Source organism: Lathyrus oleraceus, chromosome 7 (assembly GCF_024323335.1).
Source record: "Lathyrus oleraceus cultivar Zhongwan6 chromosome 7, CAAS_Psat_ZW6_1.0, whole genome shotgun sequence".
Lineage (NCBI taxonomy): Eukaryota > Viridiplantae > Streptophyta > Magnoliopsida > Fabales > Fabaceae > Lathyrus > Lathyrus oleraceus.
In genome coordinates this window covers 222847533-222919621 of record NC_066585.1, presented here as the reverse complement: position 1 = coordinate 222919621, position 72089 = coordinate 222847533, and the positions used below count along the sequence as shown (strand labels likewise).

At 34.6% G+C, this 72089-nt stretch overlaps 1 protein-coding gene across 3 annotated transcripts; it reads right to left on the bottom strand.

Moving 5' to 3' along the window:
• Positions 1 to 39674: 39674 nt before the first annotated feature.
• LOC127108144 (uncharacterized) lies at positions 39675 to 62155 on the bottom strand. Of its 3 annotated transcripts, XM_051045568.1 has the most exons (26): positions 61821 to 62154; positions 61161 to 61273; positions 60911 to 61037; positions 60370 to 60468; positions 60210 to 60278; positions 59978 to 60112; positions 59812 to 59880; positions 58877 to 58932; positions 58628 to 58787; positions 57180 to 57344; positions 48125 to 48209; positions 47610 to 47843; positions 47396 to 47490; positions 47233 to 47275; positions 46213 to 46364; positions 45193 to 45303; positions 44550 to 44618; positions 44294 to 44437; positions 43766 to 43840; positions 43504 to 43680; positions 43302 to 43387; positions 42980 to 43034; positions 42126 to 42251; positions 41896 to 42009; positions 40099 to 40215; positions 39675 to 40003 (listed from the first exon to the last, which is right to left on the bottom strand). In XM_051045568.1, exons 1-26 carry the CDS (start codon positions 61935 to 61937, stop codon positions 39938 to 39940), a joined length of 2859 nt encoding a protein of 952 aa, XP_050901525.1. In that variant the 5' UTR covers positions 61938 to 62154; the 3' UTR covers positions 39675 to 39937. The 3 variants fall into 3 exon arrangements, 2 of the variants coding, with proteins under 2 accessions (XP_050901525.1, XP_050901526.1); XM_051045569.1 differs by lacking the exons at positions 61161 to 61273; positions 61821 to 62154 and adding an exon at positions 60685 to 60804; XR_007795964.1 differs by lacking the exons at positions 39675 to 40003; positions 40099 to 40215 and having other exon boundaries at positions 42980 to 43045; positions 61821 to 62155.
• Positions 62156 to 72089: the final 9934 nt, after the last annotated feature.

Below are 72089 nucleotides of genomic sequence, written 5' to 3'. Positions count from 1 at the left end.
TGACTTCAGCATTGCTTACACTCAATTATAGATAAGATGGAGTGATTTCATGGGCCTGCACACGCCCATGCACTCATGCATCACACATTGCTAATTTTGGAAGTTCATTTCAAGTGTGCAAATATCAATTGAATTGGCTATAAATAGAGCTCTATATGCTCATAATTTCACACACATTCGCGCCAGCTTTGATCCCAAACCTCTAACCCTCTCATTCTAAATGATAATCCTGAGAATTTCACTTGAAATTGAGTTTTAATTCTCACTGTTTTGAGATTCAAAACTCCAGGGATCCAAGACCGTTTGAGCATTCAATTCTTCTTCTGCAAGCATTTGGAGTGAGATCAAGCACGAGCCAAGGCAAGAACAGCTGAATCCAGACCTACATTGAAGGTATTTTCCATAAATTTTAATCTCTTCGAACCTCTCTCAATCTTGCTCAATTCTCTTAATTCTTTGGTTGTATGAATTCCTACCAATGTAGACAAGAAGATTGAGTTGCTTTGAGGCCAAATCGAAGCAACCCGGTTCATGTACCTCAAATTTCAACTCCATGTATCTCTCAATATACTTGGAGTTAGGATAAATTGAGGTCAGATTCGTGCTCAGTGCCATTTTTACTTTGAAATCATGTCCTTTTTAATTTTGGTGATGGTTATGATTGAACCAGTCCGACGAGGCTCGTCTGAGGAGGAGACCGGAGTTGTAGCCCCGGTGGTGAGTTGGCGTGTTCAGAGCCACACAATCCATTTGAAATGAAATAATCTCGTGCGTTGGTTTGAATTACCTTTCCTGTGGCGCGCTGACTCAGGCGTATCGTGGATTGCGCGCTTGTGACCACTTGATATGCCACCTTAGTTAATGAGGGAGATCAAGTGGTCCACGTTTTTTCTAATCATTTAATTTTCATTTTAATCCTTTTATTTTCATTAATTCATATAATTTTAATATTGATTCAAAAAATATGGGAGTTTCACCAAAAAAAATTCAAATAATTTCCTCTTTCATATTCTGAATTAAAATTATTTTATAGATCATTATTAATATTTTTTATGATTTAATTTATTTTTCATTTGTTTTTAATTGTTTAAAAATACTTTTAAATGTCCAAAAATTATGAAATTTTTTCTCCATGGTCCTTTGACCTTGTTTGACCTATGATAAATTTCATGGCCATTTCTTTGGTGTTTTGATGAGGTTTTAGGAATTGGACAAACCATTTTTAATTTATATGCCTTATTTTAGTATTTTTAATTTGAATAAATGCCAAATAAATTTGTTGACCAATTGTGATTGACTTGTTGGTGTTTGATTATTGTTGTTGGGCCTTGGTCAAGGTTGATTTGACTTTGTCAAATTAATATCATTTGATTTAGGGGATTGATGGAATGTATATTCCATCTCCCAAAATGAATGAATGATATTAATGTGGTAAAAGTCCTCCTTTGACCAATTTGTGTTTCCACCTATTCCCCTCATACTTCATCTCATTCCCCTTCTTCATTCATTCATTCCATTTGGCCTATGATATCTTAAAATCCTAAGGCTAGTTGATTGAAAAATTAACATGAGTATGGATGAGATTAGGCCACACCTTTTGCATATTCTTTTTGTGTGTGGTATGTTTCATGAGCATAGTCTATCATACTATGTCTCTAACATGCATTAACACCAAAATTTTATTGCCCGACCTCAAATAGTTGTGACTTCTACATAAGTCTAATTACGATTGCTTAACATAGCGCTAAATTTGTGACATAAAATGCATAAGCATTCTAGTTAGTAAGATTGTAAGTCTCCCCTCTTTCATGGTATTGTGTGGAAACTTGGCCTTTTATCCTTCCTTTGGAAGATGTCTTGGTTCAAGGGTTCATGCTTGTGATAAGTGGGTTGAGTGTTCTCCAAAGAATGTCTTAAAATGAAAAGCAAAAGCAAAACAATACTAACTTCTAACCTATTAACTACTAAATTTTAATTTCAAGCTCTTTACTTTAATGCCATATAATTCTAGCTTTTATACATTTTCCATTTGTTCATATCATTCTAATTGTTTATGTTAATGTGATTTTCACTTTGTCCATTTGGACCATATTGTGTGATATACTTTGTTTTGTGTATACTTTGTTTGTTTGTGTGGTATTTGACCATTAATGTACATAATAATAACAAAAACCCTAAAAAACTTTTGTGTAGACTGTTGGCTTGATCTTGGACAAATGGACTTAGAATCTAGGCAACCTTCCTATGCTAAAGGACTTGGCCAATGCCAACTTATTGAGAAACCAAGTGCTTGCAAATTGAAACTTCATCTGATACATCATTCAAGATCCTTCTGAGTTCATCTACAACATGATCATTGTGAAGCTGTTATTTTGAACCTGTGACTTGTGAAATTCATCTGTTACATGGGTTATTTTGGAGAAGATCATGGAATGGATAAGCTTGGATGTGGCCATCTTTATTTGATGCCTTTGCTCTTCAAGATTAATATAATTGTGCATTTGTGTGTTGCTTGATTCTAAAAGTCCAAGAGAATTCTGGGTTTCTATTGACATTCTTGTCTATTGGATTGCTACCCATTTGGTCAGATTTTTTCAACTCTAAACTTTTAATTTTGTACATAGGATAGTCTCTTCATCTTCTCCCCACTTTCTTTAATTTAAAAATCTCTCCCTCACTTTTTTTCAAAATCTTCTTTGATTGAACTTATTTTGTTCTAAACTTTGACCACTTTGCAAAAAGATAAAAATTTTGGCCTTATGCCATTGCATTTTCAAACTTCTTTTCTTAACTAAAACTTGTGAATAAATGTAATTATACTTGACTTAAACTTTCAAAAAGCCAAAAAAGAACTAACTCATTCAAAACCATTTTAGGCCTTTGTGCCTTTCAAACTTAAATTTTGTTAAAAGCAATGCATCCACTTTGAAATTTGTATCACGAACTACGAGGTTTTGATCCCCCATTTTTATGTTGGTACGTAGGCACAAGACCGAAGGTCTTGTCAAACACAAAAATATAATTAATGAATTCTTTTCTCATCCCCCCATTCTATTTGTTTGTAAACATCACTTTATACCAAGTACATATGCATACAAAAAGGGCTCCCTAGGAGTACCTAAGACACTTTGGGTGCTAACACCTTCCCTCTGTGTAACCAACCCCCTTACCTGTAATCTCTGGCATTTTATTAGTTTTGATTTGAAAACTTCTTACTTTTGGGTTTTGTTCGTACTTTTTCCCTTTTCCCTTGGAAACAATAAAAGCGCGGTGGCGACTCTTGTTATTTGATCTCTAGCTTATCCATAGCTTGATGTTCATGAATTTACCGCTACAAACATTTGTATCAAGATCATGTGGCAGATGGACTCAAATGGATCTTCAACACTTATGTCAGATGAAAGCTCACTTCACATTAACTTGGTTTCAAAAATGTTGGCATTGGCCAAGTCCTTTTGCATAGGGAATGTGGCCTAATTCTAAGTCCAAAGCTCATGTCAAATCCAACAGTCCACACAAACATTTTTTAGGGGTTTTTGTTGTTCATTAAGTACTTTAAGGTCCTAAGACCACAAGCACAAACAAAATAATACAAACACAATATGTGGCTCAAGTGAGCAAAGGGAAAATGACATTAAAATAAACAAGTTAAATGATATGCATAATGGCAAATGGTAAATGGCATGAATTTAAAGTGCATAAAGTAAATGACTTGAAATTAAAAGTTAGCCAAATGTTAGTTGATTAGATGTTAGTGGAGTTTTGCTTTTCAACTTTTTAAGTCATTCTTTGGAGAACACTCAACCCTCTATTCATAAGCATGGATCCTTGAACCAAGACATCTTCCAAAGAAAGGAAAAAAGGTCAAGTTTCCACACAATACCATGAAAGGAGGGAGACTTACAATCTCACTTACTAGAATGCTATGTCTTTTGTGTCAAAATTTAGCGCTATGTTAAGCAATTGTAATTGGACTTATGTAGAAGTCACAACTATCTGAGGCCGGGCAATAAATTTTTTGGTGTTAATGCATGTTAGAGATATGGTATAATGAACCATACTCCTAAGACATACTGTAGCGGGGTATTCGTTACCTTTAGGTTTATTGACTAAACCAAAAGTAAGCATACAATTCGATTCGCCATCGCACTTTTATTTGTCCAAAAGAAAGGCTAAAAAGCGAACAAAAACCAAGTAAGAAGTTTTATTAAATCAAAAACTAATAAAAATATCAGAGATCTAGGTAAGGGGGTTGGTTAGGAAATGAGAAGGTTTTACGCATCCAAAATATCCTTAGTACTCTAAGGGAACCTCTTTTTGCAAATGTGTGTTGTAGGTTGATATTTGTGAAAATATGTGCAAAAGATTGGGGGGATGAGAAGAGCATAGATTATATTTACAATTTGTTGTTTGAATGGATGAACCCATTGCCTACGTACCATCACAAAGGTAGGATCAAAACCTTGTAGTTCGGGGTAAAAATCTCAAAAGATTGGTGAATTGATTTGATCAAAAGCCTTAAGGTCTTTTGTTATCAAAGGGAGAAAACTCAACCTAAACCAACAAGCAACCATGTGAGGAGAGCTTCAACATACTAGTGAGGGGTTAACCCTATAATAAGTATGGAAGGTTTATAATTCAATCACTAAGGATGAGGTGAGATTTACATCAACCACTATGATAACTCAAACTTATGACTAATGTTTATGAAAAGGTTTTAACAAGTGGCCCTTGGAACCACAAAAAACAACTTGAAGTGAGTTGTATTTACAAGTTAGATTTATTTACAAAATGAATTCAAAGTTGGATTAAGATTTATTCACAACGAGTATTAATGAAAAGATTTTTGAAAAGTCAAAGGTATAAGGCTTAGGTTTCTAATTTGAAACAAAGTCAAAGTTTGCACAAAAATAATTTGGCTTGGGTTAGAGTGGAGAGAAGAAGAGAAGGGCTAGTCCTAAAGCATACAAAGATAAGAGGAAGAAGATAAAACCCTTGGAGTTCCTTTTCTTGAAATCATAGAGATGATTCAAGATGCTCCATTCCTTTGGACTTAGCACACAATCAAGCAATCAAACAAATATATTCAAGCTCCTAGGATCTCCATTTGGCTTGTCTCTTTTAACTTGGCTACTCATGACAATGGTCATCCTTACTATCTCAAGATGGAATCCCTATCACACAAGAGCAAACATCAAAAAGTTCACAACACAATAAGAGGAATGGACAAAGAATGAGTTTGGAAAGGAAGTCTTTTGAAGTCAACTCTGAGATTTAGCATTCTAAAGGCATGAGGCCTAGTTGCTCTTTAACAAATTTAGCATTCTAAAGGCATGAGGCCTAGTTGCTCTTCAAAAAATTTATCATTCTAAAGGCATGAGGCCTAGTTGCTCTTGAACTCCTTTAAGCATGGGTATGTCCTAATTCTAAGTCCTTTCTCCTTTCTGCATTGGGTTCACACAAAAAAAAAGCAAAACCAATACAAAACAACAATATATTTATATACAATAATGAGCTCAAATGAGCAAAAAGAAAATGGCATAAACATAAAGTATGTGCTCAAGTGAGCAAATAGGAAAACAATATGAATAAATGAGGAAGAAGTAAATTGCATTAAAGTAAATTGCAAGAAATTAAATGCTCAAATTAAAGTTAGTAATTAGTGAAGTTATGATAGTTTGTCATAAGACAATTTAGCGCTATGTTAAGCAATGGTAAGTGGACCAATGTAGTAGTCACACCTATCTGAGGTCGGCCAATAAAACTGTAGGCAAATAAACACAAGTTAGAGATCATGACTAGTAAGTCAAGCTCCAAAAACTTGCCATGCCAAAAGAAAAGAGAAAGGCCTTGTATGGACTTTAGGTTTTTTGCTTGACCAAGAAGCAACCTATCTTGGACACAAAGCAACTCACTTGATCTTGGATCAAGTTGAGTTTGATTTGGATCAAAAAAGGTTAAACCTCTCATTTGTAGAGACCAACCATAAGACATTAACTCATTGGCCAAAAGATAAAAATAAAGAGATGAAGATGAAATGAATGGAAAGAGAATTCAAATGTCAAACACAATTGGTCAAAAGTGAATCAAATCATCATCAACCAATGCTAAACAGAAGAGAAATGAAGGTTACAAGTCAACAAGTCAAACATATTTTTTTGGTATTTTTTGAATTAAAAATAAATGCAAAATAAAATGGACAAAATATGGTCAAACCTCAAATTCAATTCAAATCAACTTCAACAAGTCCAATTAAATTCTCATAGGTCTAACATGGTCAAACAAACTTTGACAAATTTTCTCAATAATTTTTTAAATCAGAAACTATTTAAAAACAATTAAAAATGATGAAAAATAACACAATATGAGTTAAAATCTCAAATAAATCTCAAATCAAATAAGAAATTGATGAGACTATTTTTCATTGACTTATCATGATCCATATGTGTTAGGAAAATATTTTTGGATTTTTTCAAATATCAGAAAGTATTTTAAAATGAATTAAAACTATTAAAAACCAAATAATTCACAAAAAATATTAAATAAAGTCACAAAAATAATTAAAAATCAAAATATGAAACTAGATTTTTCAAGAAATTTTTTGGCATTGGTCTCATATTTTTGTGACTTCAAATAAAATATTTATGAATTTTTGAAGATAAAAGGAATTAAATGAAATTAAAACAAAAATAAAAAAAATAGAAAAAACCAGCGCCCTCAGATGTTTCATTAATTGATGTGGCAATGATCTTAGGGTTCAGAGGCGCGGATGCACGAAAGGCCTAAGTCAAGCGCGCTACTTCTGGATTTAAAATATGTCAACATCATGAAAGGCCAGGATTATAACGTTTCAGTGAGATCCAAGGGCCATGAAGCTCCCACGTGGGGATGGTGGTGGAAACCACCATCTTCTCCGGCGATCTAACCAGATTTGGCCACCACGCGCAGGAAATCAAATGTTAATGAAAATGAAAAAGGAAGGTATCAACATGAAGCTGAGGTGATGTACATCACCCATGTAACCATGGATCATCCTCATAGTTTCTATTTAGAGAGAAACATGAGCTTGAAGATCATGGTGTTTGATCTGAAATGCCACGATTTGCAAAATTGAGACCACCACTGGCCTGCCTTATGCTTGAGGACTTCAGAAAACAACAAAAACCAAAGGAATTCACATTATATTGCAAGATCTAGATCAAGAAAAATTGAGGTTCTACCTCTGAAATGCAGCTTTAAACAACACGAAATGTCCAAGCTCTTGATCCAATCTTGCTCTGGAAGTGTGATGGTGATGCAAGGTTAAGGAATTGAGCTGTGAAGATCAACTAATGATGTTGAAATTCAAGCTTGAAATTGAAAATGAAAACTGAAAATTGCTTTAGTGAGAGTTTGGTTTTCAATTCAGCAGCACTTCAGATCTCCTTGTGGTTACCATTTGAATGAGAATGAGCTTCTATTTATAGCTGGGATAGATGCAATGCAATGTTTGGCTCGTGTGCATGAAATTTGGATCCTCCATGCATGACCCTGTACAGGCGCATGTGAGGCCCAAGGGTGAAGGAAAATCCATGCTGAGATCAAATGTAAGTGAATTGGACGTGTAATTGGAGTTGCATATGCTTGCACATGAAGTTATAATGTGAATTGCAAAAATGAACATAAACATTAAGCTCTTCGAAACTCACTCATGGAAAGTCCAAAAAATTAATGTGAGTAATGGTTGGAAATCCCTTGAAATAAGGAACAAAATTTATGTTGGACAAAACTTCATTTGGAGTTTGGAAATTTATGAAAACTGGCTGTGAAGTTTTGGGTACAAAACATGTCTAAGTTCTCCTTTGAAAATTTTGTCAAAAACAAGCATCTTTAAGCCCTTATATTTCAATGATGCAATCCTCAAATGGAAAAACCTCCAACATAAACGATGTAGATCTCTTTAAGATGATCAGTTTAGACTTACATTTTGCATCATTTGGATTTTTCATGAGAAAGTTATGGGCACTTGAAGTTGGGCATTTTTCAAATTTAATGACCTTGGTCCAAAGTGACCTATAATGTTTTGTATTATCACATGTGTTTCTTTTAGGATTATGAAATTTTGTCCAACATAACATTTGAATTGCATATATTAAGCTTTCCAATGCAATTGGTCTCACCTCAAAATCATAAAAAATAAGGAAGTTAGGTCCTTGGGAAGTTGACCCAAAATTAGGGTTTAAGTCAAAATGACCTATAATGTTTTGAAATGAATGATGACCTTCCAAGTACCAAATGGATTTTTGATGAACATGAAAGTTTTGAATATTGTTCTTAAGAACATGTTTTCTCTTGGGGTAATCTTCATTTGACAAACACATCACAAGTTATGTATCAGTGATCCTCAGTTTAGTCAGATGACTTGACTGGTCAACTTCTCAAGGCCAAACTTCAAATATTGATGAATGAATGATTTAGGGGCCTCACATAGGCTCATATATGCATAAAATAAGGAACGAAAGAACTTCCCTTGATTAAATTTGATCATAGGTTGAGGTTACTTCATGAGCAAGGCACAGTCAATGCACAGTTGAATTAGGGTTTCCTTGAGAAACAATCCTCAATCCCTTTGGGTTATCTTGATCAAATTGGAAAATTGAGATACTTGGGAGACATATATGATGATTAAGAGCTTTGTGAACCATTGTCATGCTTGCTTTCATCCTCATCTAGCCACTTCATTGAGCTTATGAGCCTCCTAGGAGCATGGGAGCACATGATCACTTGAGCTTCAAAACAAAAGAGTTAGTGACATATTTTTGTACTTTTGCTTATTAATAAAAATAAGAAAAGTAATAATATAAAATACAAGCATGCTTGGTGGTCTCAAACCAACTCACACAAGTCCCACCCCTAGGGTTAAGGAGCCATACATGCTATAATCCTTGAGGCAATGCAATGAGCAATGATATGATGCCATGAGGGATCTTAGGGTCAAAATTAGGGTCTTACACATACCACACACAAAAATAAAATGATCAAAGGATGGACCTAATCTCATCCATACTTGTATTGGTTCATGAACCAATTAGCCTTAGGATATTGAGATGTCGCTGGCCAATGAGAGGAGTGGGATAGAAAGGGATTGAAGATGAACAAGGAGGAGAAGGGAGACAAACACAAATTGGTCATGGGAGAAATTTCATCAAATTAAAATTATTCATTCATTTTGGGAGATGAAATGTACATTTCATCAATCCCCTAAATCCAATGATTTTAATCCAACAAAAGTCAAATCAACCTTGACCAAGGCCCAAACACAATAGTCAAACTCCACAAGTCAATAAAAATGGCTCAACATAAGTTATTTCAACTAAAAATATGTTTAATCAAAAACCTAAAACCTCTTCAAAATACCAAATAAATGGCCAAGAGATTTATCATAGGTCAAACAAAGTCAAAGGACCTTGGAGAAAATTTTCACTATTTTTAAAAAGTCAGAAGTATTTTTAAACAATTTAAAATATGAATAAAAACAATTAAATCATGAAAAATATCAATATTGATCCAAAAAAATAATTTTAATTCAGAAAATGAAAGAGGAAAATATTTGAATTTTTTTGGTGAAAGTCCCATATTTTTGGATCAATAATAAAATTAATATGAATTAATAAAAATAAAGCAATTAAAATAAAAATTCAAAACTTCAAAAATACGTGGACTATCTGATCTCCCTCATTAATTGAGGTGGCAGATCAGATGGTCAAAAGTGCGCGTTTCATATGGTCTTTAGTCAACAGAGCGTTACACGTGGTAATCACAATCAACGCCTAAGATTAAAACAATTTAAATGGATCCTATGGTTGAGATGCTTCCAACACATCGTCGGAGCCATAACTCCGGTCTTCTTCTCTGGTGGACCTCACCGGATTGGTCCACCTTCAACCATCACCAAAATGAAAAAGCAAGACATAGATTTAAAGAAAAAATGCTCAGGAGCTTGAATCTGACCTCAATTTTGTCTAACTCCAAGTATATAAGAAGATACAGGGAGTTGAATTTTGAGGATCATGAACTGATTTGCTTCAATTTGACCTCAAAGCAACTCAATCTTCTTGCCTACATTGGTATGACTTCAGACAACATAAAATCAACAAGAATAATGAAGAAATAAGAGAGAATCAAAGAGTGGAAGTTTATGAAAATTCACCTTCGAGTTGATCCAATTTGACTTGATCTTGATCTGGATTTGATTGATTTCTCCTCCTCTTGCTTGCAAAAACCAAATGAACTGAAAATGGAAGTGAATTTCTGGAGTTTGAACTTCCAAATAGAAGGTGAAGTTCAAGCTCGATTTTAAGAGAAATCTCAGAAAATTCTATGGCAGTGAGGGTTTACAGAGGTCTAGCAAAGCTTTGGCAAGGTGTTCATCATGAATCTGAAGCCTTAAGCTTGTTTAAATAGGCAATGTGTTTGATATTTACACCACTTGAAAATTGGACAAAAGTAGTAATTCACTTGCATGGGTGCATGGGCAATCATTTGGGCCTCAAGAGTGATGCAATCCAACTCCAAATCGTGTACAAAGTCTGCTGAAACCATCATGTGCAAGCATGCAAATGGAAATGATCTTGTGAAGTTCAATCTTGCCAAAACACTTCCCATAATGAAACCATGCACAAGTCCTACAATTTTGGTCCAAATGAGATGATCTTGGATGTTTTGGAAAGGTGAGTTCAAGGGAAACAACTTTTTTGTTGAACACTTTTTCATTTGAAACTTGTTTAATGATGAATTTTAAGGTGGAAGTTTGGGAAATCAAACATATTTTAAAATTTTCTAAGTCACAAGTAAAATGTTCACTTCTTCCACCTTAAATAACTTTTTCTATGGACTTCAAATGAGAAACGTTCCTTCATCAAAGTTGTATCTATTTCAAACCTCTTAAATTTGGTCACAAATTTGACCTCATTTGAATTTGGCATGAAGGAGTTATGCAATTTAGAAGTTGAGGAAAATCACTTGTTCAATGGTAATTGTCCAAAATGACCTATAATGTTTCCTCTTGGCACATGCATTTTCAAGTTGAATTTGCATTTCCTCCAAACATAAAAGTTGAATTAGACATATTGAATTTGATCATTCAATTCGAATGGCTTTCATATCATAAAAAATGAGCAAGTTATGGCCTTGGGAAGTTGACCTCCAAGCTAGGGTTTAGACAAAATGACCTATAATCTTTCACCATAAAAAATGACTTTCCGAGAAAAATTAGTTGTAGACCTAAACATGAAAGTTGTTTGGAATGTCATTTAGAGTAACTTTTCTTTTGAAATAATTTTCATATGACAAAAATTGTAGGAGATAGGGTCTAAGGAACCCCAGTTTTGGCCAGTTGACTTTCTCTGGTCAACCACCTTGAACCAACTTGCAAACTTGAAGTTATCTTGATCTTTGGGACTAATGGAGGATCATATATGCATAATATGGTGTAATGTGAAGTATCCCTTGAAATATTTGATCAATTATAGAGGAAACTTGTTGAAGAAGTCACATAAGATACCCAGATGAATTAGGGTTTCCAAGGAAAATCAACTCCCAACTCTTGATGATCTCTTGATCAAAATAACATGTGAAGATCATGGGGATCCATATATGATACTTAGAGCCATCGTAAATCATTTCTTGATTTATCTCTTTGCGTTGAGGGTCTCAAATCCTAGATATGAGTTTGATAGAGTATAGGTGAACATGCACACTACCTACAAAAGAGTTAAACTATACAATGACATATTTTTGCTACTTTGGTTAGTAAATAATAAAAAAACAAAGTATGGTACAATCAAATTTGCTTGGTGATCTATCCCAATGCAAACCCAATGTATGATGGGTAGGGAGAATGCCAAGCTGTGATCCTAATGTTAATGCATGTGATGAGAATAGCATGAGGGATCTTAGGGTCAAAATGAGGGATCTCAGACATAACTTCGTACCCAAAGCCTTTTGAAAACTCTCCCAGAACTTCGACGTAAACCTCAAATCCCTGTCAGATGCAATACATAATGGAATCCCATGCAAATTGACAATCGTCTTAATATACAGCTCCATTAGCCTCTCCAATGGATAGTTAAGCTGAATCTGAATTAAGTGTGTTGATTTACTCAACCTTCCCACAATAACGTAAATGGCATCACAATTATTCACTGTCTTCAGAAATCTAGACACGAAGTCCATCGAATATTGTCCCACTTCCACTCAAGGATAGACAACTGCTACATCAAACCCAACGGCTTATGATGCACGATATTTGACTTCTAGAAACTCAAGCAAGCATACACGAACCCAACAATCTCCTTCTTCATTCATGGCCACCAAAACATCTTCTTCAAGTATTGATATATTTCAGTAGCACCAGGATGAATACTCAAGCCACTCATGTGACCTTCCTCAAGAATGCTCTTCTTAAGTTCAAGCACATATGGTACACAACCTCTATCTCTGAATGTTATCACACCATTTTGGTCTATTCTAAAATCACCTTCTTGACCTTGGTTAATCGACACCAACCTGTCAACCAACCCTAAGTCGATCTTCCGACCTTCCATAACCTCTTCCAGAACACCGGTGGTCAGATTTAACATATCCAACTTCACATTGTTACAAGTCCTTTCACATAGTAAAGTTAAATCTCGGAATTGTTCAATCAAATCTAACTCTCAAACCATAAGCATCGACATATGCAACGACTTCCTACACAAAGTATCAGCTACGACAATGGCCTTTACCAGGATGGTAATTCAAACCAAAATCATAGTCTTTCAAAAATTTGATCCACCTCCTCTGCCTCATATTCAACTCCTTCTAATCAAATAAGTAATTCAAACTCTTGTGATCACTGAACACTCCAAATCTGGAACCAAACAAGTAATGCCTTTAAATCTTAAGTACTAACACAATGGAAGCTAATTCCAGATCATGCATAGGATAATTTCACTCATGAATCTTCAAATATCTATAAGTGTAAGCCACAAATTGTGTATTCTATATTAGCACACCACCCATACCCATCATCGAAGCATCACAATACACAATAAAAGACTCGCTCAGATTCGGAAACATCAATACAGGAGCAGACATCAATTTCTTCTTAAATTCTATAAAACTCTCTTCACATAAGGCATCCCACACATACGCTTGACCCTTTTCGAGTCAACTGAGTTAAAGGCATCGCCAATTTCAAAAATCCTTAAATAAACCTCTGCTAGTAACCAGCCAAACCTACAAAACTTCTTATCTTAGTAACAGATTTTTGAGTTTCCCATTGTAACACATCATCAACCTTCGATGTATCAACAATAATACCTCCACTAGAAATCACATGGCCTAAGAAACTCACTTCCTTCATCCAGCACTCACACTTTGATAACTTTGCATACAACTTCTTACCCTTCAAGGTCTGCAACATAATTCTCATATGCTCTTCATGATCTTCATCTGACTTCAAATATATCAAAATATCATTGATGAATACAATCATAAATTGATCTAGATACACATGGAATGTTCAACTTATGTACTCCATCAACACTCGAGGCGCGTTAGATACATCAAATGACATCACATAATACTCGTAATGACCATACCTCATTCTGAATATAGTCTTCGGAATATCCCCTGGTTTCACTCGAATTTGATGATAACCCGACCTCAAATCAATCTTGCTGAAAACACAAGCGCCAACCAACTGATCCATCAAATCATCAATCCTCATAAGTGTATACTTGTTCTTGATATTCAATTTATTCATTTGCCGATAATCAACACACAACCTCATAAGGAGCTCCCCACGACATCCATCCTTTTTCTTAACAGTAAGACCCCAATTTTGACCCTAAGATCCCTCATGCTATCTCATCATATGCATTAGCTTTGGGATCACACCTTGGCATCCTCCTTACCCCTCATTCATTGGGTTTGCATTTGGATAGATCACCAAACAAATTTGATTGTATCATACTTTTTTTTCCATTATTTTACTAACCAAAATACCAAAAATATCTCCATGTATAGCTTTACTTCTTTTGTAGGTAGTGTGTGCATCCATCAATGCCTCATCAAGCTCATATCTAGGGTTTAAGACCCTCAATGTAAGGAGATCAATCAAGATATGGTTCACATTTATTCTAGACATCATATATGGGTCCCCATGATCTTCATCTATCATTTTGATCAAGAATTCATCAAGAGTTTGAAGCATGTTTGCCTTGGAAGCCCTAATTCATCTAGGTATCTTGTGTGACTTCCTCAGTAAGTTTCTTCATCATTTGATCAAATATATCAAGGTATACTTCATTATACATTATCTTATACATATATTATCATCCATGAGTCCAAGAGATCAAGATAACTTCAAGCTTGCAAGTTGGTTCAAGGTGGTTGACCAGAGAAAGTCAAATGGCCAAAATTGGGGTTCCCTAGACCCTATCTCCTAGAATTTTTGTTATATGAAAATGATTCCAAAAGAAAGGTTACTCCTAATGACATTCCAAACAACTTTAATGTTGAGGTCAAGATCTATTTTTTCTTGGAAAGTCATTTTTATGGTGAAAGATTATAGGTCATTTTGTCTGAACCCTAGTTAGGAGGTCAACTTCCAAGGACCATAACATCCTCAATTTTTATAATATAAATACCATCCAAGTTTCATGATCAATTTAAATATATCCTCTCCAACTTGTATTATTTGGGAAATGTCAAAATTAACTTGCAAGGGCATGTGCCAAGAGGAAACATTATAGGTCATTTTGGCCCATTACCATTAAACAATCAATTTTCCTCAACTTCTAAAATGCATAACTCCTTCATTACAAAGCCAAATGAGGTCAAACTTGTGACAAAATTGAAGAGGTTTGAAAGATATAAAACTTTGATGAAGGAACGTTTTCCATTTGAAGCCCATAACAAAAGCTATTCAAGGTGGAAGAAGTGAACATTTGACTTGGTACTTAGAAAATTTTCATTTATGTTTGATTTTCCAAACTTACACCTCAAAATCCATCATGATACAAGCTTCAAATGGAAAAGTGTTCAACATGAAAGTTGTTCCCCTTGATCCCACCTTTCCAAAAAGTCCAAGATCACCTCATTTGGTCAAGGATTGAATGACTTGCGCATGGATTTTCTTCAAGGTTCCATTTGGATGAATCTCATGACCACTTTTCATTTCCAATTGCATGACTCCATGACACACTTTCAGCATTTCTCATGATCAATTTTGGACCTTTTGACATCATTTGATGGGCCTATCACACACCCATGCATCCATGCAAGTGAGAATTACTATTTTTGGCATTTTGATGGAATGTGTGGAAATCAATTGCATTGCCTATAAATATAACCCCCCATGCTCAGAATTGAGGACACCTTGCCCAAGCTTTGATCCTGCAACCATACCCCTCACATTAGAGGATAAACTTGAAGGTTTTCAATTGAAAATCGAGTTTCAATTTCACTTCTATTTTGATTTTCTGCAATTCACTTCCTGCAAGCTTCTGAAGTCAAGCTAAGACCAATTGGAAGCAAGATCAAGCAAGATTCAAACTCCCTCAAAGGTGATTTTTCAGAAACTTCATCTCTTTGATTCTCTCTCAATTCTTCACCATTCTCTTTGATTTTTGGTTGGCTGAAGTCCTACCAATGTATGCAACAAGATTGAGTTGCTTTGAGGTCAAATCGAAGCAACTCAGTTCTTGATCCTCAAAATTCAAATCCATGTATCTTTTGATATACTTGGAATTGGAGAAAATTGATGCCAGATTCGAGCTCCTGAGCATTTTTTTCTTTGATATAATGTCCTTATTTTTCATTTTTCATTGAGATGAAGGTGGATCAGTCTGGTGAGGTTCACCGGAGAAGATGACCGGAGCCCTAGCTCCGGTGGTGTGTTGGCACGCCTCTTGGCCATCTGATCATGTTTGAATGTTTTAATCTGAGTCATTCTTTTAAATTACCACGCGTACATTGCTTTGACTTGAGTCCGCCATGGATAGCACGCACGTGGCCATCAGATCTGCCACCTCAATTAATGAGGGAGATCTGATGGCCCTTGTTTTTTCTAATTTCTTTTTAATTTCTGATTTTTTTTATTTAATCTATTTATTTTGTTTAATTCATAGAAATTTCACTTTTAATCCAAAAAATATGTGACTTTCACCAAAAACTTTAAATATTTTTATCTTTCATATTCTGAATTAAAATTATTTTTTGGATTAATTTTGATATTTTTCATGAATTAAATACTTTTGTGCATATTTTTAATTGTTTAAAAATACTTCGGACTTTTTAAAAATCATGAAATTTGTTGTTTAAGGTCCTTTGACCTTGTTTAACATAGGATAAATCTCTTGGCCATTTATTTGGTGTTTTGAAGGGATATTAGGTTTTGTCCAAATTAAAATGTATTTTAATTCATTTTTAATGTGATTTTTAATTGATTAAATGTTTAAAAAAATTGTTGAGCCATTTTTATGGGCTTGTGATGTTTGACTTTCTGTTTGGGCCTCGGTCAAGGTTGATTTGACTTTTGTTGGATCAAAACCATTGGATTTAGGGGATTGATGAAATTTACATTTTATCTCCCAAAATGAATGAATGGTTTTCATTTGATGAAATTCCTCCCATGACCAATTTGTTTTTCTATCTTCCCCTCCCTCTTCATCTCCATCTATATTCTTCCCTCATTCTATTTTTTGACCAATGAAATCTCTAATGTTTAAAGGCTAATTGATTCATCAATGACCTTGTGTCAGATGAATCAATACAAGTATGACTGAGATAGGTCCCTCCTTCTTGATCTTTTCTTTTAGTGTGTGGTATGTTTTAGGAGTTTGGTTATTCATACCAAATCTCTAACATGCATTAACAACTAAATTTTTACTGCCCGACCTCAGATAGTTGTGACTTCTTCATAAGTCCAATTACGATTGCTTAACATAGAGCTAAATTTGACCCTCAAGGCATATCATTCTAGTAAGTGAGATTGTAAGTCTCTCATTCTTCATGGCATTGTGTGGAGACTTGACCTTTTTTCCTTTTATGGGAGCTAGTGGCATACTTGTTGAATTATCCAAGTTGGAGCTCTTCTCATGGGAGATGTCTTGGTTTAAGGATTCATACTTGTGAATGAATGGTTGAGTGTTCTCCAAAGAATGACTTAATTAACTAAAAAACACTACTAACATTACTAACACTTGACTAACATTTGACTAACTCTGGTTAAGTATTTCTTTACTTTCAAGTCATTTACTTTATGCAATTTTAATTCCAGTCATTTATCATTCATTGTCATTTACATTTCATTTAACTTGTTTATGTTTATGTCATTTTCACTTTGCTCATTTGAGCCATATCTTGTGATTGTATATATTTGTTTGTGTATTTTGATTTTGTTCATGGTCTTAGGACCCCTAAAACACTTAATAACAACAAAAAACACTACACAAAAACATATGGTAGACTGTTGATCTTGATCTGAGCTCTTGGACTTAGAATTAGGCAACATTCCCTGTGCAAAAAGGACTTGGCCAATGTCAACATTTTGAGACCAAGCTATTACGAACTAAGTCTTCATCTGGTGCAAGCCTTTGGATTTGTTTGAATTCATCTATTACTCTGTCTTTGTACTTAATTGTTATTTTGGTCTTGTGTCTAATGCTTCGCTATGAGTTGATCAAGGGATATTTCATCTGATACATGAGAAGACAAAGAAGACTGCTAACTATGGGATTTGCTTGCTTGGATGTGGCTATCTTTATTTGAAGCCTTGGTCTTCATGATATCTGAATATTGTTCGTTGCTAATTGATCTTTTCTTGATTAAAGTCCAAAGAAAAATGGGTTTCTATATGACATTCTTGTCTGTTGGATTGCATCCCATTAGTCAGATCTTTTCAACTATTAACTTTTAATTTTATGCTTATGATTAGTCTCTTCATCTCCTCTCATTTTCTTAAATTTCAAAATCTCTCCCCCTTTTCAAAACCTTTCTTTTCTTGTGATTTCAAACTTAGACTCTTTTGCAAATTAGAAATTTTGGCCTTATGCCATTGCATTTTTAAACTCTTTCTTAAATTAAATTTGTAAATAAATTTAATCATATTGACTTAAAATTTCAAAAAGACAAAAAGAAATAACAACTTCATTCAAACTTTTGGCCCTTTGTGCCTTTCTTATTAAACTTTTGTTAAAAGTAATTCACCAACTTTGAAATTTTTACCACGAACTACGAGGTTTTGATCCCTCATTTTATGTTGGTACATAGGCACAAGACCGAAGGTCGTGTCAAACACAATAATATAATCAATGAATTATTTTCTCATCCCCACACTCTATTTTTTCTCAAATATCATTTATACCAAAAACACATATACACATAAAGAAGGGCTCCCTATGAGTACCTAGGAAACTTTGGGTGCTAACACTTTCCCTCTGTGTAACCAACCTCCTTACCAGTAATCTTTGGCATTTTATTAGTTTTGATTTGAAAACTTCTTATCTTTGGGTTTTGTTCGTACTTTTCCCGTTTCCTTTGGAAACAATAAAAGCGTGGTGTCGACTCTGGTTTTATTGACGTCAAGTTTATCCATAGCTTGATGGTCATTAATTTACCGCTACATTAGCCAATAACACCAGTGCTCCCTACGACAAAACACGATCGAACAAACTTCTTCTCAAGCTGCTCTTCCAACTGTTTCTTCAACTCACTCACCTCTAAAGTGAACATTCTATAAGGAGCCATCGATAAAAGACTAATATCAGGTACTAAGTTTATAGCAAACTCCACCTCACGCTCTGGCGGAAAATCAATAATATTGTCAGGAAACACTTCGAGAAAATTACACGCAACTGGTAGTTCTCCCATCATAGCTTTACTATCGATTCCCAAAGCAGCAATCATAGCAAACATATGTTCCCCCTCTTTCAATAATTCCTATACTTGTTTAGCGGATACAAACATCAACTCCCAATCTCCTCCCATCTCTGGAAACATCAAGGTCTTGGCCAAACAGTTGATATGAACACGATTGAACTCCAACTAGTTCATTCCAAGGATAATATTAAGCCGATTCAATCGTAGATAGACCAAGTCCATCTCAAAACTCTTACCATAAATAGTCAGAAGACACTTCAAACATATCAATGAAGTAGTTACTGAACCATTGGTTGGGGTATCAATAACCATACTTACAACCATATAAGATAACTTTAAATCCAATTTCTTAGCACAATCAAGAAAAATAAAAGAATGTGTTGCACCCGTGTCAATAATAACAATCAGAGGGATATCATTGATAAAACACGTACCCCGAATCAACATGTCAGCACTAGTGGTTTTTGTCCCTGATAATGCAAAAACCTTACCCCCAAACTGGGCCTTCTCAGATTCTAGAAATTAGTATTGATATGGCCTTTTCCCCATAATTGTAGCAAGTCACAACATTACCTTTACAATCAGCAATGAGGTGACATGTCTTTCCACACTTGTAACACTTCTTCTTAGCACTTATGCACTCATTGGCATGATGACCTATCACACCACACCTATAACACTAGACCGAAACACGACCTCCTCCCCCACTTGGCTTCTTCTCAAATGTTCCTTTCTAATTTCCCTTGTCAGCAGTAGTCACATACGACTTTCCTCAAAACTGACCCTTCCCTTTCTTTTCACTACTACTCTTGTAGTGAGCAGATCGAGCTCTACTGTCTTCATCATAGATTCTACACTTATTCACCAGTATAGAAAAGCGACAAATCTCCTGGTAACCAACAACACATTTGATCTCAGGACTCAACTTCTTCTCAAACTTGATGCACTTTGAACCTTCGACAATAACACTATTATAATACGGAAAAAAATTCATCAGCTCTTCATACTTTACAACATACTCAACAATTGTCAAATTTCCCTGCTTCAACTCAAGGAAATCAATCTCCTTCTTGCTACGCACGTCCTTAGGAAAGTACTTCTCCAGAAACTACGCTCTAAATACAACCCAAGTAACCTCAATACCAGTAACCTCTAGTCTCAAGCGTGCGTTATCCTACCAATCCTCAACTTCCTCAAACAACATGTGAGTGCCAAACAATACTTTCTGCTCCTCGATACAATCCATTACTCGAAAAATATTTTCAATCTCTTTCAGCCATGTATGAGCACCCTCTGAGTCATACCTACCCTTGAACGTCAGTGGATTATTCCTATGGAACTTTCCCAAGCCACGGACCTCCTCATCGGCTTGATTATGCTACCCATGCAGCACCTGAGCCACTGAATCTAAAGCATCAGCAATTGCATAATCATTTCTTCCAGTCATTATGCATATCACCAAATATACATTAGAAGAAACAATGCATCGACAATGTACACACACATGTCGCATACTAGGGAATAATTATCATGCAAATACCTAGTTGGACAGACGGACTTGCTCTGATACCATTATTATAGCACCCTAAACCCTAAAACTTATAAATAAAGAATTACTCGACATTTTAAGGTGTCACCAATGACAATCATTCAATGATAGATAAATATTTTTAAAATACGCAGTAGAAATATAAGCAACATACAACATTTATCATCGCATGCTTACCTCCACTTAGGGTATCATCATAATGGAATCATTTAAATCGCTGTAATAAAACATTTAACTTATAAAGACTTATCTTTCATAAAATAACTCAAAAAGGAAACTCAATATCAAACTCTCAACAACTTTAACAACAAAAATTCAACATGACATTTGTTAAATTCGGAAAAATAAGCACATCAATATCAAACATAATAATAAAAACATCGTTCACCCCCTAGTGTTGCAGAACAGAGAATGGTGACTAATAATCAAAGTGATAACTAATGAAAATAACTCCAAGAGTTTTTTCCCACTCACAGCAGCAACTCTATTCTAGAGTTTCTACAAGATATCCATGGTGGACCACATCAAAGCCAAGGGATGAGAATTCAAATTAATAAATTAACGGTATAAATTGCAATGTAGAATTCAAACATCTACTCATACGACAATAATCACACAACATTATTGTCACACTCAATCCACTCACATACACAAAGAAATCACATATTCATTATTTAAATTATGCAATGAGACTCACAACCTCAACTAGACTCATATGCATGTGGTACCATATCATCGTCAATTAGTTCACTCATGAATCAGGTTCACCCTACTCAAATCCCGAATTCACCCTGCTTGAATTCAGTGCAAGTCACCAATCCACCATGCTAGAATTGCAACTTGCCTCTTTCATCAACAACAACAACAACAACGACATAATGAATGCATGTCACAACACGTCAATGCCCTAACAACATAATGTTTAAAGTCCCCTCACGATAATAAATAAAATATGCATTGACCCAACGATAATAATTCCCCACCCGAACTATTATTCCACAACGACATCATCATAACACTTTTCATCATCAATAAGCTCAACAATTATTCATAATATTCATCATTATATTCATCGACAACATTCAATTATTCGTAATGATTCGCAACACTGAATAAAATTATGCTAAATCGACAACTCACATCAAAATAACATCAAACAACAGCTAATAGTAGTCAAACAATTCATAAAAGTCATGTAGCGGTAAACTCATGACCATCAAGTTATGGATAAGCTAGACGTCAATAAAACCAAAGTCACCACCGCGCTTTTATTGTTTCCAAGGGAAAAGGGAAAAGTACGAACAAAACCCAAGAGATAAGAAGTTTTCAAATCAAAACTAATAAAATGCCAGAGATTACAGGTAAGGGGGTTGGCTACACAGAGGGAAGGTGTTAGCACCCAAAGTGTCTTAGGTACTCCTAGGAAGCCCTTTTTTGTGTGCATATGTGTTTTTGTACAAAATGATGTTTGCAATAAATAGAGTGGAGGGATGGAAAAAGAATTCTTAATTATATTTTTGTGTTTGACAAGACCTTCGGACTTGTGCCTATGTACCAACATAAAATGAGGGATCAAAACCTCGTAGTTCGTGGTATCAATTTCAAAGTGAATGAGTCGCTTTTAACAAAATGTTAAGTTTAACAAAGGCACAAAAGGGCTTAAAAATTTTTGGATGAGTGTTAGTTCTTTTTGTCTTTTGAAATTTTAAGTTAAGTTCATTTACAAGTTTATTTAAGAAAAAGAGTTTGAAAATGTAATGGCATAAGGCCAAAGTTTCTAATTTGCAATATGGTCAAAGTTTAGAAATCACAAGCAAAGAAGATTTTTTTTAAAGAGGGAGAGATTTTGAAATTAAAGAAATGGGGAGGAGATGAAGAGACTAATCCTAAGCACAAATTTAAAAGTGGAGAGTTGAAAAGATCTGACCAATGGGCTCCAATCCAATAGACAAGAATGTCATATAGAAACCCAAATTTCCCTTGGACTTTAGAATCAAGCAACATCAATACACAAATATCAAGATGAAGAGCAAGGCATCAAATAAAGATATCTACATCCAAGCTTAGCAACTTCATGATTTTCTTCAAAATTTCCCATGTATCAGATGACTTCAAAAGATAAGCATTAGGCACAGGTTTAGAATAACAGCTTTAATATGATCATGTTGTAGATGAACTCAAATGGATCTTCAATATTTGTATTAGATGAAGGTTCACTTCACAAGCACTTGGTTTCATGAAAGTTGGCATAGGAAAAGTCCTTTTGCATAGGGAGTGTTGCCTAGTTCTAAGTCCAATGTTTCAGATCAAATCCAACAGTCCACACAAGATGTTTTTTAGGGTTTTTGTTCTTATTATGTACATTGAGGTCAAAAGACCACAAACACAAACAAGTATATACAAACACAATATATTCACAAAGTATGGCTCAAATGAGCAAAGTGAAAATGACATTAAAAAAAACAAATTGAATGGTATGAGTAATGGCAAATGAATAAAGACTTGAAATTAAAGTGCATAAAAGTAAATGGCTTGAAATTAAATGCTAGTTGTTAATTGATTAGAAGTTAGTATTGCTTTTGCTTTGTTTCGTTTAAGTCATTCTTTGGAGAACACTCAACTCATTATTCACAAGCATGGATCCTTGAACCAAGACATCTTCCAAAGGAAGGAAAAAAGGCCAAGTTTTCATACAATACCATGAAAAAAGGGAGACTTACAATCTCACTTACTAGAATGTTATGCCTTTTGTGTCACAAATTTAGCGCTACGTTAAGCAGTCGTAATTGGACTTATGTAGAAGTCACAACTATTTGAGGTCGGGCAATAGAATTTTGGTGTTAATTCATGTTGGAGACATAGTATAATGGACTATGCTCATAAAACATATCACACACAATAAGAATATGCAAAAGGTTGGACCTAATCTCATCCATACTCATGTTGATTTTGCAATCAACTAGGCTTAGGATCTAGAGATATCATTGTTTCATGACATGAATGAATAAAGAAAGGGAATAAGATGAAGAGGGATGGGAAATAGAATCAACACAAATTGGTCATAGGAGGACTTTTACCAAATTAAGATCATTCATTCATTTTGGGAGATGAAATGAACATTTTATCAATCCCCTAAATTCAATGATCTTAACTCAAAAAAGTCAAATCAACCTTGACCAAGGCCCAACAACACAAGTCAAACTCAACAAATCAAAATTTGAAGCTCAACACAATTTATTTGGCATTTAAGCAATTAAAATCAATTAAATAATGCATTAAATTAAGTTATGGTTTGTCAAATTTCTAAAACCTCATTAAAACACCGAAGAAATGGCCATGAGAATATCATAGGTCAAACAAGGTCAAAGGACCTTGGAGAAAAAATTTCATCATTTTTGGAAACTTAAAATTATTTTTAAACAATTAAAAATATTCAGAAAATCAATTAAATCATGAAAAATATTAATAGTGATCCAAAATTTATTTTAATTCAAAAAATGAAAGAGAAAATTATTTAAATTTTTTTGGTGAAACTCTCATGTTTTTTGGATCAATATTAAAATTAATATGAATTAATAAAAATAAAGCAAATAAAATGAAAATAAAATAATCAGAACAAACGTGGACCGCTTGATCTCCCTCATTAATTGAGGTGCCAGATCAAGTGGTCACAAATGCGCAATCCACGATGGTCTTTAGTCAGTGCGCCACAACAATGGTCATTCACATCAAAGCTTAAGATTAAATCATTTCAAATGGATCCTATGGTTCTGAACCTGCCAACTCACCACCGGAGCTACAGCTCCGGTCTCCTTCTCCGGTGAGCTTCACCGGACTGGTTCAGTCACAACCAACACCAAAATTAAAAAGAAGGACATGATTTTAAAGTAAAAATGACACTGAGCTCAAATCTGGCCTCAATTCATCCTAACTCCAAGTATATTGAGAGATACAAGGAGTTGAAATTTGAGGTGCACGATCTGAGTTGCTTCGATTTGACCTCAAAGCAACTCAATCTTGTTGCCTACATTGGTAGGACTTCAGAAAACCAAAGATCCAAGAGAATTATGAGGAATTGAGTGAGCATCGAAGAGATAAAATTTTCTGAAAAATACCTTCAATGCAGGTCTGGATTCGATTGTTCTTACTCTTACTTGTGCTTGATCTGGTTCTGAATGCTTGAAGAAGTAGATTAGAATGATCAAAAGGCTTGGATCCCTGGAGATTTGAATCTCAAAACAGTGAGATTCAAACTCAATTTCCCATGGAAATTCTCAGGTTTATCCTCTCAAATGGAAGGGTTTGAATGCTTGGGATCAAAGCTGGCGCACAGGGTCCATAATTCTGAGCATGGAGGGTTCTATTTATAGCCAATTCAATTGATATTTGCACACTTGAAATGAACTTCCAAAATTAGCAATGTGTGATGCATGGGTGCATGGGCGTGTACAGGCCCATGAAACCACTCCATCTGATCCATAATTAGTGTAAGCAAGGCTGAAGTCATGTTGGAATGCTAGGCAATTGTACATGGATGTTTGAAGTTCAATCTTGCCAAATGATGATGCAATGTTCAAGCCATGCGCAGCCCATTCAAATCTTGTTCAAAATGGATGAAATTAGACTTTTTGGAAAGGTTAGATCAAGAGGAACAACTTTCATGTTGAACACATTTTCATTTGATGCTTGTATCATGGTGAATTTTGAGGTGGAAGTTTGGAAAATCAAACATTTTAAAAAAAATCTAAGTGTCAAGCCATATGTTCACTTATTCCACCTTGGCTAACTTTTTATGTGAGTTTCAAATGAGAAACGTTCCATCATCAAAGTTGTATCTATATCAAAGTCATTCAAAATGGTCACAAATTTGACCTCATTTGAATTTAATATGAAGGAGGTATTCATTTTTGAAGTTGAGGAAAATCACTTATTCAATGGCATTGGTCCAAAATGACCTATAATGTATCCTCATATCACATGCTCATAAAAGTTGAATTAGTTCTTCCTACAAAAATAAAAGTTAAAGTATACATCTTTAATTTGATTGTGCAACTTGTAAATCTTTCATCTCATAAAAATTGAGAAAGTTATGGCCTTGGGAAGTTGACCTCCAAATTAGGGTTTAGATAAAATGACCTATAATCTTTCACCATAAAAAATGACTTTCCAAGCAAAACTAGTTCTAGACTTCAACATGAAAGTTGTTTGAATGTAATTTAGAGTGACTTTTCTCTTGGAATCATTTTCATATGGCACAAATTGTAGGAGATATGGTCTAGGGAACCCCAATTTTGATCAGATGAATTCCTCTGGTCAACCACCATCAACCAACTTGCTAGCTTGCAATTCTATTGACTTTTGGGACTCATGGAAGATCATATATGCATAAGATGACGAAATTTGAAGTATCCCTTGAAATATTTGGTCAAATGTTGAAGAAGTTTGTTGAAGAAGTTACACAAGACACCCAAATGAACTAGGGTTTCCAAAGCAAACAAACTCCAAACTCTTGATGATTTCTTGATCAAAATAACATGTGTAGATCATGGGGATCCATATATGATGCCTAGATCCATTATAGATCATTCTTGATTGAGCTCTTAGCAATGAGGGTCTTAAACCCTAGATATGAGCTTGATAGATCAAAGGTGAGCATGTGCCCTACCTACAAAAGAGTTAGATAAATACAAAGACATATTTTTGGTATTTTGGTTAGTAAAATGATAAAAATAAAAAGTATGATACAATCAAATGGTGTTTGGTGATCTCTCCCAATACAAACCCAATGAGTGAGGGGTATGGAGGATGCCAAGGTGTGATCCCAATGTCAATGCATATCATGAGATAGCATGAGGGATCTTAGGGTCAAAATTGGGGTCTTACAAGTCAAAAAATCAAACTCTACAACTCATTACATGCAAACAGAACATCTATGCAACTCCAAAGCTTATGACACCTTGAGCGTCACAGACGCAATGCCTGTCATTAATAGCCAAAACCAACATGTCACCACTGTGACACTCTGCACCAACACATGCGACTTGGAGCCATGACGGACTACCCGTTAGCGTTTTAAAGGGCATGACGCCCGTCAGTAACCTGCTGCAACATCAGGTATGCGATTTTGAAGGTGGAAACTTATGGATTCTCGAAAAATCACTTTCAAGCTCTCAATTTCGACCCGAAGCACATCATACATGTTATAATACATTCATAATAAATTAATACAATAAGTTTAACACACTTAATCCCATATTATAATGTTCATTTCCAAATCTTGAAACTCCGACAATGGTGAACATATCACAACAATATTAAAACAAAATTTATTCACAGATTAGTGCACGAATTTACACATCCAAAATAACATATCACATCAGAACATAATCAAAATTCAGAATTAAATCAAAACCCCAATTGCCTAAGGGGGTTAGAGACTCCTTAATTCTATCCTATGCATATACCCCTTATTGGATCAATTCTCCCTATTTTCTTGGTTTTTTCTAGCAGCAATAGAAAAATTATGGTCTTTGATTGTTCTTCCCCTCTCTCCAAAGCTTTAACCTTCTATCTCCCTTCTGCCTCTAATCATCTTTTCACATACTGATAAAAATCCCCTCAACCTATGTTATCTCTAAACCTTTTATAATTATGGTTATATAATCATAATTATAAATCTCTCCCTTACTAACAAATATCCTTACTCCTTTCTCCCCTCTATTTCTCTTAATTTACAAAGTGAACCCTACTTTCTAAGTTCTTATTTTTAATTAAATAAATTCATTAAAATATTATTATTTTAATTGTTAAAATAAATTTCAATTATTCTAAATAAACTCCACTATTCTCTACTTACTCTCTACACCTTCACCTCAAGGTCACACACCCCACCCCCTAAATTAATTAAGTTATCCCTCGCCATAATTAAATTAAAACACAAACAACTTAATTAAAATATTAACTCAAGAATTTAGGTGTTACACTTACAATGGCCATAGATTTGGACAATTATTTTTGAGGTCAACATCCTCTGAGTCCTTCCGGTCTCATTTCTCATGTATTCACCAAAATCTTAGAGTTTACGCGCCAAAAATTTGCCCATACCAGATACAATTAATTCAGGTTGGCTCCACAAAACTTGGTTCCCATTCCTATTTCATATATCTGATTATCCATATAGTATACACACAAAAGATTCAAAGGTTTCCTCCTATATCCATTGCACTCATCATTTAGTGTCTAACATCTCTACTTTAGAATATCCTACTAATCCATGTCTACCTCGGGATAATAACTATAATGGATGTCTTTCCCCGACCATCACTTTTCACAACAGTTTGGTCACGGGTCAAAGACTCTCAATTAAACATTTTCTGTTATCGCTAGCAAGTTCTCAAGCATTTCACATAGAGCCTCGATATTCCCCACGCATAAACATTTGGTTCCCTTCTAAATCTAGCATTCACAATACGTGCCTACTAGAAGTATGGCTACGCATCTAGATAACTCAACTCCAGGTGACCTCTGACATCATCTTGCGACCAACGCTTAGTCCTATAACTAAGCTTGGCTCTCCTTTGGTTAATTACCACTTACTTGAATCCCTCAATATACAAGTCTTTCTTAATCGAACATAGGAATGTGATACTCCGCGTTCACAATACCGAGGAGATTAATCAAGTATACGTATCAGTTATCAAGACATTATTATCCTTTCCTTTCTGGCCCTCAAGTTGTAACTCTTTTTGTTTCCCTTAGTGCTCAATGAGCCTTCTAGTTAGGACAATCCTTGGTTGTGTGACCCTTCTCCTAACAATGATAACATCTCAACGATCCAATCTTGCGCTTTCTAAAATGCACCCTCTTACAGTTGTTGCATTGCAAGGGTTGCATTGGTCTCGCACTGTGAACCTACTTTCCTTTGGAAGGAGTTCCTATTGGCTTCAATTGATGTTCAATTATACTAGAATTTCTGCGAAGTTGACTTGCTTGTTCCCTTACAGTATGAATCTTCCTTAATTTATTCTCAGCGATATAACATTGTTGCAACAGTTCTGCATAAGTGTTGAATCGCTGCTTGGGAAATTTTATGTTCAATCTCCCTTCTGAGTCCAAACATATATTAGTTTATCTTCCACCTCTTATTAGGGGCATACAAAGCCTGACTAGAATATGTATCCTCAAATTTTTCTATATACTCTTCCACTGACATAGACCATTGAAGAAGTTGTTGAAACTCAAATTCCTTATAATCTCTCAGACTATCAAGGAAGTACTTATCCAAAAGTATTGTTTTAAAGTGATCTTATTCTTTCATAATACCTCGAGTGCTCATACATGTTGAGGCACTGGTTGTGTGACTCTTCTCCTGATAACGATAACATCTCAACGATCCAATCTTGCACTTTTAAAATTCCAGCCTCTTACAATTGTTGCATTGCGGGGGTTACACTGGTCCCGCCCTCTGAACCTACTTTCCTTTGGAAGGAGTTCCTCTTGGCTTCAATTGTTGTTCAATTATACTAGAATTTCTAAGAAGTTGACTTGCTTGTTCCCTTACAATATGAATCTTCCTCAAGTTATTCTCAACGATATAACATTGTTGCAACATTTCCGCATAAGTGTTGAATTGTTGTTGGGAAATGTTATGTTCAATCTTTCCTATGAGTCCAAACATAGATTGGTTTATCTTCCACCTCTTATTAGGGGCATACAAAGCTTGGCTGGAATAGTCTGACGTATCCTCCATTTTTTTTACATAGACCCTTCAAGAAGTTGTTGAAACTCAAATTCCTTATGATCTCCTAGACTATCAGGGAAGTACTTATCCAGAAATATTGTTTTGAAGTGATTTCATTATTTCATAATACCCTAAATGCTCATACATGTTAAGGCATTGGTAAACAATTTGGCTATTGGGCCTTTTAACATATGAGTGTCATAAGTTACTTTATCCTCTTATATGCATGGAGTCACATGGAAGACTCACTCTATGCGAGTGATCCAATCAAGTTCTAAGAGCGGGTTGAGGCTTCCTTCAGACTCAGGTGGGTTCATACGATAGAAATCTCGGAAATTCCAAATTCTTACATTCTGCTAGGTAGGATGCGTTTGTGCGCCCCTTTGTACTTGTTGTATTATCTGTGTCATAAAGTCTTGTTGTTGTTGTTGCATCTGTAGTTGAAATTGTTGCATCTCCATCTAATGTTGTTGTCACTGGTGCATTAACTGATCCCATTGGTTCTCGTCATCTCCAAATACTTTTTTTGGTTCTACATTTTGAGCATGAGCGCCTTTAGACCTTTTGTGTCCACATGGTCACTCAGGCATGATCCTACATGTCAAACACATATAAAGATTAAGTTGATCATGCCTATTACTACATGTTATTATAGTAGGGACCAAGCTGGAAACACATGCCCATGTGGCAGAAAAGAATTTTCTATTGATTTCTCATTGGTGGGTCTATAGGTCTGTCATAGAAGAAACTATTGAGTTTTATCCAAACTATTTGTCAGAAACAGAGTCTAGAGAAATTCCAAAGTCTTGTAATGCTCAAAGATATGGAGGTAGAGGTGCTCAAGGTTTAAATGTTGTGCCAATGCCTTGGGATATAGTTATTCAAGTACATTTGAATATATTGAATAATTTTTATGAAGTTCAGCCTTACTTATCTACTCACAAAGGACTTATCAAGGAAAAATATCTCTGAATGAGTGACAAGTGGTTGCTGAAAGAGCATAACAAGAATTTCATAAGTTGGTTTAATGAGAGGATTTATAATGATGGTAGTACATCTGAGACAGTTAAATGGATGCCATACATGCCAAAATTTAATGTAGTAACTTGGATTCCATATGAAATTTCTATTTTTTTTCCTTTTATACAAAATCAAAAGATAATCGTAGTACAATGAAAAATAGTGGGGTTATGGTTGAGGTCAAACCATATATTTCTCTAGTTCTAAAAATAAGAATCCTATATTGATATCTAGAGCGTACCTTGGAGTCATTATTGAGGGGATTGATTATGTTTTATTCAAGGTGCCTTTATTTAAATTCAAGTGGGTTGACAATAACATTGATGTACAAACTGATGAGTTAAGATTCACACGGGTTGACCTTGGTAAGGAAACTTATATGAATGAACTATTCATCATGGCTAACCAAGCAAAACAAGTGTTTTATGTGACTGAACCTTCTGACAAAAGATGGTCAACTTTTCTCCAGGGAAAACACATTCCTCATAGTGATGAAAATCATAATTTAAATTTTGATATTCCATTAACTCCTTTTTACACAATACAAGTGTCTACTTCATATGATGAAGTTGATAGATGATGTGCATTATATTCTTTATGATTATGAAGAAGCATATGGTAAATTAACAAGTAAACATATTTTTATTGTTTATTCATAATTTACTGTATGTTATATTTTCTAAGGTTATATACTAACCAGCGTTATTATTTGAAATCATAGGTGTTTAAGATCAAGACACCAAGAGACAAGACACATTCCCCATGTTGTAGATGTTATTTGATGTAATGATGTGTAAATTGTATGTTGTTTTGTGTCATTTTGGTTTTGATGTAATATAATTGTTTATTCGTAATAGCTATCATTTATGGGTGTCATTCACAAATTGTTTGTGTTGTTGTTTCTGGTCTATTTATGATAAAAAAAATACAGGTTAAAAAATGTGAATTCTGTAAAATTAAAAATTCAAATTTAACAAAAACAAATTATTTTTCACCACGGTTGGTTCTTTCAACCGTGATAATATGTAGAACGCTATCTAGATTAATAAATTCCAAAAATCGCATTGTTAGGTATCGAACCCATGACTGTTTAGTTTTTCACTACGGTTGTTTATTTCAACTGTGGTGATATGTATAGTGTTTTGCAGATTATTACCACGGCCAATAGCATGTGGTGGTATGTAGCCTACTTACTACCACACATTTCTTTATCATGGACCATCAACTATGGTTATATATATGTTTCAACTGTTCTGAAATGTGTAATATGTAGTAGTCACCTATTTAGAGGAAGCTAAAGTGGTTAAGGCCTCTTTTTAAGTGGGTACCCCCTTTTATTGGCAAATATCAGTAATCCCTGTTGATATGGAGTGAGTTTGAAGGGTGTTCAGTTAACTTCTACGACTACATCTTCCAGATGCTGGGTGTCCGACTTCCGTTGTTTACCTTTGAAAAAAACGTGTTGGATCATCTTCGCACCTGTCTCTCATTGATTCATCAGTGTGCCTGGGGATTTGTGATAGTTTTTCAATACTAGATAAGTATCAGGGAGACATGTGTTTTGCCTCAAAGAACCTCTTTTTCCATCTCTTTGAGGTTAACCATATCTCGATGGGGGACGAAGGTTACAAACTTGGTTCTCTTCGTCATGAAAAAAAAGCATTTCATGTTTATACGGTGACTTGGAAGAATTTAAAGACTAACTAATTCTTGGCCACCTTTTTTTCCCTTTGTTCATGCTTAGTTATGTGTTGTTTTTACCCTTTCGTAGAGTCGGTCGCGCGTGTCGACCGGAGGAGACGATTCTGTTCTTCGGACCATTTCTCAAAAAAGGCTAAACATTATTGTGTTTTGTACGAAGCCCTCACTCACACTGAGAAGGCCGTGAAGGCGACTTTGCTTTCCTTCTCTGATGCTAGGATACATTGTTGGGATATCACTGAGGTGACTTCTATTGAGGAGAGGAAGGAAGTCTTTGGTATCTTCTATATTCCTGCCTTATTTATAGTGTGTGAACTCATATCGCCTCTTACCTATTGACTTTTCTTTTTCTTTTCAAATTCCCTCAAAAGGAAGGATACCTCAGTTTCCCGTGATGTTCGTGCGCAAGAAAATGAAGCCAATTTGCCTACGTTGACACCTATAGAGGTTCGGAGCAAGATGAACCATTACCTACCTTCTTTGGCTTGAGCTAATAAGGACCAGGGTAAGGCGCTAACCCAGGGAAGTCTTGCAAAAAAGTTGAAGATGCTTAGGTCCGCTCCTATTATCCACTTGGAAAATGCTCTTCTCTCACTGCCCCTTGTATTGGTTGGTCGATTGCCTTGAACCGCAACAAAGATGAGGGATTGTGTGTCTGCTGATGATTATGCTCACATTTTCTAGCTCTCCAGGACTGGAAAATCTGACTTGTTCGTAGAGTCGACTTACCAGATGATGCAGACGGATTTGCTCATGACCTAGCTTGTGGTCGTCCACAAGGAACTTCTTATCCCTGACGCCTCTTCTCAAGGGTTTAAGGATCCGAAGGCTCGTTATCCTCTTATGTGGAGAAAATTTCTAGCTTCGAAAGGGAATGCTCTGGGATACATAGTCGTCTGGATCTAATATCGTCTTTCTTGAAGGAAGTAGACCTTTATGGATCTCCAACGTATTTGCCCAGTTTCATAACATAACTTGAAGGGTTGCTCAAAGAGGAGAAGCTTGGTTCTCATCAGATAGAGCTCGAGTTGTATACTTCGTCTTCTAGCACCTACGTCATCAAGGTGGAGCTTGAGGAGAAGAGGGTTTCCCAATCTTATGAGTTGGAGGCTCTCCAAGGGGAGAAGACACTTTGAACAACCAGTTGTTTGATATATCCGACGATGTTTTAAAAAAGGCTTCCTTCTATAACATCTTGCGCCAGTTGGAGTCCCTCGTACCTGACCTTTGGGCTTTCCACGATTCCTTCAAATTTGTCTGATCATGACTTATTATAATTTTCTATTTATTGCATTAAATGACATTTACTCTGATGTTTAATTGTTGTGTTTGCCCGCTATAATTAGCGCCCATTATTTTAGTGGAGTTAGTTTTTGATGTATTTAGAATTTACTAACTTAGTGTTTAATTGTTTACTGTATTTAGCATTCATTAATTCAGTGTGGGTTTGTTTGCATCCTCCGTGATGGGGCTCGGACCTAACGAGACATGGTCATATCTTTTCAATGCGCTCTATGTCATAGAGAATCGTCCCATGGTCATGGATAGGATCCTCGTCCCTGTCCCCGAAGTATAACTCGGATCGAGAAGGACAATTACACTGTTGAACGCCCTTGGATTGGCTAGATCTGAAAGGGGTGTGTCATCTACGCAGAAATGCATGTATTATTTATCTTCCCCACCTTTAACATGCTAAAAGAGAGATAATGACAGAAAAGCAAGTACCAGAAAAAATGAAAGAAAAATATTTACATTCATAATGTTATTATATTTGGATTGGCTTATTTTTATAGGCAAAATGGAAAGCAATATGTCGTGAAAGTTGTTGAGCACATCTTGGATCTTTTGCTTTTGCGTTTGATTCCATGGGTTATTATAAGAGTTGGTTCATGTTTGTTCAGTCCAAGTTTCTGTTGAAATTGTCTTGAAAGAAAGATTTGATTGTAAGTAACTTATGGAACAAGATGTCTCAAACATATTGTGTGACATCTTGGCGCGCGTGCTACATGGATTAGGTTCTATTTCACTTCAGATTTTGTTTAAGATTTGTTCAGTTTTTATCCTTCCAAAAGTCTGTTGAAGTTGCTTGGAAGAAGACTTTATTAAATCATATATTTATTTTAAGAAGAACTTAATTGAATATGGTTTAAGCAAGAGATTTATATTTGCATTTATTAAAAGATTTGGAGATGATCTATTTAAAGGATATTTGTTTCCTTTTATATCCAAACAAAAGATTGATTTGATTGATTAAGTGTTTGTTGGTTTAAAGGAAACGAGATTGAATTTGATTTAATCAAGAGATTTATTCTGAATCCTTTACTTGAGAAGTTGAGATTATGATTCAGGATTATTTGTGCAAGACTCGGAATTATTTTATTTGTGCAAGACTCGGAATTATTTTACGTGGACAAATGTCAAGTATAATGTTCCACGATCTATAAGACATCTTATCTCGGACTGGTTGCTTGGAGAGCAAGATAAATTGAAGTATATCTTGTCCTTTTAATATTTGTTTCATTTTCTAATATATCAGAGATACATGTGTGTTAGCGTGAGTTTGAATTTGAAAGATAAATGTTTTTAGCAAGGTTGTATTTGGAGCGCTTATTTGTTCAAAATCAATCAATGATCTCAATCATCATAATGAAGATTTGATAGATTGTGTGCGTTGTTTGGAAGATATGATCTGAATCAAATCCAGCAAGATTGATTTTGTTATAATCAAGAGATTAAGATAAAGTATAAAAGTGATCAATCAAGATTGGCATTCAACATTATTGAATATTGATCTCTTATGCTTTTTGAATTAATGATTTATTTCCTTATGTGTGCAATCATGACATTGTTGAAACTGCACTTTCTGAAATAATGAGGTTTTTATCGTAATCGATTCATTCAAAATGATATTTGAATATTTTATGATTTATTCAAGAATTAAACAATCATTTTTTTAATCATTATAATGAGAGATTGGTTTGTGCACTTTTAAGATTGCAACCGAATTCATGAAGAAACCTTGTTGGGATTTTGGAGTTGGATCATTTCCATTATATAAGGAGTTCATCTCCAAGACTTCAAAGAAAAGAACTTACTCTATAGGAGAGTTTTAGTAAATTATTTCTTTTGTTTTTCATTTTAGTTTGTTTTGTCTTTGTGAAACTCTATTCGTTAGAATCATTCTTATATAAAGGAATAAAGTTTGTCTTGAGTTGTAATTATATTCATCTTTCAATCTATTTTGTAATTTTCCAATACTAAGGATAGTGGTTGAGAGAAAGTGAGAGGGGGTCCTAAATAGAAATTCACAGGTAATATTAAGAAAAGAGACATTGAACCAGGAGAGTTCAACTAAGACCAACTTGTACTTCTAACTATGAATTTCTTTTTTTTTAGTTAACACCCTCCATACGTAGGTGTTTTTGCACCGAACTAGGTTACCAATTTATGTGCTATTTATAAAATGTTATTATTCTGTCTCTGTGTAATTAACTTGTCATACACATTGTGGTAGATATTGTGTTTGACATTTTTCTGTCTGAAGAACATAATTTCAATTGATATCATGGCAGACACCCTGTTCTATTTGGGTTGTTCCATGATTCTTATCACGTTCAAGATGAAGAATACAAAAGAAGGAAGATCAGTTTATTGACCAACAATTCTTGGTGGTGTTAAAAATCCTCCAAAGATTATAGTTGAAGACATTAATTAAAAATCCTCCAAAATTCAATTTGTTTGGACAAAATTATTTCCCTTCTCTAAAGTATATATATATATATATATATATTAGTTTAATTAAATATTATTGACACCCAAGTTAAATTTCAAGCTATACAAAAAAGATAATAAATATGTATTATAGCAGTAAAGAATAATTATTATTTATTATTAATTAATTTTTTATTTTTTATTTTTTATGCCATTTTAAAGTCAACAATTGATAGAACAAAAAGGATCATTTAAAACAATCATTGTAATAAAAGTGAAATTAAATTAAGAATGTGCTTTATGTTATGTTAAAATTGATTCTTAGTACTAAATTGATTTTAAAATTTTATTATTAATCAAAATGAATGGAGTGTAAATTAAATTATATTTAAATAATTTAGATTAATGTTAAAATTGGTTTTAAACCGATATCGATTTAAAACCAATTATATCTCTTAAACTGGATCTTGTGACCAACGATTTGGTTTATAAATCATAACTATAAGGGAATTTCTTAATGCACCTTATATATTACTTAGACACCACGTGAAAATAAATAAAAAATGCTCCAAATTTTCAGAGATGCATCTCCGGACGCATCCTGAGTACATAGAATTCTGACCTAATATTAAAATATTTTGGAGATGCATCATCAAACTTATTTCGGAGAGGCATCTCCAGACGGTATTTAAGCTTAAATCGCGCTATAACCATTCTTCTCCCTCATTTCTAAAAAAACTCAACTTTCTCGAACTCTCTCAAAAAAAATCATAAATCAAGTCCAAAATCAAACAACCAAGCTCAAAGGATCTTCAATCAACATCAAGTACATCAGAGACATCATCCAACACTGAACTAAAGTCTAAATTTGTAAATTTGTAAATTTTTGATGTTTTGCTAAATTTTTTGAATTTTTGTGTAAATGAGTAGAAAAGGATGATTTGGATAAGAAATTAGTATGAATTGCATGAATGGTAGTTTATACATACTATAAAACATGTTTGTTGGTTGAAAATAACAATCAAACCATCATTTTTGGAGTTGCAGAAAATTTCCGAGATCTATCTCCGAAAATTTTCAACGTTAGTTTCTCAACAACCGGAGATGCATCTCCGAAAACTATCAGTCTGTTTTTTTTTCTTACTTGTAGTGTTGCGTGTACTAATTGTCTTATTTACTTACATGAATTATGACTGATAAACACGATAGACTGAGGCACATGCGGATTGCACAACATGCATCAGTGTTAAGGGAGAAGAGTTAGGTTTCAGAGGCTCATGTTAATTTTAGCCATGCAAAGGCATCTACTTCTAGGGATCATCCTTCTCCATCTTCTTCTTCCTGTAGGAGACGAGTTTCACCTACCGGCGCATCACTCCCTCCATCCATCCGTAGGCGACAGGTTTCACCTATTCAGACGCCAAAGGTACCCGAGTCATCAAAGGTATCTGAGGCACCTGTGCCACCTTCGACTGATGATGCTTCTGAGTCAGTGCTACCTCCAGCTGCTGAGTCTACTGAGCTAGTGTCATCTCTGGATGGTGAGGCTGCTGAGCCAAAGCCACCTCAAGCATTTGGAGAAGACCATGTAAAGTTGTCACTACTGCCTCTGTACTCATATCATACTGTCAAACATATCTGGGACGGAGAGGTAAAGTTAGTTGAATTCATTTTTTTAAATTTATGTTTATTATTATATTACAAGTTTTTGACATAGATTTATTTTTCTACAAGACCATGATCCGCTGAAGAATATTAACTATTGGCAGAAGATTATTGGCTTGCCTCAGCCGAATGAGGAATGGTTTTAGGCTGCTTTGTCCTTAACTAAGATGAAGGACTTGTGTATGACTAGTTATATTACGGTCAACCACTGGGTGCTTAATGTATTCGTGGAGAGATGGCAAACTAAGAACTCGTCATTTCATCTACCACTTGGTGAGATGTCTATCATACTTGATGATGTGTCATATTTGTTGCATCTTCTGATTAGAGGGAACTTATAGATCATGGGAGGATTACCAAAGATGAGGCACTCGAGATGATGGTAGATTATCTGGGAGTTGACCCAGAGGCTGCCACGAGGCAGCTTTAAAATCCCATAGGGGCTAATGTTATGTTTAAATTCCTAAAAAATGTATATACATATTAGATTGTTAAAGCATAGTAGGTGGGGCTCCATAAAGCGTATGTCATAAGAGCATATCTGCTATATTTGGTTGGCACTGTGATTTTTATGGACAAGAGTATCAATTATGTGGATGTTGTATACCTATAGTACTTCGAGGACTTCGAGCGAATCCATGAGTATAACTGGGGTCGCTTGTTTGAAACTTGTACTTGAAGTTATCATAGGGATGTATATGGAAGACGAAGCAGGTCATAAGCAGCATCACACTACTGACGATAATATTTCTTAATCTTTTAATATTTCTGTCATTTTCATTGATTTTTGCAACACCCTTACTAATGATGTGTGTCCCAACACTTTTCTAGCTTGGATCCTCCAACACTTGCCGCGTATCTCCGCATGGTCTTGTGTGTCGACTTATATAGAGGATATGTGGCGTGCGTCTACATTTGCCCCGTTCAAGGAAACTAGGCGATATAGTCGTTTAAAGTCTATCTTGATTGTTTAGTTGTCGAGGACATGCACGTCAACAATTATGTTGATCATCGTGAGATGCGACCATTTGACGATATAGTGTTATACTCTGGATGGTTGGCATGCGGATGACGTCTCACTGCTCCTCCTGCTATGACACATAAAGAGAAGGGTGTCATGTTTGATGATTATCTTAGTCATCTGATACCGGAGGAGACACGAAGTACTATAGTGAGAGCGACTAGAGCTATGTCGACTAGTACATCAGGTGGTTCTTCAGGGTGTTACATCCGTATATGGTACAGGCTGCTCCAGGAGATCCACTGAGACTAACTCATTAGGAGATACTAGAGAATGAACAGTCACAGTTAGATCATGCTCATAATGTCTTACCTATATGCCATCTCATAGTGGAGATTATGCAGGCAGGCATGGACAAATGTATCTTCCCATATGGATCTAATGTGAGGCATGTCCTAGATGCCATCATGACGGAAGGACGAGAGGCATTAATGTACCGAAGACAACGTCAAAGGAGATGGGTATTAAAGATTGAAGAATCTGAGGAGTCAGAAGAGCTAGAGGAGATGAAGTCCGACATACGCAATAATGCAGTAGTATATAGTAATTGTACTTCAGATTCATTATGGATTGTATTTTATTTTCACTTCATTCTACTTTATCGTGTATTTCAACTTTATTTATGTCATTTTTAATCCATCCAGATTTATATATGTCATTTTTTGCATATCAATTGTATGATTTAAATCTCATCATATAACAAAGTTATTAACGTTTATAAGTCATCACTTTCAACTACGTAAACCATAAAACAAATATAACCTACATTGTACTGAGATGGTACGGAAATACATCTCCATAAATTCAAACGTGTAAAATATCTTTCAGAGTGAAATGCATGATATATATATATATATATATATATATATATATATATATATATATATATATATATATATATATATATATATATATATATATATATATATATATATATATATATATATATATATATATATATATATATATATATATATATATATATATATATATTCGAATCAGTTAACGTTTTAATTTAACACATGACGCATCCAGAGATACATTTTCGAAATCTAAGGGACATTTTAGATTTTCCATTAGATGTTTTTCCATCCCATAGGATGGGATAAGACCTAACTATAAAACTAGATTGTTAACACTACGTGGTTAACCATACATAGCCCTACTTATAAATACAACAACACAGCTGCTATTTTTCTTTAGATACTTCCATTGTTCCATTGTTCCTTTTTAAATTTTCATATTTTCGGGGAAAAAAATTGATTTTATTTTGTTGTTTTCAAATCTTAATATAATATTAAAATATTAGTTAGTCAATAATACTTTTAATTAAAAAAATGATTTTTAATTATTTTTAAAAATATTATAATATTTTTAATTTTATTTTGTTGTTTCATCAAAAAATAAATATAATCGTACCACGTTTTCGTCATCAAATTATTTACAGAGTCGATGCTTTAACTTAGCTTTGAAATCGACGAACGCACGTTCTAAATTGAACCTAAACTCAAGAAATTAGTGACTGTTAGCTTATATGGACTCACCACTTGAAAACTAGAGCCCTGTATATGAAGGTATTCAAAGAAGGGCGTCCATGCATAATCCTGAAAAACTATGAAGACCATCATTGACGCCTTCTTTGATAAAGTGAATAACCAACAATGGCTGACATTAGAAATGTCCACAGAACCTGCCCACAGTATCAAATAAACAAATTAACACAAACAAGAAATGCAGTAAATTCAAAGTCAGCAAGCAATTAGGGAAACAGGGTTTTGAAAGTACCGTATTTATCGCAAGCCACCTTTCAAGCCTTCTAATCTTTGATTGCATCTCCTCAATAATGCCTTCAATAGGAGAGACTACCCTGCTTGATGAGGATTCTGAAGAAGTGCTACATCCCTGTTCCAACAAGTTTTTTATGCTTAATGATAGTGCCTAAAAGATATATTAAATGCGGGAAAAAAGTCCATTTAGGATACAGTAGCTTTGAACCAATGCAGGAGTCCTATGCAGAGTAGGTGTGCAGAGCAGCATTAGCAAATCTCGAATAGAATGGGAGAGTTCTAGTAGATGACTATGTAGTTTAGGATCAATCGGTCATGTTAAGAGGCCGGAGCTGTAGCACCCTTATGATGTTGCATTCTCTTGGCTTCACTATTATATTTAAGGATATGATATGATGCATTAAAATATCAAGTACCCTCTTTTAAACATCAGATATGCACACCTGAACATATCCTAGACATAGGTCCAACTTTCCTCACCTGAAAACACATCCTCCAACAACTAGCACCAATGATAATTGTTGAGATATTATAATTGTGATTAGTATTGGTTGGCGAATTGTGTTTTTATATCTTGATCTTATTTATTTAGTTTTTCTTAGTTGATTCTCTCCCTAATTCTTGGAATTGATTAGGAGACTCATTTACGTATATGTTTGTACATTTTCTCCACGTAATGAAGGGAACACATTTTCAGTCTCAAGTTGCTATCATAGCAATATTAAAAACCCTAGCTTTTCTCTAGCAGTTGGGTGTCCAAGAGACATCTCTGTTTTGTTCTGCCGCGACGCCTGCTGCCATCGTGACTGGAAACCTTCGATCTGTCATCGTCTAAAACCCCACTGTCAGAAGCTCCTCCACGCACTTTCCCACGCTTGTGTCCCGTGCCACCTTCTGCTCGTCTGTTTGTGACACAGTTTGTTAATGTGCTCTCAATTTTCCCTCACAGTTCTGTTGGGACGGACCCATTCCAGTTTTTGGGTCTCACTTCAATTTGTGTTTCAGTAGTTCTTTGCTTCAGACGTACCGATTTTTCACTATTTCAGTCCGTCTACATCAAACATTTGGATTGTTCATTGTTTCTCCGACCCATACTTCATTATTGGTATTAATGAAATTTTTTTGGTTGAAATATAATGTCAGAAATTCCAACAACGGAGGTTGATTCCACGAAAGAGTTTGATCTCTTAGAAAAATTGAATGGTGAGAACTATTTGAACTGGTATTCTTCTATTGAGTTATGGCTTTTGAGTTAACGCTATTCAGACCATCTTACTAAGAAGGCTTCATATATAGATGCTAAGTTAAAAGATAGTTGGGAATTAATTGATTATCAACTTGTATCACTGTTGTAGAATTTATTGATTCTAACCGTTTTTTCTTTAGGACTTTTCACAAAATCTCTCTAGACACTCTATCATAAGCTAAATCCCCCTATAATCTGTGTATTTGATCTATGTCATAGAGATTCAACTAAATTTTATGTTGGCTTTTGACTTTCTTACATAACCCTCTCCTTTTATCAAGGCTTCAAACCAACTATGCACAGGAAGGCAAGCATAGCCATGATTTCATTATTTGATTTCTAATTTAATTAAAATTATCATACCAAGTCTAGTGTGGGTATAAATAGGGGTTAGTACTTTGTCTTTCTTTTCACATCATACCATATTGATATGAACAAAAAAGAGAGTATTATTCACAATCTCACTGCTTCCTCTTATGACAGTTACTGGATAATATTTCACGAAGGCCCAAAAAAAAGACTAAATTTTGTCCAACAAGTACAGGGCACCTGAGATTGAATAAAGTCCATAATCTCTAGCAGTCTTGTTGATTGCTGAAAGTTAATCCCACCAGAAGTTCTCTCCATTGTTGGTAGTCTTTCCAAAACTATTTCAAGGTAACTCTGCCGAAAAACAGACAACAGTAATAAGTTGACCACCATCCGGACATCACAGTAGACATGATTGATTCAGCGCCAGAGAAAATAACGAAACTATAATAAAGCAACAGTGCAAATACCTTAGTAGTATACGAACCATCCAACTTAAGCATTGAACCTGCTGCTGCCACAGCATCTTTAGAAACACCCTTTATCTGAATGTATGGACCAGGGACATCTTGTAGATGATCAACCTCAATTAGAATCTACCCCAGTAAAATCGGAAAAAAAAGTAAGAAAACTTCAGTGGCAAGTTAGGAGCTCATTAGCCATAAGTAAGCCCAGAGGTGATGGTGGCAAATATTCATCTTTCAACAGAATAATAACATGATTTAATTATTTCACATGCATATGCACCAAATTTGAGTAGTGTAATAAAAGGAAATTAAGAAACTGGTGTTACAACTACATAACTACCAAAAAAGGTGGTCACTATTTGTTGTGAATCAAAAAGAAGGGAGTTAGGGTGATTGTTCAGTCTAAGCTTTAGTATAAATACAAGTCTAAATGGTAATAACCATTCTGAGTAATTAATAAAAGAATATCCATTTCTCTTGAATCTCTATATTGTTTTCCATTTGACTTCTCACTCCCTAAAACCTTCATTTTTACACAATATAGCATCAATTTACATCAAAGCCCATTTCTATTATGAAAGTGCGATGTTCAAAAAGACTTAAAATGATTATCATTAAATCTTCATTGCCTAATTGACACTCACAATAGTTGCACCAAGATCTACCTTTCAGAGTTACATTAGAGGAGATATCAAATATGGGGTTAAGAGTTCAACAATTCATCATCATAAATCTGAACTAGAGCTCTGGTGAACATAACCCATTATAAAGTTCAGTTGCTAAATCCGAATTTATAAGCTAATTACTGGAAACATGTATTTTCAGTCAAATGTAAATCATAAGATGAATCATATGACCTTTCCATCCTGGTAGATGAATGCAGACGCTTCAATATAAGCAACTGCTTGATACCTGATAGATAACTGCTACCAATCAATAATAGTAATATGTAAATACATCGACAAATTAGAGAGAAAAATTGAAAGAAAGAAATTTGCAAGAGGTGTCTATCGTTTTGTCAAATACAACACATCCCTATGTTAGAATATAAGAAAGATATTTTTTCGAATACCACAACTAAATCCATAAAACATAGTTGTTTTATGATAACGATGATCTACAAAAGGGGATGATCTACAAAAGGGGATGATTATCTCTTCGTAATGAAATATGGCTTACCCAAGGTTAAGAAGACCGGCAACCGTTGTAATGCTAATATCAAAATCCACTTTAGGCTGAATGATGAAGTTTCCTTCTCTGATAGGCTGGATCGTACAAGATAATATGAAACTTAAAGAAAAGACAAGAAAAACTGATACAACATCTATACATGTGTGCCTATATAAGTAAATGATGGGAAGAAGTGAAAAATATTTCCGACCTCACGTATCAGTAATGCAAATCTGCCTTCACATATTCTAACCCGAATACAATCACTGTCTGTCAGTTGACCATTAGAAGGGATCCCAGGAAGCCTCATGTAAATATCGATAAATTTCTGCACTGAACTGCAAAATTTTGCTGGATCAAGAATGGATAGAATATCTTGATAAGCTACCTGTTATTTATTGCTATCTTTAGTAAAAAAATTGAACAAAACCTGGTCACATATTATGATTTATAGATAGAGATAAACCCCTTACTTTTTTGTTACTCTTCAATACAAACAGTGAACTCTCGGGAGAAAGCACAGGGTCAAAGTCGTTTCGAATTTTCAGCTGGAATTCAGTATGAAACGGTGATATATCACATACCCATCAATTCTCTGAAAACAACTATCCACTATCTAAAAATTTAAAAACATTGAGACAGTAGTCACAGTACTACTACTAAAGATCTATGTGAGAGCAGAGATAGAAAGAATGGTCTATCAAAATCAACTAAAATCACTAAGTTTTATATTATTGTTCCAGGGTCAGTAATCATGCATGAAAGCTTTTGCCACCAAAATATTTTTCAAGATTTACAGAATCGCATTAGTTGTAAATTGTAATGTTCATGTATAATAGTTAGAGAGCATTAAAATATTAAAAGATGTGTCGTACTTCTTGTTTATATATGGAAGCCATTTAATGGTTCAGACTAATCTTAAGTAATCAAAACTATTAAAACCATTACTTCTTGAGCAGTTTTAAAATATGGAGGTTAAGAAAAGCACGCTATCCACTAACATGTGCATGAACAAGATGGGGTTCAATAAGTTGTTGGAACATAGGAAACACTGTCATCATGATCTCATTTTGGGAAATAAAACATCCCACTCTACTCTTATCCCTTTGAACTCGTGAAATCAAATGTGAATGAACGCCTCCTACCTGTTTTGATAAGAAAATAGGTTATTTCATAGGCTTTCTTAGCCCCCGGCTAAATAAATAAATAAATGAAATAGAAAAGAGCCTTCAAAGATGGATGACAACTCATTCTTACAACAGCAATCCACAAGTCAAGTGACATTCGGATATCCGGATGCAACGCATAGACGCCCTCAAATATAATCTGGTCAAAATTAGGAATGAACTCTCAAGAACTAGAATAGACAAATAGAAAAAAGAACTAACTAGCAACTATATCAGGAAGTATGCATAGAGACAAACTAAGATGCATGAAATACTCAATTTTGTTACTAAGCATATTTGCACTGCATTTTCTGATGTCAGTGAGTGTGACAACACAGGAAACAGTACAAACAAGTAAAAAGTGGGTTTAGACAACTTTTGGATATGAGGTGGAAATGGTGTAGTGTTTCTTTGCGGGACAAATAGATCAGAGTATATTATATTCATTTCCTCAACTAATAGTTATATACCCTTTTGCAGTGTGACAGGGGATTTCAACAAGCACACTGCAGTTAGTGTGTCACATCCCTACTGCGGACCAATGGTGACTATGATTCTAAGGCACAGTCTTAGCAGAGTGGCATAGCCTAAATGCTACAGAAGTACGAAGGGTTAAGTGCTAACACCATTTGTCGACTCTTGTGCAGCTATTGGCATGGTAATTATAAAGAAATACACATGTCAATCATGGTCCATAGCTTTCAAGTTTCAGGGGAACAAATTTAATGACTGACCACTCCACAATCTTCAGAAACTTCAAGTTCCTTGAAGCCACTCCGAGCACCACTTTCTAAGTCAAATATAGGTACTTTTGTTCTTCGTCCATTTCTTATGTCATCAATATTCTGCAAGGGACTCAAGAATAAGAATGTTAAATAATCCACAAGTACAATGGCCAAAAAGTATCCAGAAACTTTGACTAACCAAGCATTTAAGTCAATGAAATTTACCCTTTTTTTGGATAAGTAGAGATAATATCCTCGTCCGTTTTATTTTCAGGTGAATTGAATAATTACCATCAACTTAATTGAGAAAAAAGGTGAAAACGAGAAAGTAGTTTGCAATAATACAAAACAGTTGTTATTTAAACTGTGTTGAAGATACAATTGGGAAACAGGCCATTACCGATAAACTCTGCATCCGAAACTAATTAAAGGGTCCAAAGCTATATACTAATAGATGGGTTAATAATGATACTAAATCAGCACAATCATTATAAAGAAAACATAAGAAAACCCAAACAAGAAAAGTTCTAGGGCAAGCAATAATGGGAAAGGTTCAGGCTAGGGCATCCCTAACCTTACAAATTGATTTTATGGGATTGAGTTGGACCCGAAACCCTCAAAGGCTATCATAGCATGTTAGGCCAAGAAATTTGTTGTTTCACACACAATCATCCACACATCAGATGTCCAGTCCTAGACATGTGGCGGTGTTAGATCCTTGTTATTCCACCCTATAGATCCACACTTTAGATTCCAATCCTGAGCGTGATGGGGTGTTGAGATTCTAACATCAACTAGAGATATGGTCTAAGTGGTGCTGATAAGACTAGTCATGTTATAAGCCAATTTTATGGGGTTGAGTTAGGCCTAAAGCCCAAATTCTAAGCAAAATAAATCCATTTATACACAAAAAATTCAAGTACTTGTGAAGTTAGGATGCTATATAAATTAAAGAGCAACATCAACTTATTATAAAAAAATAAGTAGACCAACCCAATAAATTGCATTAAAACTATTCAATTGACCTACCTTTGATAACAAAGATAAATCAAGTGAGTTGAAATCATCATATTTAAAGTCCTTTATTTGTTTGTAATAACTTTCTAGAGAAATTATTTCACAACCAATAATATTTGCCATTTTATGAGCCAAACTTGTCTTCCCACACCCACTTGGACCACCTGAAAAGCATAACTTCCCAAGGATTAGTCATTAGCAAGAACTAAAGCTAACATATGTATGCTTTCGATGAAGATAATTTGGTTAAATAAAATTGACCCATTCGGTATAAGGTGAACCAAGCTTGAGCTCAGCTAAACTCACTTCCAGTCCTATCAGCAAGCAACCGAAGAACTGATTTGATATCTTCTATAAAATATGCTAGCTAAATGTTACTCCCTCCCTCTGTCCCTAATTATAAGGTGCTTTGCAAAAAAAAATTGTCCCAAATTATAAGTCACTTTACAATTCCAATGCAACATTTATAATTTTTTTCCTAATATACCCTCAAATATTTATTATTATTTCTTCTTTCAACTCTTTTAATTTCTCTCTCATATGTAATTATGAGGGGCATTACTGTAAAGTCTACATAATTTGTCTTTCCCATAAACTAATAATTAAGTTTCTTAATTCGTGTGAAATGCCCAAAACGTCTTATAATTTGGGATAGAGGGAGTAATTAATTATTTATCAATTGTAGCAACTCATGCTATGAGCTATTTATAAGGCCTCTACCTTAATGGCATTCCAGTTCTTCTAAAATACCTCCTCTCATGTGTGTGTGTGCACGTGTGTATGAGATATATACATACATATATACTATTTCATTTTTTGTTAGATTTATTTTCTTAGCAAATCCTACTTAGTAGGATTAGGATAAGACTTGGTTATTGTTATTAGCTTTAGTCTTCTGGTACACATTTAACTACTCGTACACATGGTTATGTGTGGCAGAGTAACACAGCAACGTGCAGGCAGTATGCATGGTATATATGGAGAAGCGCACTAAAAGGAAGATTGGAAATGAGGAAAGGTTCATATTATTACCAATTCCAACAATGACTGGAACACCTTTATTCTCCAACAAAGCCTGGAACAGAAATAAATAAGTAAATAGGTTTCAATCACACAAATAAATATGAATTTCTTGTGGAATTGCAATCTTTACAAAATGAGGTCCAGAAGATATTTCCAAGCTACTTTTCCTTACTTGTATTGCTTGAACTGCCAATAGCAGCCCCCTGTCCAGGTCATATGAATCAGGCATGGGAGCAAGCCTAACGGTGTCCCTGAAAGATGAGGGATCTGTGGTTGCTTCATGAGAGAATTCTTGATACAAAGGAAATCTTATGTAGACATACAGGAAATTATCACCAAAATATCAGAAAAGTTTAGGCTATGTTCTTCAATTCAAGGAAAAATACCTAGGACTGTGTTGTCAATATGGGAGGAATCTGTAGACATGAAACGCCATGTAGCCAGAAAAGGTTCTATTTTTGATTTTGTTGGGGATCGGGTCCATGGCTGAGATAAATCCTCGAGGCCAGTAACAAGGTTAGGGGTAACACGAATTGGCTTTGGTGCAACGATTGTTGTTTCTTGACTGCCAGTCACAGTTGTATTAGACACAAGTGGTGGTGTACTAAGACGGGGTACACCTGCAAGCAAAAGTTAGTAGAAACAACAATTGCACTGTTCAACGACAAATACAAGTCAAAGTAACAAATTGAAATGTTCTTGTTATTATCCTCATGGTTAAATTAAACATTGGATGGACAATGTATTTCACTGAAACTAATTGATCAAATTTTATCCACAACCAAAATTAACCTTTTGTGGCAGTCATCACTCACCACCACATAAAAGAATATCAAACAAGAAAAATAGCTAAATTAATTAAATATGAAAGACTGAGAAAAGTATGCACTCAAATCCATACCTTTTCTCTCAAGAATCATTTCAAGATATGATTTAGTAATCCAAGGTCCATTGATACCCATCTTCAATGCTTCTGTTCCAACAGTCTGCAGTTTTTTTTTCGGTTCCTCACATAAGTAAACCACTAATCAAAAAAAGCTATTTATTTATTTATATATTTTTTAAATATGAATAGAGGGAGTACGCTATCTATCAATTACTTACTCTGTGCCTAAATTTAGGTGCTAATTTGACAAAAATATATGTCCTTAAATGACAAAAAATAAGGGTGTTTGTGATCATTCTTATCTCGACTAATATGCATATAAAAGATTACACAAGAATGGAAGGCAAGCAGGCCACAAGCTGGGTCGCTATCCCTTTTTGGATATCAAAATCAATCCTCTTAAAAACTACATCCATAGACCTAAAAGACACAACATTGTTATGCATAACCTTCTTAATTCTTTGTAAAAGATCCACGGTCTCTAGTGTTAAGAAGCCAAAAGTGTCAAACACAAATGGTATAAAATCATGTTCATTGTCAGAATATGTTTTCTCATGTTTGGCCACTTTGCTTTAAGCGGCACATTTGATGGCATGTGCTTATCTTCCCTCGTGTGGGAGGGTCAAAAAGTTCACGTGCGCACCTTTCTTCACAAATACTTCCACCAACGGGCCAATGTCCTTTCTAGTAAAACAACTAAAGTCAAAATTTGGAATCCTACCACTAAGACCATCCAAATCTCAATCAAAATCAGAGTTCATACCATATATCCCACTATCTCTCAATATATGATATTGTAGCATCCAAGATTGGACCCTGGAAGGCACAAAAGCTTACAAGGCAGCCTCTATTGTTGAGTACAAACCCAACCCCCAACTCTAATAGGTAAAAAAGTCACTCTCCAATGAAGGTCCACGAAGAAAGGATCTCCACCAACCACAATGTCTTCAACCGCCGATCGCAACTCTTTATTAAACCATATACCACAATGTCTTCAACCGGCCCTCGTAACTCTTTATTAAACCATATAATTGTCTCTTCCACGTGAAAAAGTTCACGTCCTTAAGCCAAAAAAGTTATTTGGCGATACCGCTGCAGGATCGAAGTAGAATTTCACTTTATGGATCCATTAATTGTGGAAGAATATGCATTAACTCAACAGCCCAGGCAACTCTCTTCATGGACAATCCCTCGATAAAATCTATATCTCATAACGGCCCTCCAAGCAATTTCATCCACAACACCGAATTGCCAATGTCCGAAAGGAATAAACCCCCATGATGTCTACTACCATCCCACAAAGGCCAAAAGATCTCATATTTATTAATATTCAATTTAAGGCTCAAACTTTGACCCATCTCCCGAATAAAGTCAAAGGCTTTGGCCGCTGGTAGATATGGTAAGTTTTATGAGAGAAAACGTAAGAAGTGGAGAGAGAGAGAGAGAGAGAGAGAATAGGACAAAGTTTGTTAGCACTGCACATGGGTGGTACAGTTGGCAACAGATGGTGGTAATAGAATTGAGGAGTAAGCCAATAAATGAGGGAGCACTCACTCTGTGGTGGTAGGCAGAAATTGAGTGGAGAATATCCTCCTAGGAGAGTACTGGCCTCTCTAAGTGCCTCTATTTGCTTTCTATTTTCTCTGCAGCTTTCTGCAACTTTTCTGTATTTGCTTTGTATAACTAGATCCCATATGAACGCTAGTTTTCATCAATAAAAATCAGAACTTTCCTACTCTATTTTCTGTACTTACTATTTCCTGTACTTAAGATACTAAATTGAACCTATCAATTTGGTATCTAGAGCCTTGGTTTCGTTTCACTATGGATGGTCATTACGAGAAGCATCATGGAAAACCGAGTAGATACCGTGGAGCAGAGAATGAACAATTTTGAAGAGATGATGGAGCAGATTAGACAGCTGGTGATGGAGCAGCAGGCAAGACCGCAAGTCACGGTGGAGCAAATACGCCAGCTGATTCAAGAGCAACCGGGTTGGAATCACGGAGGATCCGACGAAGAAGATGAGAGAAGCGGAAGGAGCACGATATCGCGTGAATCCAGACCCAGGAACCGCCGTCATAATGGTGGAAACATATCTCGTTCCATGGGAAGCAGACGAAGGTTGGAAATTCCGATTTTCAAAGGAGAGGATGCGTATGGGTGGCTCGTTCGGGTTGAGAGGTATTTTCACCTCAATGGGGTGAGGATGCATGACAAGCTAGATGCAGTTGTGCTTGCCATGGAAGACAAAGCTTTGAACTGGTATCAATGATGGGAGGAGCAGGCACCGTTGAAGACTTGGGAAGAGTTCAAAGTGGCTGTGATGAGAAGGTTCCAACCTGGGTTAGTGCACAATCCTTTGGGACCCTTGTTAAGCCTGAAACAGAGAGGGTTAGTTGTAGAGTATATCAAGAAATTTGAAATGTTAGTAGCTCCTTTGAGAAGGGAGGAAAGGATCATGTTGGATTCTATTTTTTTGAATGGATTGAAAGAAGAGATTCAAGCTGAGCTTAAACTCCATGAGAGTCAAACCCTAGCAGAACTGATGGACAGGGCTTTACTCATTGAGGAGAAAAATGATGTGCTGCATAAGAAGGGTGGCTCTTGGAGAGATAGAGGAGGACCCTTAAAACTCAAAGGTCCTGCAGACTTTGGAGGATTTAAGAAGGAAGGGGGAAATGAGAAATACAAGGGTAGGAGATTGAATCCTGCAGAGCTGGAAGAGAGGAGCAAAAAAGGGTTGTGTTTTAAGTGTGGAGACAAGTGGAATAGGGAGCATATCTGTAAGTTCAAGCATATGAGCTTGAAATTGTGTGAGAATAGTAGTGATGAAGAAGAAGAAACAGAGGGAATAGGGGTTCAAACAGAAGAACTGGTGGAAGCAGAAGAAGAATTCAAAACTCTACAATTGTCGATGCAAAGTAAACAAGGATTTACTTCTAACAAATCTTTTAAAGTGTGGGGTGACTGTGCTGGAGAAGAAGTTGGTAACCCTAATTGATTCAGGAGCAATAAGTAACTTTATTGATGCCAAACTAGTAGAACAAATGGGATTGAAGTTGGTAGAAACTCCCCCTTATGTAATTGAGGTGGGAAATGGTGAAAGAGTCAAATATCAGGGAATCTGTGAAGGGTTGAGATTTATGATGCAGGGGGTGGAATTTAACCAACATTTCTTTTTGATGGAGTTAGGAGGGACTGATATGGTGTTGGGGATGGATTGGTTGGCCAGTTTAGGTAATATTGAAGCAAACTTTGCGGAGTTAAGCCTGAAATGGGCGTCTGAAGGACAGAAGCATAATATACAGGGTGATCCGATTTTGTGCACCAAACAAGCTTCCATGAAAGCTATGATAAAAGCTTTGCATAATAAAGGCATGGGATTTTTCCTACAGACTCTGCAGGCAGAGGAGCAGTCCCCGGAACTGACAGAATGGGAAGAAGTGTTGAAATCTTTTGAGAAGGTTTTCAACCTCCCTGCTGGGTTACCTCCTATAAGGAAGGATGATCATGCGATTAGGCTCAAGGATGAAGCTGATATACCTAATCTCAGACCTTACAGGTATCCTTTTTTCCAAAAGAATGAGATAGAGAAGATAGTGAAGGAAATGTTGCAAACTGGAATTATTAGGCATAGTACAAGTCCTTTTTCAAGCCCAGTTTTAGTGGTAAAGAAAAAAGATGGAGGATGGAGGTTTTATACTGATTACAGGGCCTTAAACAAGGTGACTATTCCTAATAAGTTTCCAATTCCTGTAATTGAGGAATTGCTAGATGAGTTAGGTGGAGCTGTTATCTTTTCTAAGCTGGATTTGAAATCTGGTTACCACCAGATTAGAATGAAAGAGGAAGATATAGAAAAGACAGCTTTCAGAACTCATGAAGGCCACTATGAATATCTAGTGATGCCTTTTGGACTGTCAAATGCCCCCTCTACATTCCAAGCCCTGATGAATGAGGTTTTAAGACCTTTCCTTAGGAAATTTTGTTTAGTGTTTTTTGATGACATTCTAATCTACAGCAGAAGCAGAGGAGAACATAAGGACCACCTAACCATGATCTTAAAGGTATTGCAAGATCAGCAGCTATATGCCAACAAGAAAAAGTGTTCTTTTGGCCAGAAGGAGATTGAATATTTAGGGCACATTATTTCTGGACAAGGAGTGTCTGCAGATCCAAAAAAGATAAAAGATATGCTTAAATGGCCTACACCTAAAAATTTGAAAGGGTTGAGGGGATTTTTAGGACCCACCGGCTATTACAGGAAGCTTGTGAGGAACTATGGAAAAATTGCTTGGCCTTTAACACAACTACTCAAGAAGGATGGTTTTAAATGGAGTAGTGAGGCTCAAGAAACTTTTGAGAAGTTGAAAATGGCTATGACTACTGTCCCTGTTTTGGCCATGCCTGATTTTGATAAAGAATTTGTTGTAGAAACCGATGCCTCAGGCCAAGGGATTGGAGTTGTCCTAATGCAAGGAGGAAAACCTATTTGTTACATGAACCAAACACTATCTGATAGGGCTCAACAGAAATCTGTATATGAGAGAGAGCTGATGGCTATAGTCATTGCAATTCAAAAGTGGAGGCCTTATTTACTTGGAAGGCATTTCAAAATTCACTCAGATCAAAAAAGCCTTAAGTTTATCACTGAGCAGAGAATCATGGGAGGAGAACAGCAGAAGTGGTTATCCAAACTTCTAGGGTTTGACTTTGAAGTGAAGTACAAACCAGGAAAAGAAAACAGTGCTGCTGATTCACTGTCTAGACAGATGCAGTATGCCCACATCACCACCATTTAGTGTGAAGCCTGGGAAGGGTTAGAAGAGGAGATTAGGAAGGATGATAAATTGAGAAGTATTGTGCAATCCTTAATTTCAGACCCTGCCGGCCAGAAGGGGTTTCAGTTAAAAGGAGGGAGATTGTATCATGAAGGAAGGGTGGTAATTCCCAGAAATCCACCTAGGATTTCTTAGATTCTAAATGAATTCCATGATACTGCAGTTGGGGGACAATCAGGGTATTTAAGGACATACAAAAGGATTGCTAGTGTTGTTTATTGGGAGGGCGTGAGGAAGAGAATCCAGGAGTATGTCCAGGCATGTAAAGTGTGTCAAAGAAATAAGTATCAAACTTTGACACCAGGAGGCTTATTGCAGCCATTACCCATTCCCACACAAGTCTGGAGTGACATTTCTATGGACTTTATTGGTGGATTGCCTAAAGTGCAAGGAGTAGATACTGTCATGGTGGTAGTGGATAGATTAACCAAGTATGCCCATTTCTTCCCTATCAGCCATCCTTCCACAGCTAAGAGTATTGCTGAAGTCTTTCTTCAGGAAGTGATCAGATTGCATGGATTTCCTAGTTCCATAGTTTCTGACAAAGACAAAGTGTTTCTCAGCCACTTCTGGGCAGAATTGTTTAAATTGGCAGGGACTAAATTGAAGTACAGTAGTGCTTACCATCCTCAATCTGATGGCCAAACAGAGGTAGTAAATAGATGCTTAGAGACTTATTTGAGGTGTGTGACTGGGCTCAAACCTAGGCAATGGCCTAAGTGGCTGGCATGGGCAGAATATTGGTACAACACCAATTACCATGCATCTTTGAAAACTACTCCTTTTGAGGCATTATATGGAAGAGCTCCTCCAGTGCTAATTAGAGGAGATATCCCTGGATCTGCTATAGATGAGGTCAACAAACTGACCATGGAAAGAAACCTGATGATCAAGGAGTTGCAAGAGCAGTTGTTGAGGGCTCAAGATTTGATGAGGAGCCAGGCAAATAAGCATAAAAGGGAAGTGGAATATGAGGTGGGAGATAAGGTATTCTTAAAAATTCAGCCTTATAAGATGAAAAAACTGGCAAAAAGGATAAATCAGAAACTGAGTCCAAGGTATTATGGGCCATATGAGGTGATACAAAGAATTGGAGTTGTGGCTTATACGCTCAAATTGCCTGAGGGCTCTAAGGTGCATCCTGTCTTCCATGCATCTCTGCTTAAAAAAGCTGTAATCCCGGTGGTGGAACCCCAACCTCTGCCAAGTGGCATGAATAAGGAGTGGCAGTTGGAACCAATGCCTGATAAAGTGATAAGTGATAGACTGAATGAACAAGGGGAACTGGAAGTGTTGGTGAAATGGAAAAATCTCCCTGAATTTGAGAATTCATGAGAGTTGGCAGAAAAGATGCGAACTGAGTTTCCAGCCTTCATCCTTGACGTCAAGGATAGTTTTGAAGGGGGGAGAGTTGGTAGATATGGTAAGTTTTATGAGAGAAAACGTAAGAAGTAGAGAGAGAGAGAGAGAGAGAGAGAATAGGACAAAGTTTGTTAGCACTGCGCATGGGTGGTACAGTTGGCAACAGCTGGGTGGTAATAGAATTGAGGAGTAAGCCAATAAATGAGGGAGCACTCACTCTGTGGTGGTAGGCAGAAATTGAGTGGAGAATATCCTCCTAGGAGAGTACAAGCCTCTCTAAGTGCCTCTATTTGCTTTCTATTTTCTCTGCAGCTTTCTGCAACTTTTCTGTATTTGCTTTGTATAACTAGATCCCATATGAACTCTAGTTTTCATCAATAAAAATCAGAACTTTCCTACTCTATTTTCTATACTTACTATTTCCTGTACTTAAGATACTAAATTGAACCTATCAGCCGCCTCCTTTAAATCCTCTACGACGGTCTCATCATCAAGATACCAAACATGAAGGATGAGTTTGCAATTATCTCTGATATTATGAATAAGAAGGTGTAACACAAGAGAAAAAAATGAAATATTCCAATGGAACGCCTTGTTGCACTCAAATGGTTGACATAACATGTCCATCCCCAAGGTACAACCTCGCTTTCTAAGGTACAGCCTTGCTTTTTGACCATAAAGAAACTTAACCCGCAAAAATAGATGGACATCTCTCACACTCACCTCGCGCACTAATGTCGATCCGTCTACCATATTAAAAGCATTTCGAAGCCTATTATGAGTATAGTCAATGAACCATCTCCATATCCCTTGCTCAACACCCTGATGCCACTGTGCAAAATAGCCTCAGAACACCCTGATGCCACCGTGCAAAATGGCCTCAGAACCACCTGATTCCCCTACGCCAAAATGAAAGCCAATGAGATACTTTTCCACATCTTTATCGGCTTCTTTCATAGAAACCTTGAATACTAAACGCCTCTAAATAGAACCTACAACAATATGGAGTATCTTACCATCAGGCTTTAATAACACCGTCAAGTACGAGGAAGCTACAAACTCAACCAAACTCCCTGGAGATTTTTCTCCTAGTTATAAGTTAACTACTTAAGTGTTTGCACAAAAAAGATCTCTTGTCACCGAACCTTTTCACACAGCGTGTCTAATATGTGTTGGGCTCGCAAACCGTCTCTACCACACGATGTCCTTCTGGGCAGAGTTATCGATTGTGGCCGCTCACGGCGCAATCCCGGGTGGTCCGGCCGGAGCGGCCCCCCACCACGCGAGAAGAGAGGAGCGATTCGCCGTCTGAAATTGCGGTCGATTTCGGCGAGATCGCGGGTCGCAGGTTGCGTCGCGCACCATGAGCAGAGCGGTTTATCCACTTTTATTTTCTTTCCTGTTTGGTGTACGGATAATACAGATGAGAATGGAAGAAGATGAAGCCGTGGGGTGGGGAAGAAGATGCGGCCGCACCTTTTTTGGGGTTTTTAAAAAAAATCCTAATTTTTAAAGTGGATCAGGATCCGGGTCGGATTGCATTAAAAGTTTTATTTTAAATCTTTTTAAATCAGAATTTGGAGAGATGTCCACACCTCTTCTCTTTTCAAAAAAAAAACTGTTTCAATCGCCATGATATTCTCAAAAGATAACTAGATAATTGTTCCAATAACCAATTAAAACTCTCTCATTATCTATCACTACTTATTCCCGCACTTATGTGAGACATCAGATGTGCCAAAACTTTTATTTTTTTTATTCTTCTTAATTATTATTATCATGATCCAATTCCTCTTTCTCTATAATTATTATTATTTTATACATATAAAATTATGCATATGTATTTAATTTTTATTTTTTCTATAATTATTATTATTTTATACATATAAAATTATGCATATGTATATAATTTTTTAATTTATATAATTAATCTAAAAAATTATCCCGCTATCCCACTTTTGAGGTCGGCCGCTCCGCTCCGCTATTTGGGATTAATAACTCTGCCTCTAGGGAACAATTGTGGGTTTCAAAACACAATAATGTAAAAATAAATTGATAGGGTGTCACTTGTCAGAGATGATGGAAGGTCAATATTGCTGGGTCGGAATGATCATCAACTTGACAGAAATTTCTTGGTCAATAAATAGGCACATCAACGTTGAAACCTCCAAAACCATATCTGAAAATTGAAACTTGAAGCTAAGGTTTGTGTGTAGAGCCAAGGAGAAATCATCACCTCCGTGGAGGATTTCCAAATTTTAGGAATTTTAATAACAAAATAGTGACAGGATTGCTCACAAAGGATGACACTACTCTAATACTACGTTAAAAATATATAGGAAGGAGAAAAAGAATGATAGAGTCAAAATAAAGGTGTTACATAGATATGGACTATTATGATGTGATACAACATACAAAGCATTGAAACCAATCTAGGATAATACTAACTTGTGTCCCAAGGAAATTATAAAATAATGAATAGAAAATTGTGCCCCAAGGGTAATGCTAAATTCATAAATAAAAAATTTATATTGAAAAAAATAATGAAAACATTAATTATAAAATTTTGATAAAGACCATACACAAGTTCCAAGAAAACATTTCTACAATTAGTTTTTAACATGTGCTTCTAGGGGCACAAGTTAAGTTAGCATTACCCAAAAATCTAATATACTATAAAATAAAATAAAAAAAAAGTAATGAACTAATGATACTTTTTAGATATTTTAACAAATATTGTACCATTCTTAACACTATCTACTTAAAATCAACATGGTGAGGCACCAAAAGAGAGGAATGTGTGTAGTCAGAAAGATTTTATTTAGAAGGAACATAATTTAGTCATAAGAAAAAAAAGTTCATACCTTCCTATCAGTTCCTCTCGTGACCAAGAATGTCTCGCCAAGAACATCAATGGTTTCAAACGACATTGAAACCTTGCCATAATTGACAGTTGTGGATGCGCGTTTATAACTAACCACCACAATGTACCCAAGAGCCAGCAACCCACCCAATGTCATTCGTCCAACCTGTTCCAACACTGTAATAATGAATGGCAAACAAAATCTACTAAAGAGAAGAATGGGCTCATTTTTTTCTCAATGGACAACATGACAAGTTCAACGGATGAAGATTTTTTAAATGGCTAACGAAGGAATATTAAAAGTCATAAAGTGTTCGACATAGTAACTAAAACAACACAATATGTTTTAGTCAAGCTTAACAACAAAGAATGCCATGTGAACAAAGACTTCTGAAAACCATTTCATTCTGAATTTCCAACTTCTGAATTCATGTATACCATCCTGGCAAAATATATAAGTACTACCAAAAAATAGCAATAGTAGCTCTTGAAACTCCATTCCAAGCCCAAAAATATATATATATATATATATATATATATATATATATATATATATATATATATATATATAAAGCCTGGGTACTTCTAAAATGGTCAAATACCTGTACCGGGTACTCGTACCGCACTCGTGGTACTTCATTTTTTCTCATTATTCGGTTTTGAATGAAATTTGTGGTTTTCTCAAATATCAATATAGTATATTTATGTGTTTTAATTTTTTTGTTATTGTATCTTTACATTAATTTTTATTATTTCAAATTTTCATAGTGGTGTTTTGTTATGAACCTAACGACTTAGTTCTCTACTCATACATTATAGAGAGAATTCTTACTTCCTGTTTTTCTATTGACAAAAGAAATTCCGAGTCCATAAAACATTTTACTATATTCTCAGGTTTATCCCGAAATCAAAATAATAGTATTGTAACCATCCCTCAAACAGTCTGACTGTACATGTGTGACAAAAAAGGACATAATAAATAACTTAACCATTTACACTGTTAATTTCCCTCCAATGATGAAGCTGGAAATTTTTTGCATATTGTCTAGTGCAACTAGGGAGAACGCTAACTTGTGCCTTTTGAAGTTCCATCTTCCTAGCCTTATAGCTAGACATAACATCTAAATTTTGGAAGTCGTTCATGAGCAGAGGGAAGATGATTGGCAAGTCAACTGCTTAACTTTTTGTTGCATATTAAGATTGGGGCACACATTTACAATTTCCACAGACCACAAAATTCAATTAAGAGTGGATGCGGGGTGGAAAACATCCATGTCGCCTTCTTGGTTAATTAATAGTTCTGTTGCAATCAGCATGTTTAAACTTGAAGAAAGGTACAGCTTTTTGGTTATATATCCTTCAACTAAATGCTGAACATACGAGATACACTCCACTCATGTTGTTTAATATAGTTCTGTTATCTGAAAAATAAATTGAAAATACTCATACCTCAAACTCAGCTTTTGGCCTGATAATGAAATTCTTGTCAACAATCCTCTGGTCACCAAGGGATAAATAATACCTAATTCCAGACTGCCGCACTTTAATCCAATCATTTATCCCTGCTTCTTCACTAGCCGAAGGTGGTCTAAGGTACATTTCAATAAAACTGAAAGCAAAACAAGTTTTCTAGTGAATATATTTAAAATTTTCTAGTGATTACCAAACTCGTTTTTTTCCTAAATTTAAAATACTAACTTATCTGTTTGAGCTTGATTTCCTTGAGAGGAAGAACCAGGATATCCATCTGAAGACTGTCACAAAGTTTTAAATAATAGTAAAAAGCTTGAAGTTTTCCCCCCAAAAGTCCAAAACACAATAACAAAAAAAAAACAGACAAAAAAGATATTTGAAAAAACTATACAACAATGAGTCAGAAGAAGAATAGAAAAAAAGACCTGACAGGAAAACTAATATTACACACAGTTCCTCTCAAGACACAAAGGTAATGCAAAAGAATAAACAGTAAAGGGCATGGGGAACTTAAATAATCCACGCTCGTCGCTTTATAAAGACCCGTATTCAAATGTTCACTAACTTAATTTGGTCCAGCAATATTAAAATGTAAAGGAGAAAAAGGCCAGCCCACTCACGAGGTTCCTTTCCCACTATCTTAAAATAAATATGATGTAAGGTTAAGAGGTGAAAAACACATGATTGTGTGGAACAGATTAATATGATAAGTTCATAAATATCACAGTTGTTCTCTTTGTCATCCATATATGGTAGGTTTTATTGCTTTGGTTTGTTTAAAGAAGTAATGCGTTTATTCGGAAAATTGTTTTCTTCTTATTCTTAGTTTGGTTCTGTACAGTAATGCAATCAAACCCAAGGTTTCAAGCCTGAGGAATCTTAGGGATGAAACCTGGTTACCAGATGGTTCAGCTAGTCTAGCTCTGAAAATAAACTATATTTGAGGTTCTAAGATAAGGAAGAAGACTAACTTCAAAAGCGAAAACCATGCAGCTAAAAGACATCCAGTAGACAAGGAAAGGATAAAAAAAACAACTGGCACCAGAGAGAAAGAAAACATAGCAAACACAAGCATGACAAATCAAAAACAATTAATTAGAAAAATAAATTCACATGCAAAAATACAGACATCGGTACTAAATTATAGATGATAGAGGCACCTTGCTTCTGCATTTAACCTTGTAGATTGCCTCTCTAAATGATGACACAAAGCTGTTGTTAATTCTGATCTGGCAAAAGGTAGAGGAAATAAAATTGTTAGTTGTGAAATTTAGACATGAAAATAAGAAACTAACATCCCTTCAAAAGAATAAGAAAGCAACCAACCTGTGCATGATGAAGATCTGGCTCAATGTGCTTCCTAAATAATGGAAAAATGCTATCTATAAGGTAATCCAATGAACAAGAATCTCCAATGTCATAGCGAACTTTAGAAAGTAGACTAAAATGAACACCACCAACCTGATTTATAAAAAATATACGTTCTGTATTATCATGAAATATATAAGCAACTAATAACACAGTGCAGGCCATAAATTAAATTACTACAAAAAACTACCACTGCAACTCGAATATCCAGTAAAGACCGCAGTTTTGCGTGCAATGCGTATGTACCATCAACTATTACCTGAAACAAATGGTGTTAAGATAATTAAAAAACAAAAAACTCATTTGAATATACAAAAAACTCCTTCAAATGTGCAATTAGGTCAGCTTACCACTCCAGATGAAGTACTCATTATTTTTTTATAGCCTATGCATCTCTTTTGCTGATAATCAAACTCTGGAATTAATGTATCCTCGCCTTTTGTCAAATCCTAATTGCAACAGAGAATCCTGTTAAAATAAAAGAAGAAAAAGTCTGCAGAAAGCAAAGCATAAGGCTCATTTGTACTTCTAGCTAAAAGTAAAATCATAAGCTAGTCCCTCCCCCACCCCCGCCACCCCAAATAAGCACATTCTAAATTGACACATGATCTAATCAGTTTCAGTCCAAAAGAAAACTAGCAAAAAATCACTTCGCCATGTATTACATGATAAAACAGCTGCTACTGACGCTTTCTATTCTTACTCTTGCTTTTCTCTTTTGATTTTGTAAGCGCTAGTGAGAACAAGATCCCAGGATCAAAGAATACAGCATTATGCCAATAAAACTTGAAAAGACCAAAATGTAAAGTATAAAATTTAAGGGGTTAGTTAGTAGATATCAGTGTTGGAAACCGATGAAGGCATAAAACCAAGGTATAAACAATGGCAAACCTCAAGATTCTTGATAAGGGTAACAAAATCTATAGAATCCAGAACATTTCCTTCATCAACTCCATCACAATAATTCTCCATTGATATAACAGTACAACCAATAACAGATGCCACCTTCTCTGTTAAGCTTCAGGAGCCATGAAATAAAGAGAAAAAATTAACAGAAAAACAACGCAACACTATACACCTTTCTTCAGCAAACAAGTCCAAAATTACAAATACATGGACAACAATATCAATAATACCTTACCTTGTTTTACCAGAACCGCTTGGACCACCAATGCCAACTGTAACAAGGCCATCTTTCTTCTCTCGGAGTTCTTGGATAGATTTTACCAACAAATAATATCCATGATCAAAAGACTGCACCATTTTGTTCACGTCTTACTAAAATTAGCACAAATTCCATGGATCGTGACAATTAAGCATGCGAAAGTTCAATAAACCAAAATAAAAAATCGGTCATAATAATTGGCAACACACTCGATCATTCACGCCTACAAACATTACACAATTACAAGTTAATTGTGAACCTATGAAGCACGGACACCACACCGACAAGGCCACCAGCAATAACTTGAAAAAATGAATAAATTAAACATAATCACGAGTGTCTGATATTGGTGCTACCTAGTTGTGAACTGATCTTCAAAAATAAAATTAATTTTACACTTTAAGTATCATATATGCTCATACACAAGTGAAATCATGAAGTACTGAAAAACGCAATCTATAAAATTAAGTTTCGAGCCCTAAAATTGAAGAATGGAAGAAAACAATACGCATAGATATCAACCGGTGTTTTTATATATATTCAATTCAGCTGAATTGAAAGCAAAACGTAAAGTGCATCGTAAAAGCTGAGAAATGAGAATCGAAGAACGTGAAAGATGATGCATGGTGAATATACCACATGGAGAGGGAGAGATTGAAGAATGGATGAGGAAGAGGAAGAAGTTGAAGGCTGTTGTTGGAAGTAATCGCGTCCTCCTTCATGGAAAACTCGCTGAACAACTTCATCATCCATTTTTTCCGATCAACACTGCCACTTCTGAGATTCCTTCTTGCGTTGTGAGTTGTGTGAGAGAGAGGAATCTTGTGTGGAGTGTGATGTGATGGAATTTTTCACCAAGATGTGAATGGAAAATACAACGAATTCTTTTTACTTTTTTTTGGTTGGTGCGAGAATATGTGTAATTAAGTTAAGTATTTGGAATTTCAGATTTCGGGAGAGTTATGCGTGTCTGTCTTTCCCACCTAGTTCCCCACTATTTTCTCCACGTCTTTTGCTCATACAAGTTTTCTTTTTCTTTTTCTTTAATAATAATGTTTTTTTTCAAAATAAAAAATGTACTAATTCTTTAAAAATACCACTTTATTATTGAATAATAGAGATATACTTTTAAAATTTTAAAAAGTTTTAAAAAATTACCACTGCACGTTAATATAAAAATTGGCTAAACCAATAATTTTTAAAATATAAAATTATTATGTTAGATTGTAATTCGTAATCAACAAAAAAAAAAAAAAAACTCCAAGAATCTCCTAAGAAATATATCAGTTCTCATTCTTCTTTTATCTTTCTTCATCGCTTTTCTATCATGCTCTTATCATAGTTCTTCTATGTAGTCAACATATGTTTCTTTCGCTCTTCTCTCTTCTTTCAACGTTTGTATTCTCCTTTTAATAAATGGTTCAACCTTTCATATGTGTCTTCTTTGCCCGTTTTTCTTTCTAGTTATTATAATTTTCAATCTACATCCGATCTTTTTGTATTCCCATGAAAAAGTCTCAGAATTTCACTTAACTGAATCCTAAACAAATGAACTACATCTTAATTGCTTCACTTGAACATATTGGTACTAGTTACAATGTCAATTGTGAGAAAACCTCCACCAGACAAAAATTTGAATATTTCCAAAACATGTAAAACAACAATCAAGAAGCCATCATAAGTACTAAGAATGTGGAAAACATCCCGAAAAAAAACCTAACCTCAAACTATGGGTGGGAATATGTTAGGTCAACTAATAGGAGCTACGGTCTAGCCTACACAGGCTCAAGTCAGACCAGTCTTTTTCTTTAGAAAAAAGGCATAGGCTTTTTTATAAGCCTATTTAGCTAAAGAGGTTAGGTCACGTGTCGTAAGAAAAATCTTTTAAGCCTATCAGACCGACCTATTTAAAAAAAACTGAATAAATTTATATTGTATTTTGTACTTTGAATTAAAATACGAAAAATAAAGCTCAGTCATCTTGAACAGCTTATGAAAATAAGTTGAAAAACATTATGAGCAATGTCATAAGTTGTTTACGTAAGTTTTCTCCAACAAATAATATCATCAAACTTATGCTAATAGGTAAACTTGAATGAGTCAATGAAAACAAACATTTAGTCATATTGATATTTTAATTTGTTAGTCTATTTAACATTAGTTAAATTTCTTATTTACAAACGTTCAAATGAAGTAGGCTTTTAAATAGGCTGGTAAGTCAATCAGGCCTTCGAAAATGTCAGACTCAAACCTAAAAATAAGCCTATGATATGCTACATATCAGGTTTAGGTTTTTTATATTTTAGCAGGTCAGACTCAGGCTTGGCAAAGCCTAACTCGACTCAGCATATTCCCACCCATACCTTAAACTATAAATCAACCCAAATTAGTGCATCACCCTAGAAAATGACTCAAATCATAACAAGAAAGATCTTGAACCTAATTTCTTTATCATCAAAGAAGAATAAATTCAAGAAACTCAAGAGTATCCTAATGTATCATCTTGGGTGAGATCATAATAGAAAAACTAATACATGTAGGATTAATTGAGAATGTCATGGCAAATATATGGTGCAATCCGCTAAATTTAACCATTTATGAACTAGAACCCTATGTTTTCAAGGTAACCATGGAGAAAAAAAAAGATCACGATTGTATTCTCAAAGGGAGTCCATGGATATTTAGGAACTCATGGCTTATCCTACAAAAGTGGAACGACATCACACTTCTACAAAATATGGAATTCAATAAATCGCCAATTTATTTGGTGAGAATGTAGATACAATAAGGTCTGGAAGGGGGTTGAATAGATTGTTCCCTTTAAAGTGACCAAATTCAAAAATAGATTCTTTTTACAAAATCAAAGTTAAAACGTGGAAGCAAAAGATAACGAGTGGAAGCAAACACATGGTAAATGGATTTAATGTCATATGTTTCCTCATTATCATAGAGATTATAGTTCAAACAAAATCATTAACTCAAGTAAACTTGAAGTTGCTTTAGCAAGCAATTCAAATTCAGACACTAAGATTCAATACAAACTCAATTCAATAGACGAATATTCATCAAATTAAATGCATCACAAACCTACACTTATATGATAAAACATTATAAGCAATATATAATTCTACATGACATTTTAATGGTGAATTATACTCAACATACATGATATGATGCAAAAAATTAAAGAGATGTGGATAGAAGAATGTACACATGATATATAATGGTTCAACAATTAGTTCTCGATATGCCTATTCCACTATTCAATGATTTTCACCATCGGAAATGATAACGTCTTCCAGTATGATAAAAGTTAAATATACAAGTATTGTGATACAATGAACTATTATCAAACCGAACACTAATAGCCTGACGCTCTAGCCAACACAAATCTAAAATAATAATTCCTTATGTTGATACAGATTACAACTGCTAAATGTTCTAGGTCGACCACATCAACCTCGTTCGCCCACCAGGAAAAGGCCTCACTCCTTCTAGAACCTTCTCAACGCACAAGGATTATCGTCCTAATTATTACGAGAGAATATAATGGCTCTCCGAATTACATTGATAACAAATAACAAGTTCATTATTTCCTTTCTCTATATATAGAAAATGCGTCAAAATAAGGTGACAAGTTTCAAACTCAATTTCATTTCACTATTCTTCCTCATGTACTGACTTAGACGTTGGAGTACTAACCTTGCAAGTCCATCCACTCTACCGTATCGGAAGCCACGATCCACCACCATCATCATTCCTACACTCATTTCTGGTTCCAAAACGAAATTGCAGTGCCATCTATGGGAAATGACTTCTGATTCCTACAATTTCCATAAATTCAAGTTCATTCTCCAACTTCACAGTTTGTAACCTCCTACTATCACCAAAGAAAAAGATTTCACAATCAAGCGCGGGGATCCATCCACTATAAGAAAAAAGATGTGTTTGCAACACATAAATTGCGACAGTTATACTAAAATTGATGTCCTTCGTATATTGCGATGGTTGTCACGGCGGTTTTTTCCAACAGCCTCTTGTTTTGTAAAAAATCTAATGAGAACTTATGGCGGTTTGATGACCAACCGCCCTAAAAAAATTATTTGCGACGGCTAAAAAATGGTAACAGTTTTTAATTTGGGTTATGATAGTTGTAAAAACCGCCTTAATCAATTATATAATAAAAGTTTTCAAAATTATCTTATACTTTTTAATAGTCCATCGGTAAAGTAGATATTGTTAAGTATTTTAACGTGGGGTCGATTCCCACTTCCATTTATTTTGTGAAATAAAATTACAAAAATTTGAGCCTTATAAGATCTGAACTTCGGACCTTTCCCTAAAAATGTATAACCCTTTCCACTGGGTTAATTAACAATTACAATTTTATTTTGTAGCATATATATACAAATTTAACAATATAATTTTTGCAGCAAACTCTAATTTGTCTCTTCCTTCTTTTTTTCAACCTATTTTTTTCCTTCCTACTATCAAATTTAACCTAAAATTTTCCATCTCCCTCCTAAAATTTTGATTCCCTCAAGTTCCTTTAACCCTTAAACCTTAAATCATGTTTTACCTTTCTTCCTTTTTCAATTGTTGTTCTTTTTCTCAAACCTTTCAAATGTGTTTCTTTTCCTTTTTCGTTATTTTTCTCAAATCCATTAAAATCTAGCTGCTACTACCATAAAAAAAAGGTGATTCTGACTGCCAATAACTCACCTCTGAAATCATCTCGAACAAATAATCATGTGTCTTATGTCTTGATGTGCAAGTTTATCACTTTAGATTTTTGGAGAAATGCGGAGAATTGGTTTTGTCATGAGCAATGAGTTTCTTCCAAAGAAAACATTATTTAGGTTTTAAAATCATTGCATGTTAATTTTAGTGTATCTCGTGTGACCAACTTCTATCGATTGGTGAGTTGGAAATCCAAGTCTACACAAACGGCAAAGTGAAAGTTAGTTTTCGTTAAGGTCAATTTGTTGAAACCGGGAACAAGTACACACACTCTGGTGGTGAAGGTTTTTATCTCTTCACCTATGAATATTTATCCCACCACTGTGCTCGATCTTAGGCAATAACTTATTTTCCCACTTGCATTATTGAATATGTTGATAGAGACGAAACGACAACCATAATCTTCATCGTTTGTAACAAACAGGGTATAAATTTTTTGTGTGATATTGGTGTTTAATGTGTATGATGGTGTTTAATCGTCCAGTTATGTTGTGTTTATGTGTTTGTGTCAATTTAAGTGCTTTTGGGTGTATGATTTTGTTGGCATGTCTTTGACTTTTGTAATAGAATTACTTTCAAATTTAAGTTGCACTTCTAAGAACTTAGGACTTAAAAGAGTTTTTAAGGCATGTTAGAGAACCAATGTTACTTGGATGATTATATTTTATGTCAAATGGTAGCATATTTTGTCTGGTCGGCTTAAATTTATTGGTTCTTTCGGACATGAAGCTGAATCACGGGCTGTGAATCCATGGCGACACAATGATAAAGCGAAAACTAATATGTTATAAAGTATGTTTGTTGTCAAAATCTTTTCTCAATCATTCCTTCCCATATTTTTATAGTTATAAACATGAGATCCATCTTTGTTCCCTGTTATTGATTACTACTACAACCTTATTTCTTTTGTGGTTTACATTGGGGACTCAACACACTAGATCTGCATAGACTAATAAATCCCACTTATGATGTGACACACTTCAACATGGAATTAATAAAAAATATGCTTTTTTGGGAATGAGTAATACTATTTAACTATGACAGTGTTTCAGTCATCAATCCTAAGTTTGGTAATAACTCTTTTGTACAGTTTATTTATAGGAAATATTTTTAGTTAGTTTTATACATTGTATATGTGGTACATAGTTTCTTAGAAGTTTATCCGGGAACTATTACTACAACAAACTACTCTAATCCCCAGGGTCAGATTAAGGGTTGAAGGTATTTTCTTATTCATCATTTGTTTGAGTAGAAAACAAACCATTGCATTTAAAACACTATATTTTTTTAGGTATTTTTGTCTTATTGTATGCATATTTTAAAGTTTCACTTGTGTATGGATTATCTAGAGAAAAACATTGATTGGTTGGAAGAAAAATTGAAACCTCTTATGAAAGGTTATTATATTATTATAATTTATTTTGTAGATTTACATACTAAATCATCCTTAAATACACTCACTAACTACTATTATTTTGTAGTTTCAAAGAAGTCTTAAGGGTAGTTTTGTTGTTGTCTCATCCAGTTTTGCAGTAGCAGGCCACAAATGGCTCAAATTATGGTGATACATGGTTACGACAAGACTGTTTGGCTGAGTTTTAGAATTAGTAGTTACAAGTTGGTAATTACTTTACACTTCATCCACGTTCTTCATGGCACTACAATGATTTCAAATTGGTAGTTACAATCAAGGACCATTGGTATTAAAGTTTTATGTGATGTATCCACACCTATAGTCATAATGATATTGCATGAGTAATCATATTAGTTGCTATTTATGTATGTGATTTCACCCTACAACTTGAGATTTTTGAAGAGTGTATTCATAACATGTATCTTCTCTGTTATGTATAGTGGTAAGCGTTAATAAATACATTGAACATTTTGAAAGAGAATACCATTTCTAGTGCATGGTCTTGCTATTTTCAGTTAAATTTGTTTCATTGGCATTATCATAAAATAAAAAAGAAGAATTTATTGGGTGAATGATTACAGGTCTTTTTTAAGTACTTGTATATTTCTTATTTTCTTCTAAATCCATTTTCTTGAAATTACATCATGTGCCTCTAGTACTATAAAATAGACTTTTCGTTACACTAAACTACAACAGTCTGACTGTTAACTATGGTAATACCTCATTTTTGGACGCACTTTATTTTTTTATATTTACTAAAATACATTGCACTACAGTCAAACTAATAAACCATGGTTATACATTTATGGAGTGACATGATTCGAATCACATCTCCAACAATTTTCTACTATTTCTTTACAATTAATGTTGTCCATATAATTATAACATATAAATTAAAATTAAAATACATATCACCATGGTTGTTAATGTGAACCATTGTGAAAGTCATTACATTTCATCATGGGTTTTGAATACAACCATGGCGAAATTGTTTACTCATATATAATATAAGTGAATTAGCTCTTGCTTCTTGACAGTGCCGTGTATCTATCATAATAAAACCTTATCACACATGTTTTCTCTTCTTCTTCATCATTAGCTCTCGTTTCATACATAAAAGTATTCTTCTTCTTCCTTGTTCTTTCTTTTTTATGTATGTTGTTTTTATATTTCACATGATTTTCATATGATTTTCACATGATTTTCTTCTTGTTCGAGAGTTTATGGTTTTTTTGTTGTATATTGTTGTTGTTGTTGTTTTATGTTGTTATATGTTGTTGTTTTCTTATTCCGATTTCATCTCAACATGAATAGTGGGAGTAACAAACTTATCCACGAGATTCAGGTTATAAAGGAGGCTATAAATATGGTGGAGTTATAATTTAACAAAGCCAAGATAATTAAATCTATTAGGGATCACATTAATGTTGTTGAACCGTCTGATGAAACAGGCTATAAGAAAATTCTTTTCAAGAATCTTAACCTTGAAAAGATGAACAATGTGGAAGTTATTATGAATGACCTAATGAATCTGATGTAACTGATTCTGAATCAGATGAAGACCTTGAGAACTATGAAGACCTTGAGAGATGCACTAATTTAACTAGGCATGTAGATTGAAGGTCTTTGTTATGTTTTACATGATTTATTATTGGTTGTTATTATTGCTTCTTGTTATGTTAACAATGTACTGTTGATCATTGTTGCTTGTTATGTTATAATGTTAATGTTAGTTATGTTTTATTTGTTGTTGTTTGTTATGTTATAGTGTATTGCTTATTTATGTTACAGTGTACTACTATTTAGGTTAACAATATACTGTTGATTATTGTTGCTTGTTATGTTACAATACAAGAAGTATGAAGCAATTTTGGAAGCTTCATCCGCCTTGTACTTTTTCTTCATGACAACATAAAGTATATCAACTTCAGACCATTTCACGAATCTTTTCAATAAAAGGTATGTTGTTGCCTTTTTGTTAATGTATGTTGTTGTTGAGTTTATTATAATGTATGTAGATTGTCTGTTTCGTTCACCATTCATTGAACATGCATTCATTTAAAGTGCTTTAGAAAATAATAATTCGAAGAATAAGTTATATTTGAAATGCAACTTAGATCAGACATGTTTTTCTAATTGCATTCATCTCGTAATTCATCTATATCACTCTTTAACATGTAGAACTTGGTTTATTTCCCCAGGTTCTTCAAAGCAACTATTCGTTCTCTATTAATTTATATTGAGAAACATTAAATTTGTTGTGAAATTGGATCATCATAATAATCTTCATCATTGATTAAAATAATGATGATGATAGTGATGATGATGATCCTAAATTAGTTAACATATTGATGCTTTGCAAAATAAACTAGGAATGAACCGTTTCTTTAAAGAATTTTGGGCATTGAATCAAATACCTCTTTAAAGAAGCAAGAGGTGTGAATCTAATTTGAAAAACAGTGGTTCGTTTAAGTTGCTTTTCAAGAATAATTTAATTTTTCAAATTATCATTTTCTACATCAATTTTAATGGTTGTATATGTTTAGTGAGGTGTAAGTAAAAACAAACAATATACATATTTTGTAATAAACTCATGTAATTTTCACAACGGTTATTTTCTGTAACAGTGGTGAAATGTTAATTATATTCCAAATAAATTGTTGTTGTTGGGTTTCGAACCTATGACCTACATATATATTATAACGACTCTTTAATTTAACTGTTATGATAGGTAGAGTGCTACCTAGCTTATAATCACAATCACATGCTCGTTGTGGAAACCATCATACATACAATCACACGCTACCTAACAACGGAAGTGCAACCGTCATTATATGTGTTTCGCAACCGTCATTATATGTGTTTTCCGTAGTAGTGCTCACATAAACTCTTTCTTCCCCACCATAAATGATGCTATTATGGACCACTAGCGTATGCTACAAAGGTATGTCATTCTTTTAAATATTGAAAATAATAATTATTTGTGATATGTGTATCTGGATAATTTTTCTTTTTGCCATCTAAAAAATCACCATTCCTTGATGAATTTTATGTACCAATAACAGTATAAACAATATTAGAAGAAAATTTCTAAGCATTTACTTTCAAATAGACCATCACTTAAACCATCATATATTAAATAAGTTACCATTATTTTCGATACCTTTAGTAGCATTTTCTTCAATTTATTCGATTCAGATTTCTTTGCATTTGCAGTAGCAAGTAAGTACCATTCTCTTCCCTCTTATTAGTATGTAACAAAACATTGTAAAATGTATAATTTATTGTGACCTTATGTTTTGTTGTATTTAACAATGATTAGTGTTTGATATGGAAGAGTTTTTCAGAAGATGGTCCACATGATTGGGATGGTTTAGATACCTCAACAACATATATTGCTAATTTGTTGTCAATTGAGCTGAGTCACCTGATAGTACTTTCTAAAGCTAAATAGTAAAATAATATGTGATTGTAAATTGATTATTTCTACATATTGATGAAAGTAATTTTTCTATATTCAAAGCTTTCAAAAATGGAAACAATGAGTTAAATTAAAAAACTAGGATGTGTCACATAGTGATGATAACCAACATGATAATTTATTTGGTATTAATCAGTTTTATATCTAGAAAGGTAATTAATTTAAATTATATTGTTACTTGATTGTGGTATTTGACTTTTTTTTAGTTATGCTTACGTCCTGTATTGTCTATGTTAGTTGATTTTGTTTGGTTGTTAATTATGATGATTATATGGTAACTATTAATGGTTTTATTTGTGGTTGTCATAAGAAGTCTCAAGAGTGAAACATGTTTATCCTTTTTTTAATACAAAAATACATGTTTGTGTCATACCCTAATTTTTACCCACATCAGCATAGCATAATCTATCTATTTTGTCGTGCATTTCATCAGTTAAAAAGTATTCATCAGGGTTTATATAAAAAGTCAGGAGCTCTGGCATTTTATGTGGTCTTGATGACATTCATTCAGTCATATGTCGATTGAGAAGTTAAAAGACTTTATTTCTTAATCTCAGTGCATCGTTTATTTCCATTGCATCATTGTTTTAGAGGTTCAGAAGATGGAAGTCAAGAGTATTGTCATCATCTGAATCTTTGTAAGATTTTAATTATGTTTGAGAATCATAAGCAATTGGTCAAAGAGTGATTCATTTGCGTTTGATTGTCCATTTACGTCTATTTAGTCAGTGGATCAATGCATTCACCAAACGTTTTCATTTTATACTTGTCGAAACATGCATTTTTGTTTCGCATAGTGCTTAAAATATCGCTCGAAATAATTTTTTGGATCTACAGACAAACTGGTCGAATCGTTTCTCAATTGTGTCGAATTAGCGGATGAAAAAAATTTCAAAATTGAACTTATTATTATATTTACTATTTTTATTATTATTATTGTTATTATTATTGATATTATTATTATTATTATTATTACTACTGTTATTACTGTTATTATTATTATTATTATTATTATTATTATTATTATTATTATTATTATTATTGATATTATTGTTTTTCTATTATTGATTATTATTACTAACTAATAAATTATTATTATTATTATTATTTCATTTATTTATTTGTTTATTATTTATTTGCTTATATTTTGTTGTTAATTATTGATTAGTTATTTATAATTGATATTATTATGCTAATTTTTGTATAATTATTGATTATTATTGTCATTTATTTATTAATATTTATTATTATTGTTGTTGTTTTTATTGTT

Coding starts and splice junctions, on each gene's coding strand:
- LOC127108144 (XM_051045568.1), bottom strand. CDS start 61,937: ATGGATGATGAAGTTGTTCAGCGAGTTTTCCATGAAGGAGGACGCGAT. Junction 47,276..47,395: donor TGGCAGTTCAAGCAATACAA/GTAAGGAAAAGT, acceptor TTTCTGTTCCAG/GCTTTGTTGGAGAATAAAGG. Junction 43,035..43,301: donor GCCGGTCTTCTTAACCTTGG/GTAAGCCATATT, acceptor GTTATCTATCAG/GTATCAAGCAGTTGCTTATA.